General features: G+C 36.4%; 1 protein-coding gene across 1 annotated transcript; it reads right to left on the bottom strand.

The window, feature by feature from the left end:
- Positions 1–12932: 12932 nt before the first annotated feature.
- Positions 12933–47923, bottom strand: LOC134678286 (lachesin-like). Its single transcript, XM_063536778.1, has 6 exons — positions 47790–47923; positions 43777–43985; positions 39715–39928; positions 32603–32780; positions 21598–21734; positions 12933–13874 (listed from the first exon to the last, which is right to left on the bottom strand). Exons 1-6 carry the CDS (start codon positions 47863–47865, stop codon positions 13789–13791), a joined length of 900 nt encoding a protein of 299 aa, XP_063392848.1. The 5' UTR covers positions 47866–47923; the 3' UTR covers positions 12933–13788.
- Positions 47924–52743: the final 4820 nt, after the last annotated feature.

The raw sequence follows: 52743 nt of genomic DNA, 5'->3' as shown, positions 1-52743 counted from the left end.
CGTTTAACTACCGCTTGAAGTAACAATTTATTTCACATTTCCATCGCTGTTTTCATAGCCGTGAATCAGAGCAGATTGTAAATCCTCCTTCATTTGGCCCAAACACCGCGGCAAGGTGAAACCGTGAAATTGTTTGCGAATGGCCTATTTGAGCAAATTGTTGCCCTTTAGATGGCTACTGAAGAATCATTAAAATCTTAGCGAGAAAACATCGGAATTTACCGGCGTCTCCTTTCCGTGTTTAATGTTATGTATACAGCTTTCATATTGCAAGTATTTATAATTTAACCCTCTGTATTAAATGGTTTTTATTTGCAATAACTTTATTATGGTTTGTGCATATTTTACAGCGTCAGATATATTATTTAATTTAAGTTCTAGGGTAGAGCGGGGGTTTGATCACATTTGAATATACTGCTTTTATTTTAGTCTAATCAGAAAAAATCTATAAACATCGCCTACTCGTCCATAATTTGTGTATTTTTTGCCAAGCATTCTGTTAAATACCTATGTCTCAAAAAGAAGAAAATTTAGGCTGGTACCATAACTCCCCCATTTTGAAAAAAAAATCCAAAAACTGGCTCGACAAAAAAAACTATTTTCACTTGCGCGATCTTCAAGCCGATAGCGGGAGATTGCGCAAAATCGAGACAACTGGCGTTAACTCATGTCGGAGGCCAAGACTCATCTTGGTTTGATGCGCCATTAAGTAGTAGTATCATGGAATAACTATACCTATAGATACCTATGGACTTAAAGAGGAGAACATCCGGACATTCAGAAACATTTTGACCAAGCTGAAACAGAGACCTACGCTAACGCTTCGGTGAACTAAAGCAGATATGATAGAAAAGGTGTACTTTCGTTTCGGCCAAATACATTTCGCCAAATTTCACTTCCCAACAAACTTATCGCAATAGTTTCATTTCCCAAAGGAACCTTTAGCAAAGTTACACTTCGCATATTATTTATTTGGTCAAATTATCATTTGGCATGATTTTACTTTGTCAAATGTTATTAGGACAAAAACTTATTTAGCAAACGTTTTTTATTGTCTAATATTATATTCCAAAAAGATGTTTGGTCAAAATTGTCACTTCGCAAATTTGACAAATAGGCATCTCTATTTAAAGTACTTTTTGTTATGTTATAATAGGTACGTTAAATTCTACGTAATTTGGGTGGGTTGGGTTAGGTTAGAACTGCGATCCTCACAAAACGGAACCGCTATCAGAAAAGTGGGTTAGGTTAGGTTAGAACTGTCACCCTCACATAATCGAAATGCTATTAGAAAAGTGGGTTAGGTTAGGTTAGAACTGCGGTCCTTACAGAAACGAAATTCTATGTACTAAAAAAAGGTCATCGAAGTGGATTAATTAATTTAATAGAATAACGAGATGTAAAAAATTTGCATGACATTTTAAACTAAAATGTGGTTTGAATATTGGTGGTTATTTACTATTTTTGGGTTACAATGATTACTTTGGTGTTATTTGCTTTAATAGAATAGCAAGATGTAACAAATTTGGTTGTTATTTTACATTAAAATGGAGTTTTAATTTTAGTGATCATTTACTACATATTTTGGCAGTAAGAATGTTTTTTTTGACGTTACATTTTACTATGTATATGTAATGATCAGTTAAATACTAGACAAATAAAATTCTGCAGCCTCCACTTTATTGGTATGTAAATTGTATGCCATGCAATATTTTGGGACATGTAAGTTATGCTTAATGATACATTTGACTAAATAATATTTGGTAAAATGAAACTTGTCCAAGTAATTATTTGCTAAACAATAACTTGCCAAAAAAGACTATTGCTAACTGAAAATTTGCGATAAGTTGTTTTGCCAAACATTTTTTTGGGAAATGATAATTTGGGAAACATAGTTTGGGATGTGATACTTTGGGAAACGATTTTGGCCCATTCGTTAGTAAACCGATAGAAAAAAACATTCCATAATATCCATATCCATTTATAACCGATGCGATCATAATATGAAACCCATCAACGAGACTGAATAAAACCATTATGCGCCACTTGCACCATCCCACTAACCCAGGGTTAACCGGTTAAAGCTGGACTTGCCATGATTATCAGTACAATTTGACACTGGGTTTACAGTTAAACGGGTTAGCTCCGGGTTAGTGGATAGTGCAAGTGGCGATAAATGAACCAACGGGGTAAGTCAAACAAAGCAGCTAAAGCTACTTGTAGTAACGGCACAGAATAAATAATAGTAAGGTACAGAAGACTCACTCTCTCTCACTCACTCTCTGGTAACGGCAACTTTTCATACAAACACGAGGTAAGAGTGAAAATAAACAAGAAACCAGTTTGTCTCAAGTTTTATCTAGAATCGAGGCATAGGCAATATAAGTATCACGAAACAGCGGCTTTTCAGTTGACAACGATACGATATCTCGTGTGAAACTTTTGTATAGAACTTGGAAATTATGATTTGTTACATGTTTTATCGTTCCGAGATGTTTTTATTGCTTTCGAGCTCGGAACTTTGTTGCTGAAAGGGTTTTTTTATTATAAATAGGCCATTATTTTGAACTTTAAGGGTTCAGGCCTGACACTTTTTCTACTTTTGAATATTGATTACGGTAAATAACAACGTTAATAGTAAAATCATCAGGACAGTGAATTTGTCCACTTTTGATTTATTTCTAATCAGCTTGGAGCCCTACATTGAAAAGAAAACTCCAACACGTGAAATAATTATATTTACTACTACTACCTATTACTTACTAAACTATAGTATCATTAGTAGTAGCGGTTGACCAAAATCAGCTGCAAATGGTGTTAAAGGTATGAAAATCGGCACGATTAATCTTTAGGCCATTTGAATCAATTTGACCCGTAGCACCGAAAAATAAAAACAAACGGAAAGGAGCTATGACGTCATCTTTTTTTGTATGGAAAAATAAAAAAAATTGTTCCGAAACCTATCGTGTATGGAATTAAATGAAAGGGCGTTTTGAGCCGGTTCTAAAAATATATCACATTATTATATTTCCGTCACTTGCATTCAATTGAAATAAAAATAATTTTCAAAACATACCAAGTTTGGGCTCCTCCAGATACGAAACCGTTGAATTATTTTTTGCAAAATATACCTCAAGTAATACCCAATATCCTCATATTTAACCCCAAGAAATTAATTTCGAAAATATTTAGTTTTAGTATTATTTTTTAAATGTTTATTATTACAAATTGTAATCTATCAATCCATCAATGAAACGGCCTCCTAGCCTAGTCGATAGTGACCCTGCGTATGAAGCAAGAGGTCCCAGGTTCAAATCCTGGTAAGGGCATTTATTTGTGTGTTCATCATCATCATCACACAAATAAATGCCCATATACAAATATATACAAGCCCTGGTAAGGACATTTATTTGTGTGATGATGATGATGAACACACAAATAAATGCCCTTACCAGGATTCGGACCTGGGACTGCCTGCTTCATAGGCAGGGCCACTATTGACTAGGCTAGGAGGCCGTTTCATTGATAGATTGATAGATCACAATTTGTAATAATAAAAAAATTTAAAATAATACTAAAACTAAATATTTTCGAAATTAATTTCTTGGGGTTAGATATGAGGATATTGGGTATTACTTGAGGTATATTTTGAAAAAAATAATTCAACGGTTTCGTATCTGGAGGAGCCCAAACTTGGTATGTTTTGAAAGTTATTTTTATTTTAATTGAATGCAAGTGACGGAAATATAATAATGTGATATATTTTTAGAACCGGCTCAAAATGCCCTTTCATTTAATACCACACACGATAGGTTTCTGAACAATTTTTTTTATTTTTCCATACAAAAAAAAGATGACGTCATAACTCCTTTTCGTTTGTTATTTTTTTTTGGTGCTACGGGTCATATTGATTCAAATGGCCTAAAGATTAATCGTGCCGATTTTCATACCTTTAACACCATTTGCAGCTGATTCCCGAATTTCAGGTTGTACCGCTATCGCTACATAACATTCTGACTTTCCACGTCTTTGACTTGACTGTATTCATCAAACTTTTGTAGTTCTCTCTAGATGGAGACACCGTATGATAAGGAAAAATATGATAGCAATAATGTCACAAATTTATTTCTCTTTCCTTTCTCCTCGGAACTAATATGGAATAGTTGGTTGTTTTAAAGGGCAAAGTTGTTGTTTAACCCCTCGTGCTAATATTGACACACGAGCAAGCGAAAGATTCCAAAATTGAACCTAGAGTATAGCGACTGGCTTGAAAAGCGGAATCTTGAGCGTCGCGAGCGTATCAAGGCACGAGGATTCAAAAAACTTCGCTACTGAGTTTTATACCATTTTAGAGTCAGTATTAGATAATCTATTTTTGGAAAGTTGTTTACTCTATTCTCCATAAGTACATTTTCTATTAACCGCAGGTTTTTTAAAAAAAAAAATGTTATTTATAATAAGTTTGATGTTTGTGGTGAATAAAAAATGCATAAAGACATTAATAATTATTTTATAAGTTCGATTATCTCGAAAACCACGAAACTTTTACTGGACCTTTAAGTTCATTTTCTGGACCAGAGAAGTTTGGTCATTAAATAATTATCGGACATCCGGTATTCTAGGGATCACCCCAAGTTTTGTTTTGTTCCTATATCATTTTGTTGAAAGTACCTACTAAAAAAGGAAAAGAAAGTAACACCTCAATATCTTCTTAATTTCAAATGGATATTTAAAATTCGTTACTCGTAAACTAGCAGTAATTAAAAATAATTTTGTATTGTGTAAATTTTATCATCGTCTCTAAAATAATACTAACAAAAATTGGAGCGAACACTAGTACATACCCCATGTCTAAAATTTTCGGTACAAAATAGTCTGCCGTTTTTTGCGGGGGAGGGGCACATCAAATGTATAGGTACGTCATGTCAGATAAACGTCAGTCCATACATATGGTTGACCATTGGCCGCCTATTTTCGACAGAGGGGAACGCCTGTTAATGGCGGCTCCAAGTACATACCTATTGTAAAAGCGTTTTATTCGACCTACTTGTTAACTATCGAGTAATGGACTCCGAATCGACTTAATGAATCGACCAAACGAGCGATTAGCCCGTCGATAATCTAGCCCCGTCGAATGTATACCGATTAGTCTTTGATTGAGCGATTGGTTTGCAATGAATGGAGAGGATTGTTTGTCTGTAGCACTCAAAAACAATGAGAACGGGCTACTTTAGATAAAACTTACATACAAAGGAACCCGTTTTTATGGCTTTTTGGTGTATCAAATCGCTGCTGTCAAACTGAACCGTTTGTCACAGTTGAAACAGTTTTTAATTGATGTTAGGTGACTACCTCGGCTGCCCTAAGCAGAAAACAAGTATCTCGGAAATTTTCAAAATCGGGTTTTTTGGATTTTCGGAATCTACAATTTCAGGCGCATCTTTCACCAAAAAAATAATTGTAAAATAATACGTAGTTTTTAAAATATTCATGTTTTTAAAATTCAAGCATATTTTTTTGACCCTGTATTCTACGCTAAATTCAAGTATATGTCTCATTTCTACGCTAAATTCAAGTAACTAAACAGAGATACTTGTAATTCATATAGATGACCGAGATACTTGAGTTTAGCGTAGATATTCGTTACTGCAAATCAGTTTATTACAATGGTAAAACAAGTATCTCCCAATAGAATCTGCAATTTAGGTTAGAAATTAGTTACATAGTTATACAGAAGGTACCTTGTTTAAACATATACATAGAAAACAAATTTGCTTAGCAATATTAGTGTCAAAGGCTAACACGTGAAGAGTCTGTGAGATTTAAGTATAAAGAAAAAGTGTTGTTAAACCAATTAAAATTATCTGTATTGTCTACCAGTGGCGGCGCGTCCATAAAAGCCGATTCCCATCGGCTTGCCTGTTTTTGGATGTTTGGGCAGAGTTGTATAGGAAATATGTAAGCCAAATTAGGCTTGCCTATGAATATGTTTGACGCGCCGCCACTGTCTACACTTCTACAGTAATGAAAACAGAACACTAAGTAGAATGCATGAGATAGACGCCTACGCCAAAGAAAGAGAAAATCATAATCATACTGTAACCATGCCAAAGGTTTTGTAAAAAATAGAAACAAATAATAACTGACTGGATTCAATTGACCAAAAGGGAAATATTTAATCCAGAAATAATGCCAATAATTGAATTTTTATAAAGACATATGTTATGTGGTAATGTGAATCATCTAAGATCAATCTCGAGGAGTCTTTTAGTAGAGTTAGACCAAGAAAAGTCTGCAGAGATTTTGAGAGCACACTCAGTGCCAGTGTTATTTATATCATAAGTTCATAGAAGTTTGACGTTTAAAATAACACCTGCACTGCGTGTGCTGTCAAAATCTCTGCAGACTTTTCTTGGTTTAACTCTAGCCACTAAAGAGAACCACCAATTACATACCATATAAATAGGTAACATAGCCAAGAATCGATATTGCTTTATAAGAAATAGGTAAAACTGACTTGAAGGATTTAATTAGATTTTTACTTTGTTACATAAGTAAAGTTAAATAGTAAATAAAGTAACTATGTACCTAAGTATTTATCTATGCAAGTATGTATATCGTCGCCTAGTACTCATAGTACAAACTTTGCTTAATTTGGGGCTAGGTCAACGGGTGAAAGATTGTCCCCAAATATTGATTTTTATGGACTCACCAGCTCTCACCATGTCATGCACTAGCCTCAATCCTATCAAAGACATCTGTCAAATAGGACTATTGAAAATACAAGTGCAAGTCGGACTCGCCCACCTTACAAATTTAAATTATTAATTTTTTTGTACTTTATAGTTTTCAGATTATTCCCTTTACTACATAACATACATATAGTGTAAGACAATATTACTTACCAAATTTCATAGTTCTACTACCTTTTTACTTAGGGACCCTTTAAATTTTGATTTCCTTGAGAGTGTCGAATACCTACGTATTTTGGCATAAAAGACCGTATCTTTATTTACGTTAATTTAGAAGTTTGATACCACCCATCCACGAAGACAGAGAGTTTGTTGAAGGAATGGGATATTGTATCACAAAATGATCTCTGGCAATAAATAAAATCGGTGAAATCGGTACCAATAACCATGTGTCAGAAGGTCTGAGGATGGCAACATCAATTACTAATCAAAAAAAGGTATATTTTCCAAGAGAAAATGAGTTTTAAATATAAATATTTTTTTTTTTCAAGCATTTTATTATCTAACAGAAATTTTGAAGTCGACAAACCTGAAAGAAATAAAAATAGGTTTTCGGTAGCTTATGTCATTAGCTTTCATTTGATACCATTTCCTTTAGAATTGCATGAAAATTTGAAAAGTTATTGAGCGGAGAGCCAAATATGTTTAGTATTTAAGATGCTAGAGTGCTTGCTATTTCAAAGCTAAACACAAGATACTTGAATTTGTGTAGAATGGTTCTGAGATTTTCGGGCAGTAAACTACACAGAAAACATTTTATGCCTGTACAAAGTTTTATATACAAGAATATAAAAAAATAAAGTCTGTATAAGCTTAATTTTATCGCCCTTAACATAGTGGTATAAAAAGATGTTACATTTTAGACCAAATACCTAACAAAAAAGACAAATTACGTTTTTTTGCTCTCCTCAAAAATTTGTCAAAACGGGGTTACTTGTTTTCTGCTTAGGGCAGCCGACCTAGACCGCGACGCGATCGACTACGATGAGCAAGATAATTACTGTTAGTACTAATAAATATTTATGTATTGTATTCAATTACGATAGCCACTTAAAAGTTAATTAAGTTAAGTTTTTCGGAACTTATGTACGAAATGTCATTTGATATTAACCAGTTGCTTTTCGGTGAAGGAAAACATCGTGAAGAAACCGGACTAATCCCAATAAGGCCTAGTTTCCCCTCTGGGTTGGAAAGTCAGATGGCAATCGCTTCCGTAAAAACTTGTGCCTACGTCAAATCATGGGATTAGTTGTCAAGCGGACCCCAGGCTCTCTCATAAGCCATGGCAAAATGCCGGGATAACGCAAGGAAGAAGAAGAAGCCACTTAAAAGTTAAAACTATTATAACGGATAATCATTAATTGCGTAAAATAATTAATTTATAGTACCGTCGTTTCTGGTCTGGTCGTGTGGTGGTCGTTTCTGGTTCTCGCCAAGGAGAAGCGATATTATTGCGAGAATGTTGCGTTAGGCCATTGAGTTAAAAAAATATCCAAATTTTAATAATAGGGAAGATGGCTTTTCTCTACCACCCTCTTGGGATCCAGTAGTCCACCTGATAAAGGAACACTTACTTATAAAATATAAAGGATTTATGACTGTGAGACCACAGTATTTATAGGTGGGAATATATTAGTACAGTAGTAAGCGTCACTTGCACCATCCCACTAACCCGGGGTTAAGCGGTTAAACCGTTAACCCGGTGTCAAATTGTACTGGTAACCTTGGTAACTTCAGGTATAACGGAAAACGGAAGACACAGCATAAAGCGAATTGGCTAAATTTTATTATATGGGAACTTTCATAGATCTCTGTGACGTTGATCATGATCAGTCTGTGGTTGTTGCAACACGCCTTACCCCGGCTACACACTTTAACTATAAATCGTTACGATAATCGACAACGATTTGTCATACACACGGTAGATAAAACTGCGCATATCGGACTGCACAGTTTAATCGCTACGATTTATAGTTACGTGTGTAGCCGGCATTATACATACCAAAATGTGTATTTAATGGCTCCTCTGCACGATGGACCAACGCCGGCCACTCCAAGGGACGCATTTATGCGTTAGAGGGAGCAAGTGATATTGCTATCTCATTCTACCGCATAGCTGCGTGGAGTCGCCGGCGTTGGCCCATCGTGTAGAGGAGCCATAAGATTCATGTCGGTAGTGTATTATATTTACCTATATAATATATTTTATCCCTAAAACTGTGATAAGTTTACTATCGCTCCACACAATCCGAGATACTTTTCAGAAGAAAACTTTCAAGGAATTGGTAATGTGGTGAATGTAAATCGATACTCGAATAGCCCGGGTATATTCCAGACACGACCCAAACTAAAAAGAAAGTAATATCAAACGGTAGGGATAAGAGTCTTCTCACTTGCGAAAAACGTTTTGTTTTTTTTGTTTTATAATTCGAAGCGGGATTGTGGTTATACACCCGGAGATTCCAGCTTGACGTGATATGATTCTGATATTACTTTTTCCTGCATCTCGGTTTTTAATTACTGAGCGCCACTTGCACACAATCATCCCACTAACCCGGAGCTAAGCGGTTTAACCGTTAACGCAATGTCATATTGTACTGGTAACCACGGTAACCCCAGGTTTAATCGGTTAACCCCGGGTGAGTAGGATAGTGCAAGGGCGCTTCCTTATATACTCAGTGATTATCGCTCGTTAAAACCCAAAAAATAATGAATAAATTAATACCTATCATATCATTCTTATAATCTGAACAAAATACGCATCATAGATTTAAATACCAACAATGTCAGATTAGATACATTTTAATGGTTTAAAAAGCTTTCCTAAAATTATAAAGTGAAATGAAACAAAATTAATTATTTAAAACGTTTAATTTTTATTGTTATAATAAACAACACCGCTTTATTTTTTCCTTATTAACATTATTAGATATTTTCCCAAATGATAATAATAAATGATTTAGTCCAATATACAATTATGAATACTTAAGGCCATGAATATTAAATAATACTTTTCACCACACCAGCTCGTAAAGTCTCTCTTGATTGTTCAAAAACTGACGAGAAATTTACATTTTATCTATAAGAGTGGCAAAAGTAGGTAACCTGTAAAAGTAAATGCAAATATTGAGTTGTTTTACTTATGTTGGCTGGTGGAATTAACTTTTAAATAATGAGTTGAATGTTAAATATTTTATAACGTTCATTTGGATGAATTTAGTTCGATGTTTCACCGTTAATATGTCGTGGTGTGGTGAAAAATGTTGTGTTTTACTTGGTGGCAATATTTGTTTAACCGTCCTGCCTTGAAACCCTTGCAATGCTCAAGATTGCATATCTTTGATACCAATACATATTAGCACGAGCGATTAAACATAGACTTTGCCCCCTTGCAAAACAAATTACTATTTTAACGTTAAAACACAAACTCATAAAATGTACGTAACTAATACATTGAGTATGAAAATATAAACCAATTTTTAATGCTGCATCGTACATTTTCGAGTTCATCGGGTTAATTACCGGCTTTACTGGAATTTTCGACTTTAATTCCTCTGTAGTAAGGTACTATTTACATCTGAAAGGTTGAACGAGATAGAACGTTGTGCATCTTAATGTATAACTGGAATACCAACAATGTAGCTATGTATTTAATTTAGGTACTGATGTAACGTAAATAAAACGCAAAAATGAGTTTCCATGAAAAATAATATATACCTACACACCTGGTAAGAATCGGTGCTGCAAGCTATAGTCAATTATTTTCATTTTATTTAAGTCAAAAAATGTGGCAGTTTTTGAAAAAGTTAAATTTAAATAATAATATATATAAAATCAAACGAGAAGTTAGATAAATGACTACAATATGTGTGGAAAATGTATTGTTCTTGTACGAGTATTGGTATAAAGAAAAAAGGTACTGTATATTGCATTAAGGCACTGGTCCCACCGCGAGCTAGTAAGCTATGAGCTATCGGCTATAAACACGAACAAAAGATAAGCACTCCCGTGTAAATAAAAGAGTCACGGCGATATTTATAGCTCACCGCTGGGCGAGTAACTATAAATATCGCCGTGTCTCTTTTATTTACACGGGAGTGCTTATCTTTTGTTCGTGTTTATAGCCGATAGCTCATAGCTTACTAGCTCGCGGTGGGACCAGTGCCTAAAGCATTAAATTAAAACAAAGATATAATCTATTTCACTAGTTTCGATATAGGTCAATAAAAAAATTATCTTCATGAACACGACCGTAAAATAATATTTTTCTCAAACCAATCATAATGAGAAAGATGTATGATATTGAACTATAAATATTATTTTATTATTTACACAACACAATAGCCGAGCCGCATTATATGTAGTAGCAATTTATTACTTAAACATGCATTAAATCGTTCTATAAATTCGTTATACCGGGTGTGGTCTGTAACATGAGCAAATAATTAAAACATAAGATTGACAAACGGTGACACTTTTGTTCAACAAGTTTTAAAAATTATGAAGTATTTATACTTCCTATTTTTCATACAAAATAAATATTATCTTCAATGGACGCCATTGCCACGCCATTTCATTGTGATTGACGTTGCTTGTCAAGCCTTAAACATAACAAAATTCGCAATACATTGCATCTTTGAATAACCTTTAAAGTGTATTAAAAATCAAACTACATACAAGTTATTTTTAGGGTTCCGTACCTCAAAAGGAAAAAACGGAACCCTTATAGGATCACTCGTGCGTCTGTCTGTCCGTCCGTCTGTCACAGCCAATTTGCTCCGAAACTACTGGACCAATTAAGTTGAAATTTGGTACACATATGTAAGTCTGTGACCCAAAGACGAATATGTAACGTCAACAAATGAATTTTAAACACAAGGGCTACTTTTGGGGGTAAAAGTTAAAATTTAAAAACAAAGTTTTGCACACTATATCGTGTTACATATCAAACGAAAGAGCTCATTGTGAGAATCTCAAATATATTTTTTTATAAATTTACGATAAAAATTTTAGAAGTTATTCAAGAAAATAGACAAAAAATTACCATTCCCCCCCCTCTATCTCCGAAACTACAGGGTCTAAAAGTCTGAAAAAAAATACACAAAATAATCCGTTACCTAAAGATGACAGGAAAACCTATTAGAAATCAACAGTCAAGCGTGAGTCGGATTTAAGATCAAAAATGTGGTTTAGGTTTTTTAGGGACACAGCCGCAATGGTTTAAGTGAAACGTGATGTAGACAGCTATTGCGAAGGCCCTAGGCCGATATCCGCATAAGGCCGAAGGCCCGAAGCGTTCCGAAGAGGCGTGCCATTCCGATTCACGCTTGAAGCTAACTTCAAGCGTGAGTCGGAATGACGACAAAAAATGCGACTATAGTTAGACCGTAAAAAGTCTGCAGCGATTTTGATAGCCCACGCAGTGCAGGTGTCATATTAGACGTATTAATAACACTTACACTGCGTGGGCTATCAAATCCGCTGCAGACTTTTATTGGTGTGACTATAGGCTGTATCTGGCACACAGCCGCATTGGTACAAGTGTAGTATAGTAGTACTGATTGATTAGGTTACTATTGTTACGTGTTTTAAAAAGCACTATACAGTCGGGGTGGCCAAAAAATTTACTAAGTATATTCCCGTTGCCAACGTGCAACCCCGAAATTGCGAGGAAAAATTTGGCTGGTCCATTTTCTATGGGAGGATACATTTTTTTTCGCGATTTCGGGGTTGGTCCCATACTAAAAGTTGTAAAGCTCAGTATAATCCGAAAACCTCCCGGCTACGGTAATGCACTTATTTTTTGGCCACCCTGTAGGTATTATCTCTCTTCGGCCTTCGCTTTTAAAACCCCTGCTCAAGTTGTAGGAAGCGCGACCCGTTGGACGCTCCGAGCTATCAGCCCTAAGCGGAGCTCGGTCTTCAGTCTTCGCAATTGGACACTAATTGTACTACTGTTCGGCATTTAATCTTCCTATCTAAGCTACTTTGCATAGTTGCAGAGATATAAGCCACCACGCCAGAAAACTTCATGTTACATCTGGTTTTTGACTGACCCATTCGGGTTTTTCAAGACGTTTCACTCATGTCACGTTTCATGTACAAAAAAAAATTGTTTAAAATTGTGTGATGTACGGAACCCTTGAAACGCGAGTCCGAACTCGCACTTGACCAGTTTTTTAAAGTCGCTGAACAAATGTTGATCATTATGAGGAGTACAGCCTACAGTTAAATTTTTTGCTCATATTACAGGCCACACCCGGTATAAACAAAAGAAGGGAATCCAGGGTTGGGCTAGGTAGATTAAATCACGTACAAATATCTATCGTTTTTGGCGATGACATTTGAATTTTTATGCGAATACATGGTGACAGTGTAATGAACTTTAGTAATCTTTTAATTCAGAATTTATTCTTAGTGCAAATAATTCCAAAATTTCAATCAACCATAAATAGTATTTTCGATGAATTTCATATACATAAATTATTGAACGAACATGGTTCTCTTACACTAGGTAATATAATTATTTAGAAGATAATTTACAAGAAAACGGTACATGAATGGAATTAATTTTGCAAGTTTTACATAATAGAACTCTATACATATTAAAGGACTCCAGTTCATAAAAAATATAGTTCAGAAGTAGATGTACATTGGTTAGTTTTTATATGCAATTTTTTATGTCGTTTAATTTGACCATGATGTAATGGACTTGGCCACTTTTTCTTTAGTGTATGACATCTATTACAATTTATAAAGGTAAATATTGCTATTTTTATCATAAATATGTAAAAATCCTAGAATCGCAAAATTGTCAATTGCTTTCGTATATTGAGGAGTTATTGATATACTCCAAGATTTCGCTTACTATGAGCCGCGGTGGTTTTACCACACCACATTGACAAACCTCTTTTACAACAGCAATCACTAAAAAATTAAATCAAATTAATTCCAACCATGAACCACGATAAGTCCTAGCGATAATCAGAGACGTGTAAATTCACATGGCGCGCGTCCACCACGCGCCGGCCATGTGTCAGCTGGCGAGCGCCGCAAGCAGAGTCAGCGATGGATGCGAGAATGCCACAGAGCCGCCGCGCTGCATCGCGAGAGGGTTCTCGCCTGTGAACAATTTATTAACAAATTTAATGCACTCACTAGCGGTTAACCGCATCAGCGGCAAGTACTTACATTTTAATATGCAACTGTAAAATTTTTAATACACACTGAGTTCCTACCGCGACGACAGAAATTCGCAAATTGCGGGGATCTTTCTCTTTTACTCCAATGAAGGCATAAATAGAGTGACCGAGAAAGGTACCCTAAATTTTCGAACTTTGATAATCACGGTTATAGCCCTGATCTGCCACACGAATTTTAACCGCAAAGGTTAAACCCGAAGTCACCGCCGGCTTGCGGTATTTTATCGGAATCCCGCTATCCCATGGTGGTGAACCGCATTGTCACCCACATATGTGTGTGTAAAGCAAACGCAGTATGCCTGCCACAAATATAATTATATAGATAACCGGTGAAGTATTTCCTGTTTAAATTCCCTGCATATACTTAATTTAAATGGGACAGTAAATCACGTTTCAAATTAACTGTCGAGGCGAAAACAGCTCGCTCCCTTTATATCCTGCGAATTCATACTCCACGACATTATTGTCCCCTAGGCACCAATAAATACAACTCGCCTGCTAAAAATTCGCAAAATTCATGTATTTCCATAATTAATTTTTGATTCCCATCATCCCATTGTTTGCAGTCGCGGAAGTAAAGGTTTTCTGTTCAGTTATTAAAATCAAACTATAGGTACTTGACGAAATACAAATACAAATATGTTTATAAACCGAATTACTATAACAATGCCCGCCAGGCTAAACCGGTTTTAAATTTTAGTTCCAGTGGCATACAACGCGAGAGCTAGTACAAACTTGGGAAGGGGACATTTTTTGTATGGAGTTATAATTTTTTTCCTAGTGACTAATAATTATATTCTTTGATTTCGATGTAGATACAAACATTCCCTAAATTTACTGGCACAAAACCAGTGCAGTTGTTGGCGTATGGGATAATACGTCGAACAATTACCGGATTTACGATTGGCCGAATAGTCAGTGCAAAATCTGTAACGTTTGTAACAATCGAGTGAATTTGGCACTACATTCACTCAATTGTTACAAACGTTACCCTTACCTTTTGTTTATCGTGGTGGCTGAATACCGTCGTAATAATATGAGTGAATAATTATTTATCTATTAAGTATTACATTGCGATAATTATTTAACACATTTTATCAAGGAAATAAACAGTGACAGTGGCAGTGCCCGCGCAAATGCCGCTGCAGTAATTTCGCAACAGTATTGCAGCTGTAGTTGCCATCCGAATGTTACACTAATTTGGTTCGTATCTACACTTATTTGTAGATGTTTCTATAAACATAAGAAAACATCGGTCGTCGTTTTTAGTGGTGGTGTATAACAATGGAAAAACCATAAAACCATGAAAATCAAAGATCCGTGAATGCAGAATCAATTTTCAATCTCGCCGATCGTCTTTCATATGTCTGACCTATTTAAGCATTCTTCGATATCACGGAACCGATCAAGCGACAAATGATTCTTTTCAGGGTAAGTATATAGGTACTGTTTTTTAGATGAATCGCTGATATCGTGATACCTACCTCCATTCCAAGTAGCTGATCGGCCATTATTGCCATATGGATTTGCATTATTGTTTTCAGTGGATTAGCGATATTTCAAATCTGGAGATAATTGAAATTGAGTTCGAAAACTCAATGTTTGTCAAAATACGTTTAGAAAAGCTACAATGAGAGCTACAACTGCATGCAGCTCCATTAGAATGACATTCCATTTCCAACTGCAGCTGCAATACTGTTCATTTTACTATGGAAATTGACAATGACAGCGACGCGTTTTCATAGTAAAATGAACAGTATTGCAGCTGCAGTTGGAAATGGAATGTCACTTTAAATGTTGCGACATTATTGCGGCGGCGTTGACGTGAAAATGTGTGACGCGAGCGGCAAGTCACTCATTTGTGTTAATTTTTGGGCGAAGGTCCCACTTTGCCTTCATGGAGTATTATATACTTGTACTGACTTTCCAGTGTAGAAGACCCGTAATAGGATTAAAGTCAAATAGAAGGGGAAATTTAAAACAAACCAGAAATTCCGTTAACATTTCAAAGACATGCGACGCGCATGAAGGTAGTTAAAGCCCACTTGCAGTTAAAACTTCATGGCTGTAATTTCCTGTACGAAACAGTCTGCCGATTTTTGCGGGACGTCAAATGTATTGCTATTTCTACATGATTTGTACGTAACGTACAAATAGCCATATCAGTCCATACAAAAGTTTGCACAATTGTGCAAGTTTTTCGGCAGAGGGGTAAGCCCTAAAAGGCGACTCCAGTTATTAAATGCTCTAAGAGTTAAAAGCGTCTGAAGATTAGTTTAGCCGGGCTAGTTACTTGATTGCCGAAAATAAAATAATCATTGGTGTACCCTCCCTTTAACCATTTGACATTCCTTAATTTAAGAATTGTAGATGCGTTTTTGTTCTAAGTATGATGGAAAGTAGATATGTTGCCGCTACGGACTAAATGGTTAAATTGCCACCTCAATATGGTAAATTTATATTTTCAAGTCAGCACATAGATTTTATAAAAGAAAAGGGTAAAGAGTAAATTCTTACTTTGTGCCAAGTTCAAGATTTACGAGTAAAAGTAGTAAATTTAGAGTCCAGATAACACTTTGTAACGGCAGTAGCAGACTTTAATGTATTTTATTATAATCTTTTTTTTATACTTACAGCAGTAGAGATTAGAATGAAAAATTGGATAAAGAGCTAAAGTACCCTTTAGTAACTACATACCGGGTGTGGCCTGTAATATGAGCAAAAAATTAAACCGTAAGCTGTACTCCTCATACTGACCAACATTTGTTCAGCGACTTTTAAAAATAACTTGTGGTTTGAATTTTAATACACTTTAAAGTTTATTCTAAGACGCAATGTATTGCAAATTTTGTTATGTTTAAGGCGTGACAACTTGACAAGCAACGTCAATCACAATGATAATGGCGTGGCGATGGCGTCCATTGAAGATATACTGGGTCAAGCAAATCTTGTCAGTAGCAAACGGCGGCAAATTAGAAAAATCGCGGGTTAGCAACACTGTGTTCGAATAATTCGAAAATCGCGTGTCATCTGTGTTTTATCTGTGGAATGTGGATCGCGAATGACAGCCATCATCTTGTTTGTTTACAAATGGTTTACAATGTTTACATTCTGAATCGATTCTATTTCAAGAGATATTTCTGCTGTGTCACCATTAAATACCAATATATTAAATAAGACTGTGCTTAATTAAAGCTAAGGTGCCTACAATGCCTACAGTGCCAACCGAGAAATCTAATAAAATATGAAAATCCAGTATGACATCAGTATGACATCTACCTGCTGAAGCAATGATTTTATTCATACATTCTTGTTTAACGGCATAGTCCACTTACAATTTTATTTTGAGATCTTCAAATTAGTTAATAATTTTTATCAACATCACACACCGCTTTTAAATTGTCCGTCCATACGTATTAATAACAATTTCAAACATTTTCAATAGAGAATCCGCGAGTGACTATTTGAATTGACGTACGTGACAAGGCGCGCTCAGCGGAAAAAAAGTTTTTGTTCGATGTACATTGTACATTGCTGCTTTTCTTAGCGCAATACTACTCTTTGGGTGTTGCCCTACTTTAGTTTGCTTTACATTGCTACTGACAAGATTTGCTTGACACACTATAATATTTATTTTGTATGAAAAATAGGGAGTCTAAATACATCATAATTTTTAAAAGTTGTTGAACAAAAGTATCACCGTTTAAGGAGTACAATCTATGTTTTAATTATTTGCTCGTGTTTCAGGCTACACCCTGAAATGAAAAATGTTTGCTGTATCCGCAGCAAGCGGAAAACCGTGACCTCTGCCTATCCTTTGTTCGTGTACATGTGTTCTGTATACAAAAGACCTACTGTCGAATGGAGCCTGCACAAGTCACTTCTTATTAACATTGGATAAAAAAATTTAAATTATCAAACTCGAATGAATCATTCCCAAGTAGCATTGCAAGCTGTATATAAGCTGTATTGAAGTTTATTTGTATACTATAAGCTGTACAGTTAGGCTGTACAAAGGCTGTATAAGCGCTTATACAGCCCTTATAAGTTAAAAAAGGGCCCAAATTATACAGCCTTTCGCGTTATTAGAGCTGTAGAGTAGCTGTATAAGCAATACATAAGCTGCATAATAGCTGCATTACAGCTATATTTCGGTGTAACAGGAAACCTTAACACTACAGATAATCTCTTATAAGTACGATATAAGAATATGAGTTTTAAATGAGTTTTTAAAAATGATTACAAGAGAATAATAATCATTTAGGAAACTAAAATGTCTTAATCTTGTTCATTCGTAATATAGTAATGGCGACAATAAAGTGTTATAGTGGATGGTAAAAGTAAAAGTAAATATTATAGAGGACTTAAGTGGAATATTATACTATTTGTAAGTGCCGATTATTATTTATTGTGAACCTATGTATCTTTTCTGGCAAAATATTCACGCGCCTGCAAAATAACAAAGAGAAACCATAAGGAAAATATCAAAAATCGGGAAAGTTAGTGTTTGTTTTTAAGGTTAGAATATCAAAAAGTTTTATAAATATTAATTCTAAGGCTAAAGTTAATTTATTTTAGCTGGTAATCATAACATGATGTTAGTCTGCTTAATATTTGCAAGTATTACCTTAATTATATCTACAAATACTTTTTTGTTTCATTGTAAAATGGCGACAATTTTTAAACAGCTTACAGGATAGTTGGAGAGCATTATAATCTAAGTAGCTGTGCTGTGTAATAAATGGAGTGTCATTTACAGCTTTTGTAATTAAAACAGCTTTAGAATAGAAGATTTGTATTCATTTGGCTGTATTTCGGTTCTCCGTACATAAGTTATAAGTCTCTTTAGAGATCCGTATAACAAATAAAAAAAACCCTTAGGTCCAAATGTATTTGGTCTATTCTTCGTTCCATTTCATAATTTTCTAAATTATTAATCTTGTTCATTACAATTTTTTATTTTCGTGGTCGAAATATATACTTATACGAGTGTAAAATTACGCCGAAATAAGCGACTCTGTCAGTAATACAGAAAAAAGCTGTACTATAGCTGCCATTTATTCGTTTAGTTGTATAATACTCTTACAGACAGAAGTTATACAACTACTATTCTTATAGGAGAGTAAAATTACGCCATAAGAAATAGCTTTAAAACGGGGTTGACAGATACATTTGTACAGCTACAAGTGCCAAGTGATACTACAATACAGCTTGTATACAGCTCTTACCATAAAATTAGCTTGTAGTGTTTCAAAACACTTAACCCTTAATCAAACGGAACACTTTTTATGAGATTTTTGATAACTAAGAATGGTTTTTAGGTAAATTGGGTGCGTAGATTACGAAAAAAATATATAAAAAGAATTTTAGTGGGGGGGAAAGGGGGGTTTTGCGATGGGGAATATTTTCCCGTTATCCGTTACGGAATAGCAAAATTTTGAATGAAGTGGGAAATAGTTTCCCATTGTCCGATACGGTTACAAACTTTTTACTAGTTAGTATCTCCCCCCGGCTTTGCTTGGAATTCAAGTATGAGCCTTTAACGTTATCTTCAAAAATCAAAGAAATAAATAAAAGAAAAAAGAAAACAAAAACAGGCACAGATTTTTTTGTGCAACAGGCAAACGGGCATATATTTTTATTTTTGGAAACCAATTAAAATTTAGGTGGAGAACAAACACTGGGAAATAATTTCCCACTTGATAAAACCTACCAATTTTTTTGTAAATCGTACGTTCAGGCACAAACAATGGGAAATAATTACCCACTTACTAAACCTTAAAATCTTGACTAAATCATATCGTTATCACAATTCCTTTCAAGCAAAACACAGGGAAAATAAGTCTAGTTTATGATAGTATTCAGTGTATGCACTTACAAGATTTTTTTTCGCACTTAACCTCAAAACACTAAAAAAAATGTCGTTATTGCAAAAAAAATCACAACAACTGACATTGACTTTGACGTATGGTCACAAATGGCGGCCATTAGAAAAGTGTTGCCATTTTTCAAATTCAAAATGTTACTAAGATTTTAAATCTGTATGGTTAGTATCGCTGAGTGCTGCCATTAAAAAGATAAAAAATATTTCGTAAATTAGAATGAAGTGGGAAATAATTTCCCGATATTTGATTAAGGGTTAAAGTTTTAAAACGGAGTTGACAGATACTTTTATACAGCTAAAAGTGCCAAGTGTTACTACAATACAGCCTGTATACAGCTTTTACGATAGAATTAGCTTGTAGTGTTTCGCAACACTTTTAGTTTTATAGTAGATTTTCTATATTCTGATAAAGCACCCCATGATTCCGCAGAATCCTTTATAATGATTTTATACAGCTTGAGCTGTATAATGTCGGTAAAATACCTTTTATACAGCTTAAATCTTTTCTGACACTCTTATACGTCTCTTAAATCACTCTAAGTTCTAAATTGGCTGGTATATTGATGTTGCCGACACTTCCATGCTACTTGGGATTCAGTTGTAGGAGAAAATCCGTTAAAATCCGTCCAAAACTGTGTAAAAAACGACAGGACGAAGCGACGCTTTAAAAAAAAATTTCGCAATTCAGGATTTTTTTGGGGATTACATCTAAATCTGATTTTGTCCGGAATGTATCTACTCGTATGTACATGGCCGCAACTTTATTGTAACAGTTAACTACAGATACCTAATTTCTAATAAGTTTAATAAGTAATTTACTTATGAATATCCGAATAATTTAAGATATTTCTGTGGCAATTTTTCATCGCCTAAATCATGCCTGGATAAAACTCACAGCTTAAGCCTCTTTGGAACTTTTTCAAGCATTCTGAGAATATTGCCTAAGCCACCCCTGTCAGCATAAATTCGACAGGCCGGGAGAAAACACAAATTCCTACGATAAAAATACTTGCAAACATGCTTCTATTAATATGCGGGTGATGCCTTCGATCTTATTGGCATTTTTAGCATAGCAACTGACAGTCACAAGAGGGGATTTGGGAATATTTTTCTGATCTGATTCGTGTCTATGCTCTCGTCTCTTGAGTCAAATGAACTTGGTACCACGTTGGAAATATTTGAATATTATGCTCTACAAAGGACAGTATATAACTTTAGCGCATACTAGGGAATTAGCAAATGGAAAATGAAGAAAACACACATTTGCAACTTGAAGTCGTTGGCAGTTACTTCCCAGTTCCTATAAAACAAGAGATAGTGTAGGTATATAGTCTCGTGTTGTGTAGGAACTTATCGTGAGGTGACAACCAAATACTTTTATAGTATTGAAAATTTACTTAAATTAAATCAAATTAAACCAAAATTAACCTATTTTGGTACTAATATGGTTCATTATGGCTATATGAACTTGTTATGGTAGGTAATTAGTGAGTTTTGTTTATCACCTGACGTATGTTTGGCGTATTCCTAACACATGCTCATACGCTGTCGTGTCTTATAGAACTTCTTTGAGTGTGGCACAATGGTTGGGAACATTATAGCTACTTAGGGCCAATTGCACTAACCCGGGGTTAACCGGTTAAACCCTTAACGCAGAGTCAAATATTACTGGTAACCATGGTTACTCCAGGTTTAACCGGTTAACCACGGGTTAGTAGGATAGTGCAAGTGGTTATATTGTTATAGCGGTACTTGTTACCTCTGAGTACATGCACGGAGACGGCTGAAGCGGCGACGTCGGCGAGCGAGCAGCTGTAGTTGCCGGAGTCGTGCCGGTTGGCGTTGGCGATGTACAGCCGCGATAGCGCCCCGTTGGCTGTCGCCTCGGTTTTCACGCTGTACGCAAAAATACGTAAAGTGTCATTCTATGGAACTTGCTAACTATGTAAACAAACCGCCATTTTGAAATTGTCTCTGAATGATGAATTTACTAGTGACTTTTGTTTACATAGTTAGCAAGTTCCATAGAATAACACTTTATATGGTTAACATTTCATATCAATAGGTGTACAAGAAAACTGGTAAATAAGAAAAATTAAACCAGCCAAGTACGAGTCAGACTCGCGCACGAAGGGTTCCGTACCATTACATACAGAAACGGAAAAAGGAAATCGCGTTTGTTGTTTGGAAGCTCCACTTTATGCTGTTCTTAGTATTAGTTATTATAGCGGCAACAGAAATACATCATCTGTGAAAATTTCAGCTGTCTATAGCTATCACGGCTCATGTGATACAGCCTGGTGACAGACAGTGGAGTGTTAGTAATATATTATGGTCCCATTTTTGCCCTTCGGGTACGGAAGTCTAAAAATGATAAAGGACTATAAAATAAAGGTGTAAACATGTTCTATGACGATTTTTAACAACAATAAATGCTTTGATCGCAATTTTACGACATCCTGGCCAATAGTTAGGATTTACTGCGAACGACAAATGCTACTCGAATCATAAAGTGCTGTTAAGCTATAATTTTAAGAACCAACTACCCCGGTGATCAAAATGGATTGACGATCCGTTCAAAATAGCATAATGTAAAAGGAACAAGTAGGTATAGTAGTTCCACTATCAGTTTATTTACGCTGTATATATTCTTTATTCTGTAGTACCTAATAAACTTATAAAGTAACGATTATAATTCTCATGAGAATAAAAAATCTTTAACCGTATTAAACCTCATTAAAAAACTCTTTCAGCAAAAAGATTACGTTAAGTACTGCGACCGTGAACTCGCTTGACCCATGAAAAAGTACACCCCTGAACGACTTTGAAATCCCTCGGTCCGATCTTGACATACGCACGAGTAATACTGCCCTGTTAAGCCGAGTGGCGCTATCTCAAAAGAAAATGCATTGCTAATTTATACTTTAGTTTCTATAACTGAGAATTCTATTTTCAAAATCATTTGTTTTTGAGATAGCGCTTTTCGGCTTAGGAGGGCAGAATAGTACCTACCTAACAGATGTTGTATACTAGGGGCTGGGTAGATTCTCTTAATATTTATCTACGATTAAGCTTTGTATTTTCGACCGGCTTTAAAAGTTGATTCTAAGATACCTAAACATGACTAGGTATCCCAATATTAACCCCAATTTAAAAAGCATATTTCTGAAAAAGCTAAACATAGGTACATGGTTATTTAGAAACAAATATAGCCGAATATTGTTTTCTTAATGCGCGATAAATTCAACGCAACAATTGTGAAACAACAATGGCAATGGGTAATATACTGATTCAAACCGCAACGTCAACTGTCAATTATCTATCAGTCAGTAGTGTCAGTCATCTATGTCTATTATCCAGGCATCAACATTGATTTTGACATCTCGTTTAACCTTACATGGCCACAATATGCTGCATAGCAACACATTTTAGTAGCATTGCTGTGGCAGTCTGAACCCGAACGTTACCTTAATCTTTATTTGTGTAAATAATTCTTAAACTAATAAATTTGTTACTAAATAGAAAGTTAATTGTAGACACAATTTTCAGAATAATTGAAGGCGTAGGTAGTTTCATTAAAAAAATTTGGTACCTAATCGTTTTTCCCTGATAAGGCGCATTCGTGAGCTTAATTGGACCCATAAAACTTTAATCCCACCAAAAACATTCTGTAAAAAACTAGCCAAGTCTCGATGGAGCTGCTTGTTTATCTCTAAAAAGTAATGAAATCTAGACAAAGTCGTGCCAAGTCTAAGGTTCCTTACTGCGATTTCTTTATTATTATAGTTAATGTTGTGTGACTTGGCCGTTGAAGGGTACACAAGGGTACAAAACCAGGTGCTCCATGACACCATTGCACCAATCTGCCATTGCACCAAAAAGAAGTGTTTGTTTCAGGCTCGCCCATACATAAGTATTATTGAAATACGCAGCTTTATCAAGCCTACAATTGACTGGTTATTGAATCAACGTTTTCCAAGTGGCAATTTTCCATCGTCAATGGGTAGCGGTTCTGGCGACAGATTGGTGCAATGGTGTCATGGAGCACCTGGTTTTGTACCCTTGTGTACCCTTCAACGGCCAAGTCACACAACATTAACTATAATAATAAAGAAATCGCAGTAAGGAACCTTAGACTTGGCACGACTTTGTCTAGATTTCATTACTTTTTAGAGATAAACAAGCAGCTCCATCGAGACTTGGCTAGTTTTTTACAGAATGTTTTTGGTGGGATTTCACTTCTTTTTGTAGAAACCCCCTGGCACTGATATAAGAACCGACTTGGTTTCACATTACATCTCAAAACTTTTTTGTAGTAAAAGCGTTGCGAGACTTGCACCTTTTTACATGTAATGTTTTTGATGGGATCTCATCTCTTTTTGTAGGCAGTCCTTCTTTTCGGGTACTCATACCCATACTATGTATACACATATCATAACTAAACAGTACGTTCGCCGCCTCCCACATCAGCCGTACATCGCGCGTGGCCGGTGCGGCAGCCGAAACTCAAGCGGATCTAAAGCGTCAAAAATATGCCCCTCTCTCCCCTGCCTACATAGTCATCCCTTTCTCTGTGGAAACGGCGGGTTGCTGGTCTGCCGACGCGAAACGCTTCACTCGTGATTTGGGACGTCGACTCAGACAGAAAGGGGAGGGTCCCCGCTCCGAGTCGTTCCTTGTGCAAAGGCTGTCCGTGGTGATCCAGCGTGGAAATGCTGCGAGCATCATGGGCACCTTTGCACCGGGAACGGCAGGGAGCGGTTTGTTTTCTTAAATTTATAGTTTTAATTTTTATTTGTAAGCCTTAGTTGTATGTTTTTTGTTATGTATGTAGAACTTTTAATAACTAAACATATCTTCATTCATACTCACATCGTACATCGTAGTGTACCTTTACTTTACTTTACCTACTATTTGTAGGAACTGCAACAGTAACTTTGTAATATCATATATTTATATGGGATTACAAACTTACTTATGCAGTTCTTAGATCTTTAAAACGTGACTGATATTGCAATATTTTTAGGTTTTCCCTTTATGTGGCCATTAAACCCTAACTCTGTACCAAATTTCAGCTCTCTGAGTTTATGGGAAGTACTAGTTCTATTCTGATGATCATGAGTGAGTTTCATAAATGCGAAACTTTGCTTTCGCTTAACTTTGGAACTAAATGACCTACAGACTTGAAATTTTGGATTTTAAGTATGTGATTATAGCTTACTGGATGACCAAAATTTCTGCGTTCTGGTCTTATCCAGAGGTTCTCAAATAGGGGCCTGAAAATGCGGCGAAATGGTTCCAGTAAAGGATGGTACGGCAGTGTTTGCTTCGCGCTCGACTTGGCGGGGGCACTGCCGTGCCCCCCGACAAAAGGTATATTTACCTTTCCTAAAATAAAGGCACTTAATATCAAGATGACATCGTGAAAAGGGTACGAGTATCGTTATACAAAGGTCGTGTCGTATTCATAAAGCAAACTTTTCGCCTAGTCAATCCAGTAATGTTGGGGTTGAAATTGCCTGAACCTGTCTGAATGAGCCTGCACTAGCCCGGGTTGCGCTATGCGCAAGCTTTACTTTCCGGAAGGTTTCCATTCCGAGCCGAGGATACTGAACCATCACAGCGCCTGATGTGCGCGTAAAAGCGCACATCAGGCGAATTATGGATGGCTTTAATTTACGTGATAAAATAAGTGTCCCTGTTTAACACCACGTGATTGAAAGAGATGGATATACTGTTTTCATCACGCTGTCACATAGACATACACGGCCATAATATCCGTGCAGATCACAAATCTCGAGGTTCATTTATACAAGAAACCAGCTTAAAGCCGAAATAACATGTCTTGTGAATTGGTTTGCTATGCCTTGTTGGCTGTGCGGAGTTGACGGGAACGTAAAATGGTTTTAACCGCACTCGTGTGAATTGCCGGAATTAGGGTTACCAGATACAAATTTAGAATTTTCTGACAAAATTCCTGTTTTCCGAATATCTTTCCTGATATTCATATTTTTGACGACGACGACGTCGTAGCTGGTAGCGCGTCAACGTGGTACGCGGTACTAAAAGTGCAATGGTATGTATATATATACATTCGATTCGATTTCTATAACATCTATGTATGTATGCTGGAGTAAAGATTTGTTAATTAATAAATACGAAGTTATTGATAAGTGGATCTCATTTATAATTTCTCTACAATGTTTTTGGATTAATTAAAGTAAATAAAATGGTACTTTATAAAAAGTCTATCAATAAAAAATTCCTCACATTTTCGTGTTCCGTCCCCATTCCTGACAAAAGGCCAAAATTCCTGACATGTCAGGAAAATTCCTGTCATCTGGTAACCCTAGCCGGAATGAATTCAAGTGTATCTCTTTATATGAATTCTATTCTATTTGCACATTTTGTTCGTAAAAAGTATCAGGTTACACTGATCCGGACCACAAAGGAATAAAGTTGTTATGTTTACATTACATTCGTTTTGGTTCAGTAAGCTGGAGAGATAGTTGATCCCCATGCAAACAATTTTCTACAGTAGCTAACTGTACATTTCAAAATACAAACAGTCACAATACAAAAGTTACCAATTTTAGAAAAAACAGTGTCGTGATTATTATAACCGTCTAACCCTAGATTATTCTAGACTTTTTATCCTCGGAAGACCTAGGGCAATTTTGGCGCTTTTGAATTTGAAACTTTCTTTTATCTCTATATAGAAAGAAAGAAAGAAAGAAAATACATTTATTTAACGCCACAACATATTACATCTAGAAAACAAAGATATACAAAATATGGGGAAGATATGGGGCATTATCTATGAAAAGGGACCTTATTGTCGATGGCGCTTACGCCGCACAGCGTCGCGCGGCATTGTATTTATATCGGAGCATCGTTAATAATGGCGTAAGCGCCATCGACAATAAGGTCCCTTTTCATAGATAATGTCACATATGAGTTCTAAACTCGAATTTAATTTGTACTTGTACAAGTACACGGGGACTTACAAGGTTAAGTCTGTTATCGTAGTTGATCAATGATCACCTCTATGCCCTTTAATAAATTTGATTAATCGAGGTGACCTTGTGACACGGGGTGTAGACGCAAACACGCTTCTAGGGGTCCGATTCGGTAAATGAAATAGAGACTCACTAGATATTAAATAGTAACGATATGTGACGTTCCACTGCAAAAGGTACCTTACGGCGGCTGGCGCCCTGATTCGGGAAATGAATTAGGGATTAACTAGATATTAAATAATGAAGATATGTGACGTTCCACGGAAAAAGGTACCTTATGCCGGCCGGCGCTTACGTTGCATAGCGCCGCAATAATATTGGAGCGACGTTAATAATAGCGCAAGCGCCAACCGCCATAAGGTATCTTTACCCGTGGGACGTCACATATCTTTACTATATCATATCTAGTTAATCTCTAATTCTTTTCCCGAATTGCGCCGTAGGGCTGGGTTATGTTCTCGACGGCGTAAATAAATCATAAAATGTTGTTTATCCTTATAAAGACAATATCAAGATTGACACCGAAATGGGTTATGGGTATGAACAAAACTTATATGGGTTAGACAATAGGGATGTTGACTGTATTTACAAAAAAAACACTCCGTGCACGAAATAAAGAACCTGAAAATTATTACAAAAAACGTGGCAACAGTGATATTTCTGTTTCAAAAGGGTAATTTAATATTATGATATGAAAAACAAAAATCTAATGTATCCTAATCAAAGTGTTATACGACTTTCAAATTAATAAAGATCCCTTCAGACGTATTTGCGTAATAGAGAAATAATCAACGAGACATTCAAGTGTAGGAATACACATAGATACATTGAAATTATTAATTCCAAAGGCGACAAATTAAAGAATGAGCCCACGGCAAGTTTAATAAATCCCCTGGCTGGTGTTAATTAAACGCCTAAAAAGATAAATCAAAGGGTTGTTTTATTCCCTATGCGATTTCGTTAGACCTAACTGTTGAAATGTTAAATATCTTAGCGGTGTGGCGGGTGTCGGCATCCCTACAAAGTACTTGAAGGTACCGAAGTTACATATGTATTTGAAGGTACGAATGTAACTACAAATAATTAGTGTTAAGGCGTAACTATGCAGCTCACGCTCACATTTCATACTTATACATTTACGCCCCGATTCGAACTTTAAGATACGTCAGTTGATGTGTAGGTCTAGAAACGATATGCATTAGATATGTCAGTATCAAATGTGACGTTTCTTCAAACAAAAACGTCACTTTTGAAGCTGACACATCTAATCTATATCGGATCTAGATCTATTAACTGACGTATCTTAAAATTCGAATCGGGGAGTTAGTAGACGCAACTAGAACAGTCAGCATTTAATAGATTGTGGCCGCCAAAGTGGCCAAATATTATCGTAACACCGCCGTCAACAATCTAAATGATTCTGACTGTAGTTCACATATAGGTAGGTACCTATTTTAAAAAAATTCACATACCTTGGAGATCGAGAGGAAAAAATCGGACCCTTATACAAATCCAGCGTTAAGGTAGAAGTTAAAGTCGTACTTATTAGTAAAAAGCTATCTCTTCCTAGAGGTACATAAATAATCCTTAAATATTGTAAGAGCCGCCGACCTCAAGTGCTCAACTCTTAAAGTAATTTGTATGACCCGCAATAAATCTTTAAGGCAATCCAAACACAGAATGAAGGCAGTTAGCACCCCATAAATTTAATTTCAGATAAGTTAAATGAACAGGGAAATTTCATAGGCTAACACAATACAAACTGTTTGTGTTGTTACGAATATAAAGCGATTATTATAATTATCTTCTAGATCTTAACAAGAAAACTATAACATGAAGGGTCTTTGCTTAGGCGGAATTATGAAAGAGTTACTTCACTTTGCTTAGATTCCTTTCATGCGTACTTACGAATATACTTCTTTCTCAATATTTACCTATAGTTTATGACATGACATGACCTATTTAACAAATATGGTGGACTCTGTAACCTAACTAAATTTAAGAAAGACAGATTATAACCTAGATAGTAATCACTTTCAAGGAATAGTAAGTCAATTATATTATACCTATATCATTTTATTTAAAGTAAAAATTCTAATTATAAAAATGTTTTCAGTCAGCAGCAGAAGTTGCTAAGCGGGCCAGGTGTTCATAAATAACATTAAGTTTGTGTTTACATCATTTAAGCAGTTATCTTTATACTGCAGGCTGTACGAGACGTGTGTCACTTCACATATTACGTTTTATATCTACAGGGATGATACCTATATTATATGGATATAATCAAAATTCAACTTCTTCAGTACCTACCATTGCCGCAAGATAAGCCCATGCATTTTTTTCCTGGAACTTCTTTTGTCTCAATTTTTCTGTATATAACCTATCATAATCTGCACTTTAACTTGTATTTTTGAACTAACTCGTTACGTTTAAATTCTCAGAACTGACACATCGCATATCGCGTTATAATACTTATAATAAACTAGACGGGCCCGCAGCTCCGCTCGCGTAAATGAAATAAAGAGTGTGTCAACCCTGCCAGGGTTCATAACGGCGATAGGGATTTCTTATTTGTACCCGTTATTTGGATAACTTAATACGCAAAATATCTGAAAAAAATTATGTGATTTGATAAAAGGCAAAATTATACTTTTTCATCTAGGTACGTAGTTATTTATTTAAAACTCGTTTCAACATCAAATTATTATTTATTTTTATAAGCCTAATTGCAAAAACGTTCATTAGATTAATTTCCACCTTAAGACGAATATGGACGACCACCGCCCATAAATCGCCTTTTGGTACAAACGTACGTACTCCCCATTTCCCTTTCTGAATACTAACATTACTTCCTACGGTTATGTGAATCCTGGCCTCCGAGAAAAGATCACACCATGTTTCTCGGTCTTGCGATAGCTCTCGCCAGTCCCCATGGCCGAGGATAAGCAGATCTCGAGCAACTACGTCGTTCCAGCGGTAGGTACCTATGACGTCCAATTGGGCGTCTCCCATTTCGTTGTCCCAAGTACGCTCTCGTCACGGCACGATCCTCTCCCATTCTCTCTAAATGTCCGAGCCAATGTAAGCTTAGCCACTTTTGTCTCTCAGTATTCCGCCAGTATATCGGAACACATCCTTATTTCTATAGCAACAGAGTTATATTACGATATTTGGCCGACTGCTGACTGTACGTTTGCTTATTTTCACCAGATCGTTTCGCTCAAAAATATCTGAACATGCACTTAAATTTTATCTACCTACATTATAACTTGCTATCAACTTTGTATTTTTGGCCCATTTCGGCAGCCCGGTCCCCGGACGAATTTGTTTGCCGAAGCTGTGAAAGTAAATCTGAATAACATAACTCAAAAATAAATTTAAAACAACAAAATACAAATTAATATTGATATTGATAAGTCATTATCAGTCATTATATGACATGTCACTCGTATGGGCATAAACTAAGGTAAAAGGTTGAGGTTGACAGCACTTTTTATTTTACTTCGAGTAAAAAAGGCTGAAATCACTGCATACCAACATAACAAACATAGTTTTGGTTATTTGAAGTTCGAAACGAAACCAACCGAGAGTTTCCGAAAATAGCCGATAGTCGTAAAAGGAAGAATGTTATGAAAATTTCTTTTGCTTATTGTAAATTAAATACGCATCGAAAGCGATAGTTTTTATGTTCTAGTTCTATTCTCATACTTAGATAATAGATTGGAACAGTTTTTTCTTATCATACGTGCGTCGTATTTGAGAAACGTGTCAAAAACTTTTTTAGAAATTTGTAAGGCGCCATCTCGCTTCTTCCCTCGTTTTTTATCCCGTTCTGGTTTTTCAATTTTATATATATGATAATTCAAAACATAAGCAAAAAACAAGACCATTATACCACACTCGGATAATATCTTTCATATCTGAATATATTCAACTTATTTGCAAATCACATTTTTCTGAATGCAAATCCCTATTTCTACGTACTTATTTACGTCTGTGCAGTAAACATTTCGCTATTTCCACACAAACAAACAGCACACTCAAGTAGAAAGAACGCATCCATATAGCAAACATGTCAGTTCCATCTTTAGCACGAACAATGGATGTTGCCGGCATTTGTGCTTCAAACAATGCACTGACTTTACTTCTACAACTCCCGCATCGAAGCTGTAACGTGTACAATACATCTTCAATTTAAGTTGGGAATTAGAAAGGCACTGAAGTGTATGGATTGAGTGTATTGAAGTGTGTGGATGGAGTGAATAGTGACAGACCTGGATAGAATGATTGGAAATAAAGTTCCAACCTTAGAGAAATTTTGAGGCAGAAATGAGATACTAAATTGGATCGGTGATACCTAAACTGTTTAGAATTATTGATGTAGACTAGCATGAGAATCAACAGTTTTTACATTAAGTATCTATAATAAATACAAACCCCCTCCTTTTTTTTCTCACGCCATCGTCATTCACTAAGTTACTAGTACTTAGATTTACTAAAAACACTTGTTTTATATTTTTATTATATTTTAATGTCTTACCTATATATAATGAGGGGTGAACTGAAAACCAGCGCTGTGACAGCTAGTCTGTAACACAGCAAATGCTGAGTCCATCCCTATTGTCACACTATTGGTTGTTTATTATAAGTTTTATAACATAAGAACGATTAATGTCAAGCTATGTTAATTTCATTGTTACTGGTTCAACATGTACCTATTTGTGTATTTTTTGTTTGTTTTGTTTTTATCGTCTTTGTTTTCTTGTATGTGTGTGGCAATAAAAAAATTTTATTCATATTCTTAAATAACAGTTCTTTAAACTATCGCTTTTCTAGCTTCTGCCCCTCGGCGTAAATTAAGAAATTCGATATCCCACTTCCAATTGTATTCAATAGTGAATTGCTTCCCCCTTTTCACCCCCTCATGGACTCATTTCAAGATATTATTTTCAGAACGTAAGACTCAAATAAGAAAAACGTGATAAAAAATATTTCTATAGTATAATAATCAGCCTATCAATCAGGTGAACACTTATGATTTGGGTCATTTAAAAATTTGAAACATAAATAATCATCTACTTACTACCTAATTACCTATAGTAATTTATGCTTCAACTGCTGTGGTACCTACAGCAAAGTTACACCACCTCTGTACCTACAATTTATGCTTATATGCGTAGAGCCGACCTCATGCCGCCACTCTCTCTCTCTCTCTCTCTCTCTCTCTCTCTCTCTTGCTCTGTTAATCTGTCTCGTCGTCTGCGGGGGCTCACAACGCAACGCAAATAGCAATTATATGACTGGTACAGAACTTGTATAAATAAGTGTGTGACCGACCTGATGCCTCCTCTCTTTGTGTCGTAGTTAAGCAGCCTGGCGCCATGCTTCCAGTTGACCTGCCTGGTGGGCTGCGGGACCTCGCTCACGACACACCGGAGCTCTATGATGGAACCCTCTTTGTAGAACTTGTCTTGAAGCGGACGGCCTCACTCGTTGATTATTATATGACTGCTATAGTACTTGTATAAATAAGTGTGTGACCAACCTGATGCCTCCTCTCTTTGTGTCATAGTTAAGCAGCCTGGCGCCATGCTTCCAGTTGACCTGCCTGGTGGGCTGCGGGACCTCGCTCACGACACACCGGAGCTCTATGATGGAACCCTCTTTGTAGAACTTGTCTTGAAGCGGACGGCCTCGCTCGTCGATTATTATATGACTGCTATATAATAGAACTGTGTGACCGACCTGATGCCTCCTCTCTTTGTGTCGTAGTTAAGCAGCCTGGCGCCATGCTTCCAGTTGACCTGCCTGGTGGGCTGCGGGACCTCGCTCACGACACACCGGAGCTCTATGATGGAACCCTCTTTGTAGAACTTGTCTTGAAGCGGACGGCCTCGCTCGTCGATTATCTCCACTTTCGGTACTGTTGACAATTATTACAATATTTAAAAGCCATGTTTATTGCAGAAACTTATAACAGAAATTTATAGAAGTTTGACGTTTAAAATAACACTTGCACTGCGTGTACTCTCAATATCATTGCAGACTTATGTTTATTGCAGAAACTTATAACAGAAATTTATAGAAGTTTGACGTTTAAAATAACACTTGCACTGCGTGTGCTATCAATATCATTGCAGACTTCTCTTGGTTCAACTCCAGTTACCTCTTAGTAGGTACTATAAGAAGTTATTATAGTTAAATATTTTTGACGTATTCCAAATCACTGTGGTGATTTCAAGTATAAAGTCGCGTGCGACAACGTAAATTGCACTAAGCGGTCAGATGTGTTTAAAAATAGACTTTATTATTAGAAACATTAAGTACTAACTGCTGAATCCGACACAAGAGCAGCCGATGCAACGGAGCCACACCATTTTGTCGACTAAATAAAACTTAAAATATAGATGTAGGTATGTTAGTCTGTAAGGTATTTATAATATGGGCCTTGTTGCCTGATATAAATTTCTAAATAAATAAATAACTATTACCCTCCCGTGTCATCATTTGTGTAACTAGGAGAATTGAAACAATTCATGAAACTTTTGTCAGGATGATTCAATCAAAACTTGAAATACAAAACGGAAGTAAGCTTATAGAAACAATAACGGTGCGTTTAATCAGCGGGTTTGCATGAAAGGGCAGGATAGTATTAAGTCGCGCATAATCCGCGGCTAGCGCCCATTTACACGTCGTCCTGTTTAAACAGTCCACGTCAAATATATTGTATACAATTTAGCATGTTCCTTCATTATAATAAGGGGAATAAAACATATATATCTGTGATGTTGACTCAACAAACCTTCAGACTCCAGACTCCACAAGTAATTTTAAAACCATAGTAAGTTTATATTACCCTAAGGGTCTCCCCAAATATATCGACGCGCATTCGGCAAAAGCCGATAGGAAAAAGCTTTATGTCCGCGCAATAAGAGCGAAAAACCGGTCGACGCGTCCGGCGTCGTCGGCCGTCGCGAGCCGAGCCAAACGACGACTTTTTCGCTCTTATTGCGCGGACATAAAGCTTTTTCCTACCGTATTTTGCCGATTCCGCGTCGACATATCTAGGGGAACCCTAAGTAAGGACGAAGCTTTAAATACCTTTTTTACAAGTGCAAAATGCAATTTTATAAACAGAAATAAATTAAAGTAAACACGAAATTGTTTGTTTGTTATCAAATAAGATAAAAGGTTTGAGTTCGATACATCGCAAAGTAAAAATGTTTTTTATGAGAATAAATAACAGTTTATTTACTTATATTTATTTTTTACTATACAAATGAAACGAGATTTAATCTTCTTTAAACCATGATTGCAATTGAAATTCTGTAACTATTAAATGAAATGACGAAGAATCATATTTGGTACACGATTTTTTAAAAATTCGAAAGGCAATCTAAAAACGTAAAGATAAAACCCGAAGGCATGTACCTATTCGGACATTTTGGCAACGCGTATAACGTCGAGCTTGGCACAGTATCGTGGGAAGATATACAAGATATATGACGCATAGTATCGTTTTCTCATGCATGCAAATGTTGGCGTAACGCTGATATAAAATATGCAAGCATTATGCGAGAACTTGGCGGTTGTTTTTTCAGCGGTTATATGGGTTTTATGAGTAAGATGGAGCAGTTTAACTTCGTGGTTTTATCAGAAATTTGAATGGATAACTATGTAAATATTTTATTCAAAACGTCGAGCAAGTGACACACAAAGTTGATGTTTGTGTCGTGACCCGTGACAGTTTGTTACATCTCATGATGAGACAAATTTAATATTCAGCGCAGAAAAGTAAGTACGGCAGATAATACGAGTACGCCGCTAACCTGTCAGGCTGAATTGTTGATGAGTAAAATTTATCAAGTTTGGTTAGTTTTAATAAGCTACGAGTACCTAGCGAATTCAGAGTTCAAATCCTTCCCACTTTGTTATAAATTAACCCATAGATAATTCTAGCAGGGGATATCTTAGTTAAGCGTGTTGTAGCAAATAGCGGTAACCCCAATTTCTTTGTTTACGTATAGCCGCAAAGCTATCCGAAACTAGTAAACCGGCGCTCGTATAAAATACAGTTATATGGTGTTTGTACCAAATAGAAGGAAAAAGGTTTCAATGGACGTAAAAGGAAACGATATAAGCTCGCTGTACTGTGATAAGAATTATTAACAAAGTAGGGAACAAAATGCCTCGGTTATTTTTAACTAGTACTGCATAATGTCACAACGTACAATATGTATTTAAAGTTTCCTAAGCGAATAGTAAAATATGTACCTAATCTACTACATTGTATTGCATTGTGATGTAATGCTAATACAAGCAAGGATAATGAAAGTACGGATATGATGGTCGAACTCAAGGACTTCATTTAAGCTAAATTTTCTATCTAGGCCTTTCCGTTGAGACGCAAACACTACGAGTATAAGTAGGTGCTATAATCTTGGCTGATGTCACACTCGTCTCATTATTCATCTTTTCTGATGGTGATTAATTATTTCTACACATTATAGAACGCTACAGCAATTCCAACGCAAAGTTAAATATTCTAGGTAATTTTTCGCGCTTTAACAATTTCTCTTTAGGGAGGATATCCAGTTTCTATATACCTACTTATACCAGCGGTTCTCAAACTTTTTTGGTGACGGAACCCTTTTGGAAAGCGAAATATTTGACGGAACCCCAAATTAAATATTTTTGTTCGTCACTGTCGACCAGATATACCTATACAAGAGCTGTTTTTTTTTTTCTTATTATGTATTACAAGTATTTTCGCGGAACCCCAACAGAGGCTTTGCGGAACCCTAGAGTTCCGCGGAACACACTTTGAGAATGGCTGACTTAGACTATATATTTGGTTGCACTTGTCTACGTTTCGTGATAGTGACCGTGTCTGTATATTTCAATTACACGGTCTAAAATGTGACTTTTGCTTTATCAAAGTAGCAGGAAACAGGGAAACGGCAATCAGCAGCTTCATAAGAGCATTCCATGAAATTGTTTGAAGATTTGTAGGAGTTTCCTTTTCTGTGACAAATGGTCAAAAATATAATATAATCGCCTGCTTTAAATGCCCAAAAAACAATCGAACACTGGAAATAAAATGCGTTTGTACCTACAGCCTACAGGAAAGCCGGTAGAATGCTTCAAAGCTCCTTACAGCTATTAGGTATGATGGAGAAAAATGATATTGTTACTACTTTTATTTGTTTTGATAAGAACGTGAACTGCTCTCTCTTTGTTCCTTCATCCCTCTCAGGGAGGGAAATTGTCTTAGCTTAAGGTGCAGTGAGTTCAGAAAACGGAGTTTTTTAAAAGCCGTAGCTCTTTTTTGGATCACAATACGGCTGCCATACATTCAATTAGCAAACTTGAGGGCTTTTTCTAGTGAGTGGAGCGATTAGAATCCTAAGTTTTTGACTTTTGCTCGATAGAAAACGATCACGAACATAGGTCTAAAACGGACTTTAAAGATTCGTAACAATTTGTGCACAAAAGATAGAAATATGAAAACTGCTTCTATGTACGCGCAATTGTATGCTTGAACGACTACCAGGATTACTTTTTTTTTTAATTTCACATTCACTAAATAAGTTCGAAAATATGATATCAGCGGTTCCGTGCACGCAACTTCTTTGATCAGATGCCCGCTGGGCTCGGATCAAAGCACACGTATCGCGAATTTAATTAAAATGACAGTTGGTTTTCGCATTTATTTCGACATTAAGTCATATACATATACGAAAAAGTATACCAGTAGACAAATAGTATTTAAAAAAACAGGGTAAATAATTATCATCACATGGAGCTCGAGTCTCATCTTAGATTTGATTTGTTGGGGCATAATGGTTGAAAAACGCAGTAAACTATCTTAAAACAATACGATTCCAATATCATTTAAGTAATTTGCTCCTTGAAACCCGGCTTAGAATGAAAAAAGTTTGAAGACTCATACTTATTGATTGGAATTAATTTTCATTATGCTGGTATTAATATTGCATACCTATTTGACGTACATTTGTACGTCAACGTCAATGAACTGTGATGACAATGTTGTGATCTTGTATTTATGTTAGAGAACTTTTGATCTTCAAATATTACCTATTAATACGGAACATTATGTAAATATTTCGTGTACTACTTGAAAATCGTGCAGTGGTACACCTATTTTGTTGCTGTGAGGTCCGTCTAAGATAGATGTATAATGCGGTTACGTGCTGTTCTGCAAACCTTCATGAAATCAAGAATAAATAAACGGCTATGGTCTAGCCTCAGCGAGTTTTTGCGGCTTGTGAGGCCGAGATATACATTATACATACTGGCCTACGAGGCTTACAGCCCAAAACCACTGCGGTGCCTGGTTTGTGATTGCCTATGTATCGAGTGTTATACTAATTTACTATAAAATAAAACAAAGTTTTTCGTTCAATGATATTCTGTGCATATTTAATTTTATACCTCGTCGATGACAAACAAGCATACGGCCCGTCTGATGATTGAGATATCCGCTCTTGAAAGTTTATTTAGGGCTCTCAATTTTATCTTCATATATCTACAATTCTACATCAGTGAAGGTGCTAGGCCGTGTATGGTATCGTTTTTGTATAAATCTGGGTTGCTGAATCCATTTAAGGTATCACATTGACACCATTCCACAAAATAAAAAAAAATCTTTTTAGGGTTCCGTACCTCAAAAGCAAAAAACTTATAGGATCACTCGTGCGTCTGTATGTCTGTCCGTCTGAATACACAAAATAGTTCTTTACCTATAGATGACAGGAAAACCTATTAGAAATGTGCAGTCAAGCGCGAGTCGGACTTAATGTACGGAACCCTTAACACGCGGGTCCGACTCGCACTTGGCCGGTTTTTTTAAAACTCCTTTTGACGCTTAACCGCTGAACCGATTTCGTTGAAATTTGGTATAGAAATAGTTTGCGTCCCGGAACAGGACATAGGATAGATCTTATAACCAAAATCATCTTTTGAAGGTGTGAAAAGTGGCGTGGAAATTTGTACGGGAAATCAATAACCGCTGAACCGATTTATATGAAATTTGGGATGGTCTACATCTTTGATTTAGTTAAAAATGATAAAAAAACATGACTTCAAACCTAAACTTAAACAGTATTAACTTCAAGAAGTCAATTCTGAATTCCCCCCTACACCTCATTTCACACCTTTAAAGGATGATTTTTGAGATAACTTATTATGTCCTGTCTCGGGACTCAAAATATATGTGTACTTAATTTAAATTAAAACTGTTCAGCAGTTTAAGCGTGAAGAGGAGTTTAAAAGAAAGTATTTTAATAAGTTTATATGTTTTTACTTTGGAATGGTGTCAATGTGATACCATAACTAAATTTGGTACTGCGAATTTATACGAAAACGATACCAAACATGGCCTCGTAGCTTTACTGTTGTAGAAGTCAAAATAAAATTGAGAGCCCTAAATTCTTATTACTTGGCCAAACTTGTGTATAAGGAAAAGGAAAAATAAAAGTCTTCGGCAGGAATATAAGACACAAATATATATTTTTTTTTCGCGTTACTATTTCAAAACAGTCGGCAGCCAGAGCCTCAATATGATCACGAAAAGTAAGTTTGGTATCAAAGATAACGCCGAGGTCTTTTATAGTACCTACTTACGCGAGTTATTACTACTAACATGTGTGTTTGTCGTTGACTGTACTTTAAATAGTGGTAGAAATTATGTGAGCTGACTTTGAGTGCACTTAAACGTTTATTTAGCTTATTTCCTTAGGTACCTTATTTGTGCACAGAATATCAAAGATATTGTCTAGTATCAAAACTATAATTCCTACTACACAAAGTGTGACCAGCCCAAGATTTTTTGAATTTCCCGCCAATAATTTAGGTAAAATTTCAGTAGCCAGACTCTAGTGGTTAAGACGAAACTCAAAATACTCTCATTTGCATCTTAAAAAAAACAGGATGGGTCACTGACCTGTCCCGGTAAAGTGAGGTAGTGTGCGTGACGCGTGCTTGTGTGTGAAATGGGGTAATTTGACAGAATCTGAAAATTTTCCCCGGGCATACCTCACCTTAAAGCTTTGATCAATCAATTACCTACCCGCAGCGATAATATTAACCGATGATGAATAATGATAATACGGGCGCTGTCATTGTCACATTTTTTTGTAAGTATATAAAGTAAACATTTTACGGAAATTTCAAAGAATTAAATTAATTTTTGCGGTTCCATTGCTAAGAAATATTTTTTCAGTACCTATTTTTGGGTAGCTAAGTTGCAAACGCGTTAGACCGCCAAAAACGTTATCACATCTGCACGCCCCTTAATCCCAATACGCGCTAACATTAACCTGCCGAAAAATAAACCCCGATAACCGTGGTATTCACACAAAATAATAATTAAGCGAAAACATGATTCCGGCAAAATATTATTATATCCAGTGAAAAAAATGTGGATTAAGGAAATCCTATCCACTTCATTGAGTAAACGTGTGTGATTTTTTAACACGATTAGGGTTCATATTAGTGAAATATATAATATTTTTAGGTACCTACATTATTTTCTTCTAATTCATACAAATGTGTGTCCAATATAATGACAAATGCTATTATTGCGTATTATTTACGATTGTTTTTGTGGCTGTGTTTGTTTTGAGTTGTGCCATTCTTGAGAAAGTTCTCCGTCTACTATGGGAAATATTCTTGAATGTAAACGTTTCCCGTACAAAATGGAGATTGTTGTCGAGAACAGCACAGACTTAACTATACCTTAACAGATAATTTATTGACATACCTAAAATATCAACACTGTCACATCACATGCCACTACAGTATAATAATAGGTACCTATTGCGAGTCTCACTCACCGACGACAGACAAGTGCACTCTTCGCACCAGCGGCGGATGCGTCGAGATCTGGCACTCGTAGAATCCCTCGTCCCGCTCGCTCACGTACTGAATGAGCAAGCGCCAATCGTTCGGGTGCTCGAAGGCGAGCGAATACCGTGAGTCCGCAGAGTACGTGTGGCGGCCGAAGGAAAGCAGGTGGAGCTCTTCGTCGCGACGTTTCACCCATGATATCTGGAAAGGGTTTTACAGTTAGATATCGCCATATAAAAAAATATAAATGTACTATCAAGACTTCTACTATTGACAAAATAGACATGTTAGACATGGAAATCTTGGGAAATATGGTTTCTTCCTGATGGAAAAACTTTTTGCCACCAACTCTACTACTGTGCAATGCAACCCGGCTAGTATTAGAACTACAGCGAGTAACACCAGCTGAATGAAGATGAAGCGTCGCTTCGTTTTTTGTAGGTACTTGTTTTTTGAAAGTCCCTAATGGCTCCTCTACACGATGGGCCAACGCCGGCCACTCCAAGTGACGCATTTATGCGCTAGAGGGAGCAAGTGATATTGCTATCTCATTCTATCGCATGGCTGCGTCCCTTGGAGTGGCCGGCGTTGGCCCATCGTGTAGAGGAGCCATAATAATATTGTCAGTATAGGTAAGTAAGTTTTCTCTAGAATTACCTACAACAAAAAAGATCATTTACAGAATGTATCACCAAAGACACGTTATGACCACCTTCTTGTGTAAATTTTGGCTTAGGTATAAGTCCCTTGTACTTTTTCCCTTCTTGTAATTTTAAAGAAAGTACATTCCCCGATTTATACTATATATATGAGGTCAATCGGGTCGGGTATTGGATATAAAAATTTCAATATACTACAGTTAGCTTTAACACCTAATAAAGCCTGGCAAAATTCTATGTGGCCCTGAACTGAGATAGTGTCGCTACAAGCTGCTTTATTGGAATGCTAAGCAATCCTTCGTCTTTTTATTGGTGTACCTAAATGTTTTACTGTATTCGATATATTTTTACAGTAAGTAGGTACATAGTTATGGTCCTACTTTCCCACACTGTGTATGTCAAAAGTTTAAAGGGCCATATATTATGTAGGTACCTACTGTAAAACGTTGTACGAGACACGTGCGAATATTTAAGTAATTCGTAACTCGTGTCGATTTAATAAACTCCCTTCGGTCGTGTTTAAATTTGTCGCCACTCGTTTCGAATCTCCTCTTTTCCGCACTTTTATCGTTAACTCTTGCGTCTTTGACAAACTTTTTTGACATTTCTGTGGTATAATCGTTTAAGGTGGTTCGCTTTTCATACAAAATTCAATCAAAGCTCATTAAGTAACTACACACTATTAGTACACAAATATTTCCGCATTTATCTTCTTTCGAATATTCGTTTGCGCGAAATTATCAGGAAAACAATGTTTCATACAGAAATCATGCAAAAATCATAGTTAAATTTTCATCAATTTTACGTATGTGTGTGTCACAAATGCCGTGTACAGATACATTTGCGACGTTGCCATACCATTTCCGACGTTGCCGGGCTGACCACGACTCGAATTTGGAGTGCCGTCATGTTTAGTGCAGTTTTGTTGACACTGATATTTGACAGGTAGTTAATTGACCTAAGCGAGAAGTTCGTCAGCTTAGCTAAGAACTATCATGGCGTGTTATGCAAACAGTCGCTTTTTTGCTTGCAAACGGAAGATTCCCGGTTCGATCCCCAGTCATTGTATGCTGGAACATAACTTTTTGTATTTTTGTTACACCTAAATTTCGTATTGTTTTTTTATTTTTAATTATTTTTTCTTATTATCATACATCGATTATTAAGTATGGGCTACACGTATTCTTTTATTTTTACAAAGATAATTAGAAATTATACTCTACCTAATCTCTCTGATTTTTACAATCAGGACATCCTCACTGCAATAAAAACCGGGCAAGTGCGAGTCGGACTCGCGCACGAAGGGTTCCGTGCCATAATGCAAAAAAAAAAAAACAAACAAAAAAAAGCAAAAAAAAAAACGGTCACCCATCCAAGTACTGACCACTCCCGACGTTGCTTAACCTTGGTCAAAAATCACGTTTGTTGTATGGGAGCCACATTCAAATCTTTATTTTATTCTGATTTTAGTATTTGTTGTTATAGCGGCAACAAAAATACATCATCTGTGAAAATTTCAACTGTCTAGCTATTACGGTTCGTGAGATACAGCCTGGTGACAGACGGACGGACGGACGGACGGACGGACAGCGAAGTCTTAGTAATAGGGTCCCGTTTTACCCTTTGGGTACGGAACCCTAAAAAGAAGTGTATAAAATTTCCTGTGGTTAAAAATAATGGATTTTGTCTATGAATGAAAAACACAATTATTACTATAGTTTGTTTTTTTTAGCATTAGAAATAAGGTAAACAATCTTGACGTGTCTTTTAATTGAAAAACACATTTTAAAAAATAAGTTACGGCAAATATGTAACAATTTTAAATCTAATACGATCATTTATATTCTTCTGCTTTCATGAGTAATCGTTTTTGATTTTTAAAAAACCGGGCAAGTGCGAGTCGGACTTGCGCACGAAGGGTTCCGTACCATAATGCAAAAAAAAAACAAAAAAAAGCAAAAAGAAAACGGTCACCCATCCAAGTACTGACCCCTCCCGACGTTGCTTAACTTTGGTCAGAAATCACGTTTGTTGTATGGGAGCCCCATTTAAATCTTTATTTTATTCTGTTTTTAGTATTTGTTGTTATAGCGGCAACAGAAATACATCATCTGTGAAAATTTCAACTGTCTAGCTATCACGGTTCGTGAGATACAGCCTGGTGACAGACGGACGGACGGACGGACGGACGGACAGCGAAGTCTTAGTAATAGGGTCCCGTTTTACCCTTTGGGTACGGAACCCTAAAAACCTGATAACACTGAGTATGTGGGGGAAGCGCTGCTGGCCTAGCGGAAAGCAATTCGGAGGTCGCGGGTTCTAACCCCGGCTCGTACCAATGATTTTTCGAACTTTTGTACGAAATAGCATTTGATACCTACCTATTTATACACCGATACCTATTTTTCGGTGAAAGAAAACAATGTGAGGAAACCGGACTAATCCAAATAAGTTTACTCTCTGGGTTGGAAGGTCAGGTAGTCGCTTTCGTAAAAACTAGTGCGCATGCCAATTCTGGGATTAGTTGCCAAGCGGAGATTGAATATCTGGGAGACCGACCAAAGCTTACAAAACATAAAAACTCAAAAATGCGCGTTTTCTCATAGACCTAGCTAAGAGATCAAACCCCTTATAGCAAATTTCATCGAAATCGTTAGAGCCGTTTCATCCAAATATATAAATAAATAATTATATATCTAATAATTGCTGGTTTAAAGGTAAGATAACACAAAGGAGAAACAAAAAGAAATTACCTACTCGCACCAGTCTTGAACCCCAATCCTCTTGCACGTATTTCCACGAACATACCGTTACGCTATTGCAACATACTTACGTTGTGTGAAATTGTCTACTACAAGGATCACGGAAACACTGTTTGCATGTGTGAGTAATAGTAGGAAAAAGCGTGACAGCAACACTCCGTCGAATTAAAAAGGTGGTTTTTGCACAATGAAGTATTCAATGTTTATTTTAATAGTTCAATATTTACTTAAAGAGTGCGCGAAACATACTTTTAAGTATACAAATACCAAGACCATTTCACAAAAAAATAAAATCTGAAATTTTGCAAAAGTGGTGCCATCTAGCGAGAGTTAGGTTTTGAGTAACCTAGGCGAACCACCTTAACATCGCGAAACATTTTCTTGTTTACAATGGCGACATTCAATGTCTGTTGTCAAAGAAAAATAAATTAGTAACTACCACTGGAAATTCGCAATAAATAAAGCGAAGGCCAAATTTTAATGAACTCTTGTCAAGGTAAATATAATAAAATGCATGAAAAGGGCAGTGGGATCTTTGTGAATGTAAGAGTGGCTGAATGACCTTTTGTGAAGGATTACCTACAACAATAGTTGATAAAAATAAATAAGACATCACAGGTCTACTTACAGTTTTCTCCCCCAAGTCATGTACTCTGCAGTGCAAGTGCACTCGACTGCCGAGCTGCGCCGTCACGTTGTTAGTGGTCGCGTCGTCCTCGAAGATGGGGAGAGGCTCCGTCGTCGTAGTCGGCACGTCCTCTTCGGGGTCCTCGTACAGCTCCGTGATGACCTCATGCCAGAACGGCCCGTTGATCCTCTTTTCGCCCGTGCTGAAGTCTGTTGACAATTCGATTTGGAATAAGTTGGTGTTGATATGAACAAGTAGGAAGGCCCGCATAAAGTGGGATGCGGCCATCAGGAAGAAGAAGAAGTTACGAACATATTTGTGTCGCTTAACTTCAAACTCGGGTATTCTAGGATTTCCTTTCGAGCCTCTCAGCAAATATTTTCTCTTTTACATTTAATACCATAATCGGATAGGTAATCTAACAGATGGATTTGCCCGAGTTTACCAGAGTGTAGTGTAGTTAAGCGACTCATTTAAAGGTAAAATTATATTACATTTTTGTCGAAGTTGAAAAGTAGGCAGTTACTACTTAAGGCCTGATTCGAAACAAATTTGACAAATTCAGAGTGATTTTTCTTGGATATTTTCTAGCTTACTTTATATATACACTACGACATTATAATTATCAGAATCACAAAATTATTATACCAAAAAATTTTTTTTTTATCAATTCTAAGATGATCAAAAAAATCAAATAAACGCCGCCGTCTTTTTAATTAGGCGCCAAATTGCTGTCAAAAACTTGATAAGTATGGAAGAAACTTGCACATAACTAATTTCCAACATAACCTGTTACCTAATATTATACCAATACTGAAAGGTAATTTCATTGCAATATCCATGAAACAATGAGGATCTAGACATATCTTCAAATATCTGGCGTATCAGGAATTTCGTCGATGTGGTGTCAGTTACCGGGCATTGGTTACTTTTCGACAGAGAAATCGACACCAACATCACTAAAAGAAACGGTTCGCAGCTTTAGTTTAATAATGCGGATTTCCAATATTACTTTGATAATATTTGGAGATGATCCACGATGTTTATGAGGCAATCAGCATGCTTAAGCCAGTACCCTCGAAATCGGACCAAAAAACTTGATTCAACAAAGTCCCACAGTATTGACCTATTGAACGGTATGGAGTGGAGTGTCCAAGGAATTAGTTCTTTAAAACAACAAAAACTATATGCAATATAATATTTCAAAATAAACATTGTTCTTGATAGGACTCAAACTAAGAAACTGTCAAAAAACACTGTCGGATGTATGATGGAGGGCATACAACAAAACTAACGACAGGAGCGGGAAGAAATGGAAAATGATGAATTTACTTATAAATAACAATTTTTAAACAAATTTTCAATAAATTATGGAAAAACAAATCTTGATTCAGCTAGCTTCAGTACCATTAATAGGGTTTTCAATTTGGCAGATTGAATTCGAATCAGGCCTTAAGTGAAAGTTTTCGCATAAACTCATATTATTGTCCTCCCTGCTGAGTAAAATAACAATAGTTTACTTTTTAATAATGGGGCAAGAAAGTACTTCTACGTCGAAAATATTTTTTTAGAGAAACAACTTAAAGGCTGGCAACACAATTGTAACCTAATTGGCGATTACAATCAGGTGATTCGTCTGCTCGTTTGCCTACAATATTATAATTATATGTTTCGCATTTAGTATATTCTTAATTGTTTAATAAGCAAACAGTTATAACAACATTAGCAACTGATGCCGCCTGTATGTAAATACCTAGTAGTCTTCAAGACAATATGATTCGCTGAGACAACATTACGTAATTGGGAAAGGCTTTACTGACGACCTGAATAATATTTTAGTGGGTTAAAATAATATTACGATTTTTGACATGAAACGGGTTTAAAATTATATTGTAAAACTAATAGGTAGGTATATAAAAAGTTCCCCAGTAGTTCGTTCCCTTACTTTATTTACACAATCCCAAATCAATTCTAATTTGAACAATTTTGTGTAGTTTTAATCAAATCCCAATATAATTTATATCCAATGATTCTAAAGTAAACCAGCGAGTTTGAATAATAATTCTATTGTACAATTTTAGAATAAAAAGGATTAATATAAACAGCAATTGTGTTACTTAGAATATCGTCGCAATATCGTCTGCCCATCTGTCAATTATCATGAAACCGATAATTGAAGGATAGGCAAATGACATTGATAAAGGTAGATTAAAATGACATAATTTATTCATATAATTGAATTTAACTTGTAGGTATTGAGAACATTGTAGCTTCTGTACCGGAAGATTATGCAAAGTACTCTTCTCTAAAAGTTACGGCTCGATTCGAGAAATGAATTAGAGATTCACTAGATATGAAATAGTAAAGATATGTGACGTTCCACGGCAAAAGGTACCTTATGCCGGCTGGCGCTTACGTCGCATATCGCCCCAATAATATTGAAGCGGCGTTAATAACAGCGTAATCGCCAACCGCCATAAGATACGTTTACTCGTGGAACTACTATATCGTATCTAGTTAATCTCTAATTCATTTCCCGAATCGCGCCGTTAATCGCATATTTTAAAAGTATACTTCAACAGAAATATTTTTTACAGTGCAAATCGAAAAGTGTCAGAAATCCTCGAAATTTATATCGTTCAGTGTAGGTTTTAATTAATCGGAGCCAATTTATTCCAGACCACATTTGGCTTCACGCCATCATTCTCCGTAAAGTTATATTTACAGGATGCACGGTTTGAGAACTAACGGTTTCCTTTTAAACTTCGCTGTTGCTTTAAAATGGGTAAACTTAAAGTAGTAATACGTGTAAGTTTATCATGTATTAAAGTAGTACTAAATATCCAAGGGATACAAAAGAAAAAGTTTGTCGATTAAAGAGATATTTAATTGAGAAAGTTTTATGTGTCTATTTATATTTGTACTGTGGGTAACCCTTAAGTTAATTATTAGAAATGCTACAAATCCGTTTTCTAAAACTGCTAGTTAATAAAAAGAAAAACATACCTAGTTGAAAAAACTACTATAGAAAATTATTTTAAATATGTAAAATTTTACCAGTGGGAAACTTAAATTAATGTTTTCAAGGGCACATAATAAGTAATAGTACTAGGTACAGAAGACTCACTCTCTAACAAAACTCTCTCTAAAATGTGAAATGTTAAGGCTAGTAAGTGAAACGGACGGAGTAATAAATAAGTACTGCGCTATTGGATAGAAAACCGGATAATCCAGTAGCTATGTCGAATTTTGTAACCTGGCTCTTTTGCGTCAAATCCGGTAGTTCTGATTTTTTGCAGACTTGTTTATGATGTTGGCCCAATGAATAATCCAAGTTTGTGACTTCGAGCGCCGAACGCAACTTTGTCAAAAATCGAATACACCGCAATTTTTTTTGGATTTGGGCGATTATAACCCTAAAGTACTAGTTTTTGGTAGTAACTTCCAGCGTTTTTAAAGTAGACTAAATTTGCTACAATAAGACACTAAAATTTTTTCTATACATCTAATATTTTCCGAGATAAAGCCTTTCATTCTATGGAACTTGCTAACTATGTAAACAAAAGTCACTAGTAAATTCATCATTCAGAGACAATTTCAATATGGCGTTTTGTTTACGTAGTTAGCAAGTTTCATAGAATGACACTTTAGACAACGAGATATCTATTCTGATTTATCAATCTGTTGTGGTTTTGATCTTGTAATGATATTTTATTGACGCGTTTCACACAATTTCTAAAGCATTTCGCTCGCACCAATCAGCGTGAAGTTGTCTTTATCAACACAAGATCGGCCTCCATGTCACCGTCTGCCAGAAATAAAACTGGATACCAATCTATATAAAAGAGTCAATATGCATATTAGACCTCCTCTACACGATAGGCCAACGCCGGCCACTCCAAGGGACGCATTTATGCGTTAGAGGGAGCAAGTTATATTGCTATCTCATTCTACCGCATGGCTGCGTCCCTTGGAGTGGCCGGCGCTGGCCCATCGTATAGAGAAGCCATTACCTGGTATCTGCGGCGCGATGACACAGAGCGTCCTCGTAAGCAACGAGCTGAAGACCAGGAGCCCAGCCGGCGTCATGGTGTCAGCCCCAACACTGAGGGGCCATAGACTTCATCTGTCTAGCCGGTGTTGATCCTGGAAAGAAGACAAACCGATTAAAACGCAAATAATGTATTTATCTGGAGACCTCGACTGGGCCGAAGTGACAGAAAACCACGAACCGACATTTTGCATAGAATTGCCGCATACAGAATAACATAGAAATCCATGAAAGGGCATGGCAGGGGATGTTCAGCAGTGGACGCGAATATGCTGAGAAGAAGAAGAAGAAGAAAAATAATGTAAGGTCAGAATCTTCATATAAAAAATAAGGTCAGAATCTTCATATTTTATACAAGGCATTTTATCTAAATGGGCAGATGGTAAATCTGAAACTCTAAGAGAATGTTTTTAAGAGTCACAGAGACCGATTAATTAGGAATAAATACATTAAGTACGGCTACCACCAGTTTGACACTGAGATATTCGCTAGCGTGCGCGTAACTTACTTTCTATGCATCTCAATCTTACACAGACGTTAGCGAATATGTCAGCTTGTCACTGCTAAAGCAGTCGTGGTAAGGCTAAAGCTCAAGTTCCTAATTGATACCAGTAACTTGTGAGACTTGAAACTTTTCGCATTATAAACACTCATAAATTATCTATCACATATCTTATACGTCTTCATATATTCTAAAATCACTATTATTGAAGAAAAAATACATAATATCTTAGACCTAAAGAGGAGATTTAAAAAATTAATCTAAACAAGGCGCAATCAGTATTCGAAACCTTTTGGATTTCACCCTAGTTCCAATTCCAATCAGTAAATCTACGAGTACGTAACATGGCATTTACACACTTGGTATCATAATCGCTTCTACCACTTTAAAAATAAATTCGAACTTCCCTTGCCACCAGCGGACTAAAATTTCAGATACAGCAGCTAACTTGATTTAAAAATGGACACGTATGAGAGATGAAACACGGTAAGCAATTACTGGATGCCGTATTGTGCATGTGCATGCATATCGAATCAAGGATTTTTGAAAGTCATGAGCCATGAATTAAAAAAGAAAGAATGATGAGGTTGTATGAAATAGTTAAGCTTTACTACAGATACCTTTTTTGCAGCAGGAATTTATCGACAACACAACCCCGGCGGTAGCACGGTCGCATTTTTATCGCTTGTCACCATGCCTGTCACGTTCTAACGAGTATGTAAGTGCGAAAGTGACGGGCACAGTTATAGACGATAAAAATGGAATCATGCTGCGCCCGCAGCGCAGGTGCTAATAATAATACCACGATATCCAACCAATATCCGATACCTTAAACCTGTGACCTAAATATGTAGGACGCCTTGAAATTGTGTCCAGGGATCTCTAAAATATTATACTTAGCAACTTGCGATGTTGTGGAGCTGTGCCCACGGCAAACATAAATCCACATTAGTGTAATGCGAACTGAGATAGCTTAGTAAGGTGGCTAGAGTGCTACTACCACGCCAATTTTCATGGAAATAGTGTTACCTTAGGAGCGGTTTTAGAGATAAAAGAGCATTAAGAGCTTTATTATTCCGAAATGCACATATGAAATAAAGTAGGTACCTAGAGCACTATTTATCAGCGGGAAATACTACAATATATTTGTTTAGATATTTATACATACGTACATATTTCGGTACCTATTCCTACTTAAAAACATCGTTCTCATAAAAAAAAAATATTGGACGTTCTTAAACCAATTGACTAAGCCCCACAGTAAGCTCAAGAGGCCTGTGGGTTGTGTTGAGTTGTGCATGATATAAAACAGTTCTAATTAGTACCTGGTACCTACTTGATCGCGTAAAGGTTACATTCTGTTTATGACTGTAGTCAGCATTGAAGTAGTACTTATCGCCCACTTCCCGCTGTTGCAACGCTGCACCAAGAACGCAACGGCATGTCGAAAATGTCAATTAATAAACTGACACCTTTTGTGTCCCGTGCGTGTGCCCGGCAACTTTTAAAGTGTACCGTAAAATGGGGTGAGTAGGGTCAAAACTGAAATTCAAACCTCGATAACATTTTATTTTTACATATGAAAACTGAATGGTGTATTTATATAAGTGTTCCGAACTTGTATTTTAGTTTTTATTTTATTTAGTTCCATTTCATAACTTGGACGATAAAGAGGAAAACCCACCTCACTCCGTAGTGCCTCGTATTTGGGGTGAGAGAGGTTTTCATACAAAGGTGATTTTGGAAGATTGTTGGATCGATTTTTTTTATTATGCGTATTACTATAGCTCCTTTTTAAATTGGAGTAAATACATTATTTTTGAAGCAGTAGCCTTAAAATCCCTTCTCACCCCCCTCTCAAACCTTCTCTCCCCATTCATAACCCACCTCTCCCCACGAAACCTACTCACCCCGTTTTACGGTACAGAATATTATCACGTTATGGTACACAATAAACCGCCGATTTTCTATCAATCATTTCCACTGCATTAACGAATCACTTCACCGTTCGCCGTGTTCACCAACGTTCCATTCCAACATGTAATAATTGACCACTAATGCGCGGACACACACCGTGCGACAATGGTCCGGATGACTGGTGAGTATTTATCGCGCGATGCACCAAGGTTTGTTCAGGAATTAATGGGTTGCCACACGCGCGTAACGACTCGATTTTAGGTAGAGATACGTGAACGTCCCGTTTGAATGTGTTTCTGTATTACGTTGCAATGTAATTGCTATTATTATCATCAGTGTACTTAGTTACCAATATTTGTTAAGTATCTATTAATACCACACATCTTCTTCTTCCTCGCGTCATCCCGGCATTTTGCCACGGCTCGCATAGGAGCCTGGGGTCCGCTTGACAACTAATCCCATGATTTGACGTAAGCACTAGTTTTTACGAAAGCGACTGCCATCTGACCTTTCAACCCAGAGGGGAAACTAGGCCGCCTTATTAAGATTAGTCCGGTTTCCTCACGATGTTTTCCTTCACCGAAAAGCGACTAGTAAATATCAAATGATATTTCGTACATAAGTTCCGAAAAACTCATTGGTACAAGCCTGGGTTTGAACCCGCGACCTCCGGATTGCAAGTCGCACGCTCTTACCGCTAGGCCACCAGCGCTTCTGCGCTATTATACCACACATGTTGTTCCTAAATCCGGTGACAATGCCACTTAAATATTCTTAGCTTATAAATCTTAGTGGGGCTTGAAAACCAGACCCAGAACCAGAGGAAACCAATATCTTCTTTTTTGTATTTAAGCCTGTATCTGTTTCTTCCCCAATAAAGAAAATAAAATAAAACAATGTACGTAAATATGGCAGACGGGGATTGCTATGGAATCAAAGGGTTCGTGTCGCGTCTAGTAGTTAGCCTCGAATTGTGAATTTATAAGCTTGAAATCTATAATCGATCGTTATATTTTCACTTAATGACAATGTACATTTAAATATAATAAATAGACAGGAAAACATTTAGATCCTCCCGCATATTTCGAAAATTATGTGAGGTGCAAGTTAAAAACATTAATATATTAGAGGCATTTGTGTAATATAAAACTTATTAGTGAAGGAAGCGAAAGAGGTATGTCAGGATCATAGCTAGTGGAAATCCGTGGTCTCTGCTTACCCCTCCGAGAAAAAGGCGTGATTATATGTATGTATGTATGCATGTATAACACTTATATTAAGCTCCATGTAATGTTATACAAAGATGAGTCAAATATTAATAATTTAAAAAGGGCTTTCGTTTCGTGTTGTGAAATCCTCACAAATTGCGCGAACCGTTGAAAAAGATTCATCGCAAACTCTTAAAGTACCTATTCCCCTGACGTGGCTAAAAGGAAACATTTTCTTCCGTGTCCATTTCAGTAGTGAAAAGATAGCCGGAGTAAGTTTAAAAACAAGTAAATTTAATCGGAACTCCTACATACTATCAACTTGAAGGTAAACTAATCTCAAACATTGTACTTTGCAATTCGTCGTGTTCTTAGTTGCTTTTTGTGGAACGGTTTTGAAAGCGCGTGCATCTTCATTCAGTTGTGTTTGAATTACATTTACTTACTCGGATTCACTGCAGCAAACGTTTTAGAAGAAATGTAATGATTTTATCTGTGAAAGATTCTGAATACTGTACTTAATACCTATGATTTAAATTTTTGCACGCAAATATTGCACTTTCACCTTAATAACTTGATACTGTTGTACTGTTGTCTGACTATTGTCAGACGTTGTTCGCAGCACTTTGCAGTATTGGTTACTGTAATTTTGAAAAGATATGCCAAATATTTAAAATGACGATGACAAATTATTAGGCGACAAGTAGACTTCCTTTGTCATTGCCACTCATAAAAAGTAGCGACAGGATAGCCACAAGGTTTTAGTCTGATTTTAGTCAATTTTCTCGAGTTGAATAGGCCCTTTGACCCTCAATTACACTAGAGACTCATTTTCATCCACGCCTTCGTACTCAATGTGATTTAAGTCTTCATTAGACCGAGAAAACAAACCGTCACCGTCTTGATACGTAATGTCATCTTAATTCCAGGCAAATTGGAATTTCTCCTGATAATTTATGGATCTTGTTAATCTTCTATCTATTTCTTCGCGTAGATTTAGACGGCGTTACCTGTATTTGACACAGGCACTTGACTTTTATTTAGCATTATTTATGTTATAGTGAGAAACAGGCTTTTAGTCACAGAACGTAAGGTGTTAAGGAAGATTCTGGGACCCGTCAAAAGAGACAATGGCAGTTGGAGGAGCCAAAAGAATGCCGAAATAGAACATCTGATAGCCGAACCGAACATAATAGGTGAGACTTATGGTAACATTCCATTTCTAACCGCAGCTGCCGGTACTGAACGCGTCGCTGTCATTGTCAATTTCCATAGTAAAATTGACAGTA

Source organism: Cydia fagiglandana, chromosome 2 (genome assembly GCF_963556715.1).
Source record: "Cydia fagiglandana chromosome 2, ilCydFagi1.1, whole genome shotgun sequence".
Taxonomy (NCBI): Eukaryota; Metazoa; Arthropoda; class Insecta; order Lepidoptera; family Tortricidae; genus Cydia; species Cydia fagiglandana.
This window is presented reverse-complemented; position numbering and strand designations above follow the sequence as displayed.

Excerpts from the sequence above, each read along its gene's own strand:
- LOC134678286 (XM_063536778.1), bottom strand. The coding sequence starts at position 47,865 with ATGACGCCGGCTGGGCTCCTGGTCTTCAGCTCGTTGCTTACGAGGACG. Across the intron at positions 32,781-39,714 it reads AGTGCACTTGTCTGTCGTCG|TACCGAAAGTGGAGATAATC; the intron begins GTGAGTGAGACT and ends AATTGTCAACAG. Across the intron at positions 21,735-32,602 it reads ACAAAGAGAGGAGGCATCAG|CGTGAAAACCGAGGCGACAG; the intron begins GTCGGTCACACA and ends TTTTGCGTACAG.